The sequence below is a fragment of the Rhinolophus sinicus genome, chromosome 16 (genome assembly GCF_057876585.1).
Source record: "Rhinolophus sinicus isolate RSI-liver-muscle chromosome 16, RSI-T2T, whole genome shotgun sequence".
NCBI lineage: Eukaryota > Metazoa > Chordata > Mammalia > Chiroptera > Rhinolophidae > Rhinolophus > Rhinolophus sinicus.
Genome location: NC_142516.1, coordinates 121,810,525 through 121,882,613, shown reverse-complemented (window position 1 = coordinate 121,882,613; position 72,089 = coordinate 121,810,525).

Sequence of the window (72,089 nt, the reverse complement as noted above, 5' to 3'; positions counted from 1 at the left end):
AAAAACCTGGCATGTATGGGCTCTCACTAAATGTCTGCTAAATGTACTGAACGCACAGGAGAAGAAACTAGTAGGAGTGTTTGAGGAAAACAATGAAGACCAGTGTGGCTAGAGGAGGAGGAAAGAGGTTAAAAACACTTCCTCCTGAGGAAGAAAGAGTCAGAAAACTGATAGCTCTCTCCTACTAGTCTCTGAGTGATGCCTGCCAAGTCCTGATGCTTTTCTCCCTCTACTCGCAAGGGCCTCCAGTTACTGAGTATTGAATGAACTGTGTATTTCAGTTGCAGATCTTTTGGAACGCTATACTTTCTGCTGCATAATGGCTCCTACAAGATTTGCTGCAGGATCTCAACAATGCCTTGGCCCTTCATAAACACTTTCTCCTTTGTCCTGTTTTTTATTTCCCCTCTTCTTGCCATCCCATTTTTCTGAGGACTCAGACTTTTTTTGAGACTTTTTTTTTTTTTTTCTACAAGGACACAGCCAATATAAAAGCTCTTATTGTTTCTAATAAACTTTATTCTAAAGAGGTGATCATTGGGTCTTCCATGTTTCCCTCTAACTGGAAAAATCAGGTTACCTTTTTATTTTATAAAATTGATGATTCCTCTTAAATAAATAGATCTAACATAATTTCACTTCACTAGAATGTATCATCAAGAACTGTGAAGGATATGGGATTGGATCCTACCTGCAAGCTATCAAGTGAGCCGACCACAGTTTCATGGATGTAGGCCGAAGACATCAGCTTCTTCATCATAGATAGAGGACAGTTTGTTACTCAGAGCAATAGCAGTAGCCAGAATAACTGAATTTTTCTGCCTGTATCTTGAGCTCTAATTCCAAGACAGCAACATAAAGAGGGCCAGGTGATGACTATGCCAATTACAGGAAAGGAACCCTAAGCTTTGGAGCCCAATTTTTTTTTTTTTTTTTTTAAGTAATAAGCAGTAAATAAGCATATTTGCCCTTTGCTCCAAAAAGTAATATTACCTTTATTATACTGGACTATAAATATGCCTGCCCTTTGCTCCAGTGAAACAAACTCCCTCTATGTTCCATGACTGTTTTCTATACAAACATCCTTTAAAAAAAAAATCTAAAGGAAAGTCTGTATATTTGATGAGTAAACCAGAGGTATAGAAATGTGAGAAGCCCCTGAGGAGTTACCTCCCAATAATATTTATCCCTTGTTTCTCTACCATCCTGTCTTCTTATGAATGTTCCATGTGCCACTCTGACAGCCACTCTGCTGACAGAGGCTGGGACAATCTTTTTTAATTTGTCATATGTACCATTTAATTAAGAATCTTAGCAATAGAAGTCAAGTTGCAGTAGCGACCTCAACCATGATCCCTGGAATCCCAGACCCAACCATCTGAACAAATACCTTAGGCCATCAGGGTTGACCTTAGAAGGAAATAAAGCTAAGTTTCTGTGTTGACTATTTCATCTGACCCAAAGCATTAATCCAAGTATAGCAGGATGTATTAGCATTTGCCCAGACTCTACCTTGGTCTTCAAGCAGAAAATATAGTGCAATTCTGTCATTCATACCGTGTTTCCCTGAAAATAAGACCTAGCTGGACAATCAGCTCTAATGCTTCTTTTGGAGCAAAAATTAATATGAGACCTGGTCTAATTTTATAGTACTATAAGACTGGGTCTTATATAAGACCGGGTCTTATAAAAATAAGACCAGGTCTTATAAAAATAAGACCAGGTCTTATATTAATTTTTGCTCCAAAAGAAGCATTAGAGCTGATTGTCTGGCTAGGTCTTATTTTCAGGGAAACACGGTAACAACCCTGGCCAGTGATCTCAAACTGATCTGATGGTTTTGCAGGGCTAACAAAGTTGGCATTATTCATCACTTCAGCTAAAGGAAGGGACTAATTCTCCCATTTCTAATAGGAGGAGTCCCAATGTATAGATAACTACCTGCAGTTTGATTACAAATAATGTGTCAATTACCCTTATGGAGGCTCGCTTGATTAACCAATGATAGCCTCACTTTGGAGAGATCTTTGAGGTCATCTGAGAGCTTTCAATGTCCACTTCTAAGATATGAGTCACCATGTTTTCAGGACAAATGTAGGAAGTGCTTGTCTTCATACAAGAAGCATAGACCAGAAAGGGCATGGTGCCCCTGGAAAGAAAGTGTTGTTTACATTACTCAGTAGTCCAAGTAGTAACTACACCAGTTTTTGTGCATAGCGTGCCGGGGTCATAGACTCCAAGCTGGCATGTGAAATCTAGGGTTTCCAGTTTAGTTTGAATAATGTAATCAATCATTGTTTTGGAGGGATTGCTTGAAGTCAGTGGGTCCAATCTGTCCTTTAGGTTCATACCAACATCTGAGTGGCATTTTTCTACCCCACAGCATTTTCCAGAGTCAGATGAACAGGCTGAAATATTAACAATGCAACCTGAAAAAGTATCAAGAGTGATGAAACACTACCAGTAGTCCTGAGATGGGGTCAAAAGTTCAATGCCATCAGTCTGCCAGGAGTGAATTGGACCAATACTCCAAACCGTGTGACCTCCCTCACCTTAAGGCAAACTATTAAACTTCTGGAGGAGTCATAAGTCAGGCTCTATCAGTTGCCTCTGCATCAGAGATAGTCCTTTCCTCAGTAGCCAGTCTATGTTGGTGGATGCATTACCATGCCTGGTATCATGATGGATTCAGAAAGCAAAAGTGACAATCTGATGCTTAATTCCACTTTGGTATCAGACAACAGGCTCTTACTGTGTATCTACATGAGTGACCCCGACAGTTTTATTGGCAGCTATGAATTATTTCCCCAGTTCTTGACCTCATAAAGGGCTATATTTAATCTGCCAGTTGATAGTTTTCCAAGTGACATACCAGACAACTATGCTATTGGGAATAGCCTAAGAGTCACTAAAAATATAACAAAATTCACCAGTGACTGTAGCAGGCAGAGCTACATAAGAATGGCCTTGAGTTATGTCCACGGACTGGAGGGAACCACACCATTTTCTGCATAGCTGCAGCTGAGATAAAATAGACTCAGCTGCCTCGTTATGCTAGTGGGTTTCAGTTCAGCCAAACCATCAGTGAACCAGGCTGAGACATTTAGGGGACAAGATACACCAAGAGCTATCAATATGCGTAATGGATTCAACTACTCTTACCATGTCTGCCACAGCTCAGCTGAGGCGATAAGACGAACACCTAAATTCAATTGGCAATCATCTGCTGTAAACCTCTGACTCCTAGTATCAGCTTTTTCTGCTGACTGTGTAAGGCTGTTGTATTGAGCTATTGTATTTCTTACTAGCCTCCTTTTAAGTCCTGAATCCAGCCTGCAGTTTTCCTTTCTCTTCCTGCGAAGTTATATTATTTCTGTTAGACCAGCCAGGGGAGGACAGGGATGCAATACAGGGGGCAATTTTCACATCCCACTAACAGTTCTCTATATGTGGCTCTTCTCAGCCAAGAGAATTAGCCCTGGCACTATGAGACAGGGAAGTACAATCATCACACATCGATTTCTACTATCCATTCAGATGTAGAGTCATCAATAGGACACAGAATAGTCACACAAGGTCACATTAGCTCCTCTTCCCCACTGTGAACACTTTCCAAACCCAATTAGCTGAATCTAGGCACTTTTTTCTTTCATCATTTGGTGGAGGATATTGCCTGAGGCACTTGCACCTAAAAAGCTGTACAAGTTTTCATTTCTCCCCTTTCAAAATTTCTAGGCATACTCAGCTGGGTGGTATGTTTAGAAATTTTGAAATTCTTTCATTCCCCCTTGAGGAGAGGGAGACCTCAAATCTACATTTAACCCCTTTTCTCCGTAAAGTAGTTGAGGTCAGCATAGAGTGAGAGTGAAAAGCTTAGAAGGGAGAGGGGAGAGGGGATGAGACTCTGCACCATTAAACAAGGCTTTGCATTTACCTTCACTTTTGAGCAGCGTGGCAGTAGCTCTGGTTCAGCAAAATGAATTTCAAATGTTTTCATCCCACCCAGCACTCTCTATTGAGTCAGTGGGATCCCTTGACGCAGAAGCTCCCTCACACAGCTTTCCAGCCAGGACCACTAGGCTTGCACCCTCCGACTGACTTACGCTTGACGCTCACAACAGCAACCTTTAAAAAGAGTCTTCTTCAATATGGGACACCTGTGGCCCTGTTTCCCGGCTAACATTTCTCAAACCTCTTGCCTCATTTTAACGTAAAGGCTAGGGAAGTTTCCCATGGTGGTGTGGCTGACCACAAAAATGTTTCTAAATTACTTTGGGTCAATTTCTTACTATCCAGTGAGTCTCCTTTATCAACATTGTAAATCTCATCCAGGGAAGTAAGATTCAGAATACCAGTCAATGTCTTCTACAGTTTCCTCAGGTGTTTTATTTTCTCAGAGAAATTTGCCTGAGAGAGCTAGTAACACTTCCTTATCACAGCCAGAATGCCCTGCAAAATGAAATAAAATAAAAACAACAAACGAACCTCTGAGTCCTTATTCTATTGTCTTCAAATGGATCTACAGTTGCCTTGATAGCCTGCAGCCAGAATTGAGCCATAAGATGGCCCAGCTGGTGTATTCTTTCTTCACAAGCCCCACTCCCCTCAAGTCCTAAGGAACCAGCCAACGTTCTAACAGTTAGCTTAGTTTTTCCAATTGGTAGTCCCAAATTTCCCTCCTTTCACACTCATTGTGACCTACACCTCTGTAACTGTTGCCTGAAAGGGTCAGGAAACTTTGCCTGCCCTGGATGAATCTCAGCTCTAGGTATTACCATGCAGTGGACCTAAGCTGACTACCAGGTTCTCAAGGAAATTCCTCTATCTCGAGGAAAGTTAACAATGACACACCACTTGGGAAACTGTTTTTGAACTTGCTTCCTGGTACTCTCAGCCTGTGACTCTCAGCCTCCCCTCATTAATGAACAATGGTAAAGGGCCATTTATTGTCCAGTTAATCATATGACTTGGTCCACATGCTCACTGCTAATTCCCATGACTCCCATCACATCTTGTTAATCAGCCCACAAGATCCTCATTCTTTATCTTCTAGAAAGGCATGACTTGGTCAGCATCCTACCCTCATTGCTAGAACTGTCCAAAACTGTGAAGCATCTGAAATTTTACCCTACTTGCAAGTTAACAAGTTAGCCTGCTACAGTTTCATAGATGTTGGGAGATGACATGAAAATCCAGGTCAGAGATGATAGACAATGCACTACTTGAAGCAGTAGCAGCAGCCAAAGTGTCTGCAGTTTTTGTGCCTATTTCCCGAGCCCCATTTCTAGGAGAGCCAAAACTGTAATTAAGTCTGTTTGGTGGTGTGGGGCTTAGCGTAATCAATTCCATTTTGAGCCTATTGTCTTGTTTTAAACAAGTTCTAGTCCTTCCAAAACACTAACGTTAATAACAAGTTAGACTTAGGGCTATGGCTTATTTTCAGAAGGATCTAACTCTAGCATTTCTCACTCTTCTAATATACACCTAGTTCGATGTCCATACAGCTTCACAACCAGGTTGTCCTAACAGCAAAGACGGGGTTGTATTTACATGTGGCAGAGAAAAGATGGTTTGCCTCTGCTCTGCCAGGAAACACCTTTACCCCCTAACATTTACTTTCACTCCCATATGAGGCTTGGGTGTCTTTTAAAAATCCCAGTTCTTGAGAGATGTTTAAGATATGTCATTCACGTGTCCAGAATCTAACAAGGAGAGCCCCAGAAAGAAGGAGGAAAACTTACAGGTGAGAAAAGAGAGCAGCCAGGGGGCGTTAAGAGCAATAGAGACACACTTGTCAACTTTCACAAATTTGAAATGCACCGTTTTGCAAGGATTCATTTTAAGTAAGAATGTTTCTGTTTTCCCAAGTTTTGTTCCCTGTGAAAGGGGAATAAAAACTGAAATAAACGTAAACATTTGCATTAAAGGGTAGGACTTAAAAAGGCCAATTAAATCTAGCTGGTAAGATAGGTACTGAAAGCATAGCAGTAAGATGAAGCATTTCTTGTAAATAATGCTTTACAGACTGGTGCCTACTCATAAATGCACAATGGTAAGGGTGTGCTCTGAGCTCATGTCCTAAATTAAGACGCAGAGAAGTCCACAGCAAAGTTGCCTGGAAATGAAGATAGGAGAACTCTAACACTGTCCCCCAGCTACTAATAAAATTATAACTACAATTATTCCTGATGGTTCACAAAACAGTCATAGACTCCCAGAGTGCTGCAAAGAGAAGCATTTAGTGAGGAGAGCACATCAATCTTTTTGTCTATTAAACCCTTCAGTGAGTCTGATGCCTGTTGTGTCTAAAGTTTTCAGGGATAAATGTGTTGTGCTCTGAATTCTGGTGGTATGGAGTTGTGGAGGAGGGAGGGGGACCATTTAAAGAAGAATTCAATAATATATGTGGTGGCTGAGAGCAGGTTTCCAAAGAAATCCTATTTGTGTGATAAAACACCTTCACAAATTTTATTGTAGGAACATTGAACTCAGCTATTATTTCTTGTTAAATCTTTTTGACTAGTATTCATGAGGAGATAAAACAAAATGACCTTTCCATTTTGGTGTCTTGTGGTTTTTAGTAAATATGACAGCTCGGGATCTGTAGATGGCAGAATAAATTGGAGGGAGACAACTTGATCATGTACCCTGAGAGAGACAAAAACTTAAAACCACAATGAGTTGTGGAAGGCTGGGTGTGCTGGTCCATGAAGGATGAACCCTCTCTCTGCCTCAGAGGGTTCCCGAACTACAAGAGAACCTCCTAATATAAAGTGGGATACTATTTGCCACAAGGGGCCTCCTGACATGGAGGGGAGCAATTTCCTCTCAGTTGGAGATGCTTGTAGCAACAGAGTATGATGGGTAATGGTGTTCTGTTTGAGGAATTGCATAAAGAAGTCCTCTGAGGAAGGTGATGGTGGGGGTTTGGAATGGTGCAGAGGACTCAGGGGACCTGGGAGAAGACATCTCCAGTTGAAGTTAGAGTTGCTTTTAGTCTCTTAGCAATTCCCGTTTGCACCCTAAGACTTCAGCTTTGATCAGCTATTCTCCTTAGAGAATCCTGAGTAATGCCTGCATTAGAGATGGAGTTAGAGCCTGCGGTGTTGTTAAACACAGCTTTTGTGTGTCCATGCCTTCTTTTGGAAGACACATCATGTAGGGATAGAATGAGCAATGTCTAAAACCTCAGACAAAGCACAACAATCATTAAGCACATTTTAATCCACAATAGGGAGAGGCCAGCTGTTGTGGGAGACACTGGGTGAAATCACACACTGCAGCTATGGAAGCCCCAGAAATCACCAGTTATTTAACAGTTTTCCTCTTTTTTGTCAAAATACATAGGATTAATAAACTGTGTTGGTTGTCCATGGCTCTCAAGTAAATTCTACTAAGGTTTCAGTACCTCTTCTGAAAGATCAATTACAGCCACTGTAATTTGGGAAGAAATATAAATAATTGCAAAATTCCTATAAAAGATTTTTCTTTGCCTAGAAAGTAATCTTATTGATTTAACATTTAATAGCTCTGTTAGACCATTGAGGTGAACGGATCCTTCATGCATCAAATGAAGTTTAAAAAAATACAGTTTGGGATTGGACATCTTCGCTGAACTTCAAATTTGTTAAGAGAGATGTGACTGGACAATGTCTTAGCTGACTCAGCTTGCCATAACACAATACCACAGACTGGGTGACTTAAACAACAGACGTTAATTCCTCACAGTACTGAAGGCCAGAAGTGCAAGACCAGGGTGCATCCTGTGGGAAGCAGGCAGTTGCCTTCTTGCTATCTCCTTACATGGCCTTTCCTTGGTGTGTGCTTGGACTGTCTAAGGGAATGGTGAAGTTTTACAGAGAAGAAGAAGCCTTGAGCCGATGAGTGTGACATACAGAGATGCTGAGGAGGTGGAGAACGGAAGACAAGGATGCTGTGGCAGCAAACACGCTGGTTTCCCTACAGCTACGTAGATGGAAGTCTGTGTGGGTCCCTGGATAAGAAGAGTGAAAGGATGTCCTTGCAAATCGTGTTTTCTCTACTTATAGACCTAAATGGAAAGTCCAATTTTTCCTCGTGTGAAGCATAGCTATAATTGCATCTCTTGAATAGACACAGGGTCACTCTTTGTTTTTTTGTCCAGAAACATATTTCTACTGGTCATATAATCCACACAGTGGTCAGTCTGAGAAACATTAATCAGAGAGCAGACAGAACACTTAGGTAACTCAAATGAAGCATATCTTCTCAAAAGAAAAGCTATTTGTGTAACCACATCCCCAGGATTTGGCTAAATGTAGCAGAAAATTGCTAATTATAGTCATGCTCAGTGGTCATTCCAGCATTAACTTTTTAGAAAAATTAATAAGCATAAGCAATCATTATGTGTGTACTATGTCACCTGCAAATAACTGCTGGATAGAAACAGTATTCACTTGAGATAAATGCATGATCCTTGCAAAAAACTATGGCGATATTGACTGAGAGAAGACAGAAAAAAAATTAAAGAACAAGGTCAATGCTGATGTTCCCTCCTTTCTTCTGATCATCATCATCGTGGCAGCAAGCGAACAACAATGGGCGAAGCATTTTCAAATTGTTCAAAAAGTGCTTCGTTTCTGAAAATAGGATTTCTCTTTCAGGCATTGCACTTTTGTGGTTAGTTTTGATCAATCATTTCTAGGAAAGAGATGTAAAGCCTAATGAGAAATATTGCATCGAAATGCATCTATGTCTTAGCAAACTTAGTAAGTGATCATCTGAATTAGGCACATATAAGGCATTTAAGCCACTGTGAAGTCTGGTACTGTTATTAGGCTGTAAAATAACTTTATAAGCCTCTATATGACTATACAAATCTGTAACTTCTTTCAATATACAGTATAATTTCTGAAATCAAATAAAACATGTCTAAGTGAAGATAAGACAGGTCACATTTAGCAATTAGAACTGGAGAATTTAATATGACAACAGATATATTTCCTTATACCAGGTTGAAATAAAAATTGACAGGAAATTTCAGCAGCACAAAGGTTAAATAGATATTTTAAAAAATGCTTACACTAGTATCATTTTAAAGCCCACTATGTATACTAGTTTATCAACATATTATTAAAGTACTATCCCATATCATTTTAGTGCAGACATTAGGGACGATTTATTTTCTGACCTGTATGAGAAAAGATTTGTACCATCTTCAGTGCATACTTCCTCTACGTGGTAAGCATATTGTCCTCAGGAACTTACCATGTTTCCCAAAAAATAAGATATAGCCGGACATCAGCTCTAAGGCATCTTTTGGAGCAAAAATTAATATAAGACCCAGTCTTATTTTATTATAAAGTAAGACCGGGTATAATATAATAGTATAATATAATATAATATAATATAATATAATATAATATAATATAATATAATATAAAATACCCGGTCTTATTTTACTATAAGACCGGGTCTTATATAATACATAATATAAGACCCAGTCTTATATTAATTTTTCCTCCAAAAGACGCATTAGAGATGATTGTCTGGCTAGGTCTTATTTTCAGGGAAACACGGTAGTAGTATTGCACAGACTCTGTCACAAATTTTATTGCATTATCATTTTAATACTAAATTTTATTTTAAAATATTAAACATAAAATTAGCAATCATTTTGAAAAAATGCTGTATCATGAGCAGTAGGGCATAAAAATTGATATACTTACTTAGCTAAGACTTTCTTGATATTCCTTTGCATTTTATTACTATAAATGAGAGTTTTTGATATTAGACAAACAAAAATTAAGGGGGCAGAAAATTTATTTTTATATATACCTTTCTTTGGCCATTTCTGTCCAGATTGTTCAGAATTACTCTTCAATTTATAACCTTCAAACCTGCCATTATTTCTTCTTCCATGAAGCTAAGAACACTGAGAGCAGAAGCAGTCAATGCAAAAGTCTTTTATATCGCCAAAGAGTTAGAATGCCAAAGATGGTAGATGAAAATTTGCCTAACAGCTTCTCATTTTTAACAGTTTCTAGGCTCAGGTATGTGGGTGTTAGCTTTGGCCTGTTACTGCCCTAGAAACTCTGCCTTATTTCTGATTTGCTTGTCCCCTGGGTTGCTGGGTGTGCTTTTACTGAATCTGACAATCCTTAACCTGTACCAAATTGTCTTTTTAAAGGATGTATTTGTAGACTACAAACACATATATTAATATATAACTTAAGGGTCCTCATCATTTGGTTTTCTTTACACCTGGCAATGGGGACTTCACCCAGCCTTAGGGAAATCATTCAACCCTGTATCCATCCTATTCTTTAGGACCTTAATGTTTTTCAAACTCTAATAAGTGTACGAGTCATGTGGAGAATGCCCTTTTTAAATCATCTAATTAAAATGCAAATTATAATTAAATAGTATGAGGACAAAAGCTGAGATTCTGAATTTCTAAATGCCCCCAGGTGGTGCTACTGCCAGTGTAGGGATCACACTTTTAGTAGCAATTCTTAGAACAGTGTTCTCAAGGTGTGGTCTTTGGACCAGCAGCAGCAGCATCACCTGAGAACTTGTTAGAAATGCAAATTGTCAGGTTATATCCCAGATCTACTCAGCCAGAAATTCTGGGAATGGAACCACAGCCTGTGTCCTCCAGGGGATTCTGATGCTCACTGTGGAAGAGGACACAAGTGGAGCCATGGTAAAACAGAGGTGGGGTAGCCATTTCAGAGAAACTGTCCAGCACATCTTGTTTCATTTTTATCTTCTGAACTGGACCAAACTGCCAACATTCCAAGAAGTCAGTAACAACGAGAATATCCTGTTTGTAAGGATATTGGACTTTGCCAAGAACCAAATTGCCAGCCAATCAATGAAGTACAAATCTAGCCTATTTCCTGATGACCAAATCTTGAGTGAATCCATGAAGTACAATTTAAACTTCCTTCATCCAGAACCAAGGAACTTTTCTTTAATGCAACTGACTTCATCTTCCTCCCCTTTTGCCATTTAAAGCAAACAAACAAACAAACAAACAGAAAACTTTGATCCCATCTCCAGTAGGAAGGGGGAGAGACACTATTTGGGCTTCAACTTGAATCTGTTCTCCCCAAATTGCAATTTTTTGATCCCAAATAAATGCTGTTGCCTCTCATTTCAGCTTTTTAACTTTAGGTTAACATAGCATAGCTGACCTTTGAATTATGTTGGAAAAGAAGGCAAGTGAGGAGTAGGCATAGAGGAAGTGAAAAGGTGAATGGGCCAATGAGTTTTTTCCCCCATAGCATATAGCTCTTTGATAATCTAGTAAAGGTTAAAAAAACTGTCTGGGCTAAATTACGTTTTCAAATTTCATTGAGGACTGTCACGTTTGTCTGAATACCAAAGCCTCCATAAAATGGCCGAGCCAGTTCTCCAACTACTGATTTCAGGAAGATTAAAATAGAAAGGAAAAGAAGAAAACAGTAATAGGTATTTGAAGAAAAGGGAATTTTATGTTTTCTTTGATGACGATCTGTGAAAATATTTCACCCATAATTTCTTATTGACTTAATTTGCATTCCTTTTATTCTCCAAACAAATAGAACACAGGATGCAAGACAACTTTTACTGGTTCTCTTGTCAAGGTTTTGAGGACATTCAACTTAGATGAGAAGTTTTAATTGTGTTTTCAGCAGTCATTAAAGTGCATCGTAAGTTGAAATGTATTTGCTGCCATGAATATAAAGGTTATAAACAAATAAGTACTCAGTGTAAAATTATCCGAGTTTCTTCAGCTAGAGAATTGTCGACTAAAAATTTCAAAAGAATCACAAACTGCAAACATTTAGAGAGTGTTGTGGAAAGTAATAACATTCAGGAGGCTTTTTGTTTTAGCTTTTCTACAGGAATCAAAAACTGAAGGGATGATAGTGTATACATTGATACAACTACTAGTGACACAATTTGGGGAAATTGCTTTTGATTCTGATATATCCATTTTCTTGTTAAAGAAATAGTCTCAGAGATAAAATAGGTATGTTAGTGACTGCTATAAAAATGTGACCATGGCTGCAACCATTTATATCAGAGGCTTCATCTTGTCTCAATATAGTTCTCACTGAGAAAATATATGTATTTCTGTCCATCTGTACCACAACAGCAGCTATTGATCCCAATGCAACTTATTAGGCATCGGAAAACAATGGGTGTTCAAATCACTCTCAATAGTAGAAAATCAACAAATATTGCTAGTAGTATGTGAGTGGTGATTTTTTTTGTATTAACTTTATTGGGGTGACATTGGTTAGTAAAATTATATAGGTTTCAAGTGTACATTTCTATAATACGCCATGTATATGTTGCATTGTGTGTTTACCACCCAGAGTCAGTTCTCCTTCTATCACCAGATGGTAAGGGGGAGGGAGGGGTGTTAGAAGAGGGGAAAGGAGTGGTGACATTTTAAACATATTTTGCGTTATTCCTTTGATTGCAATATCCCATGGAATGTAAGATGCACTGTGATTTATGTAACACGAAAAAAAGGAAATAATGCTGCCATTAGCCTAGGACACAATGTTTTCATATCACTGAGAATTTACATTTTATACTTGCTCGAAGAGTTCACTTAGATTTTGATATTGTACAATCAACCAAAAGAAAATGTAATGACACTAGATTGGTTAAAATGTTCCTGAAAGTTCTTCTAATTTGAGTTCTGATTCATCTGAAATTGCTTTCAACTCAAGGTAGCTGAGTCCTCTGTGCCATTAAGAGTATTGGTGATGTAGCATTTCTTAAAAACAAAACAAAACATGTTACTCCTATCTCTGGGATTTTCATCTGGCCTCTGATATCATCCTGCAAATTCTGATGCTGATTCTTGAGCTTACCAGAAGGTATCAGATAATAGCAAATACCTTACAACTGTTCTCTTGCTGACAGTAATTGGAAAATGTTATAAACTTTAAGATTCATTTTAATTTTTACATGAAAAATGATGTAAAATATAAATGATTAAAATGGAAAATGATATTTCTTAGAATCTGTGAAATATAATATGTGGGAAAATGGAATCATTTTAACTTACAAGTTTATATTGAGTACCTACTATCTATACATTTCTGGGATAGAACAAGATAGCCTATTTCCAGATATGAGACAGCTTACCTATTAGTCATTAAATATTGTTCTTCAGTCATTCAACATTAATGCAATCAAAGTTTTATGTTGAGGCACTACAATGAAGTGGTGAAAACACAATCTCCCTAGCCCCAGGCTACCTGGGCCTAAAATCTGGCTCTGCCACTATTTGCTTTGTGACTTTGAACAAGTTACTTAACTTCTGTGTGTCTCAGTTTCTTCATACCATGGTTCCCTGAAAATAAGACCAGGTCTTATATTATTTTTTGCTCCAAAAGACTCATTAGGGCTTATGTTCTGGGGATGTCATCCTGAAAAATCATGCTAGGGCTAATTTTCCAGTTAGGTCTTATTTTTGGGGAAACATGGTGATAACATTATCTACCTCATTGGGTTATTTGTGAGGACTAAATGAGACAATACTCATAAAGTACTTAGAACAGTGCCTGGACATAGAAGGCTTTTGTATCATTTTAGTCCTATATTAGTAAACTTTGCATATGTTACCTAGAAATATGGGACTTTTACTTACAGAATTTACTCATCATTGTTATTTAGTCTGCTACAGCATCAGCAGGCTTCTCCATCCAAAATTAAGAGATTAAAAACTCAATTTAATTGCTGGCTTCTAGTTATGCTTAGTCTTTCTGTGACAGTGTGTGTGGTATTCCTACCAAGTTCCACAGTAACAACATCTTTCTTCCAGATGGATGCAGAGACAAACCCATCAAAATCAGTTACTGCTTTTGTATTACCTGATGCTCTGCAGGAACACATTCACCTCTGAATATGAGTCGCACATTGGAGAAGTGAGGAAGGTGCAGTTTTCATTCTACTAAGATGTAAATATAAATACCTCATTTTTAAGCACCTCCATGCAATGCATTAGCAGTGAATATGCTTTTGATTCAAAAGTTACTTGATTTTCAGGGGATTTGGGTGCTGATGGACTTTAACTGAATTTTTGCAAGTCCAAAAATGTCCATTGGTCCAGAAGTTGAATGAAAAATGTACACTCATGTTAACACACACATAGCCACATAATACAAGTCCTTTTTGTTTGTTCATTTCAATAATCTAAAGAGTTGCCTTATGCAAACTTTTTCCCCTGAACAAACCAAAGATTCCAGATGACCTCTGGAGTTAGTGATTCACCAATGTTAAATATTAAGAATGAGAAATTGTGTCAAATAACTAATTGTACAAAAATATGCATGAATACCTAGAGATGTACTGAAAACCCAGTGGCCCAGAATTCAAGTATATATTCAGTACCTACTGTATACTTAATGATAATAACAGTAAATTTAGGTCTGTGCTAAATGTTACTGAGTATGAGAGAAATATAAGACAGGTTGTTTACCCACAAATTGCTTATCATTTAATTGATAAGAAAATACATCATGAAACAAAAATACACACAAACACACAAAGGTTATGATAATCAAATAACTACTGATATAGATAATGAGGTAGTATGTTATATAAAAATGTATAAATTGAATAACTGTTACTAAATGATTTCTACATAAAAATCTCAGTGGAGACGTGATTTTGAATCACACAGGAAGTGGATCTGAAGGATGGATAGAATATTAATAAATAGACAGTAGAAGGGAATTCTCATAAGGAGGAGTAGGAGCAAATCCATGGACATTATCATGGAGGATTCTTGGGGGTGGGGTAGGGAGAGATAGTAAGGAAGTCAGAATCTTGGATCAGACAGAGTTTCTTACAGAAATAATAAGAAATAATATTTAGTGTTAAAGATTGAGTGAGATTTCAGAGATCCTTAAAAGAGCTTAGATGTGCTTTCATGAATACAGTAGACTACTAGAAACTATTATAAATTTCTGAATGGAGCAGTAATATGAAAAAGTTGTATTTGAAGCTTAAATACAACAATATATAGGAGACATTCAAGCAGGGAAAGGAGAGACACAGGAAGAACAATTAGACCTGGGAACAGAAGTATCTGCCAGCAATCTGTGCAGCATAATCATTACCTATTCCCGCTGCAAACGTTACACAGAGTCATGGCTTTCTAATGCTCAGCAAATCCCACTTCTTTGGGCAGTCTGCCTCTCTTTTCTTTGTCCTTTACAATGTGTTCAAATCTCTTGATTCAAATACATTACAGCTCAGCCCCTTATTAAAGAACTTGCAGACAGTATCACTAAATGTTTTCTAAAAGTGAGTACTACAAATTATAGAATAGCAAATTTGGCATAATTTCCAGGGAACATTCCAGAATAAATTATCTTATAGAGCCTTTAATATGGAAGAAGTGCTCTTTAGAGTGCCAACCTGGGCCCATAAATATCAAGTCATGGGACAAACTTTATTGCATCTTCTGGTAAAGTTGTCAGAAGGAGGAGGGAGAGGTACTAGATATATTGAATCCACATTTCAGTGAGGCATTTTACCCAGTGTATCTGGTGAGTTTTCCACAGGAATGGCAGTTAGGGTGAATGACTGCCTTTCCCTAGTTAGCAGCTGTCTTTAGACAACTATAACCTGAGGGGAGGTCTATAGGAACTTTTATAAAGTCAGCCTTTGGCTGTGCCCTAGTTCATGAGTCAGATTCCTAAAATGTCTCAATAGACTTCGATAATGGAAAGGACTGAAGATGTGTTTTAAGAGGCATACGGGAAAGCCTCATTCTTTGACTTAGGCGACTTATTGCACAACTGCAGGCTGGGAATACTTGAAAAATGAGGATACAATGAGAAAGATAGCAGTAAATGCATTTTAACTGTTCTCCTGAGAACAAATGTCCAGCTGATGTCATCCGATACGCTAAAAATTTTCACACTGAAGATTCAGGCAACAGATTAAAAAGGGAGATACTATGGGATATGATCTTTGAAGCACCCCGGCACTAGTAGCTACCAGCAATGAGTACTGGAAAGGCTGACTTTCCTGTCCCAAGGGTGTGGGGAGTTTGCTGGTGCTACCTATAGGGAGACTTAATTTATGTGGTGATTCCCCCCAAACAACCAATTCATTCAGTACAGTGCTTTGGGTCAAAGCTTTTATCACATTTTAACCTCTAGTGCTTGTGACAGAACATACTTATACATGCACTTGCAATTGAGAGTTTTCCCAATAACTTAGAATTCTTACAGAGTGTCTGTGTGCTTTGATACTCAGCATGTAATTCAGTGCCATTCAAGTGAAATACAAGCAACTTATAATCATAGTTTAGACTGGGTTTTGTGCTTATCGCAGAATTGAAGATTTACAGTTCCTGGAAGCACCCACTCTCTGATGTTGCACATCAAAGAAAAAAAGTAAATTTTTTTATTTCTATTTTTGCTGCTCCAAAATGTTCTTCTCTTTTATTTGTTGGAAAATAAAATCTAAGATGTGAAGGCTGGAAACTGAAATTACTAATTAGTAATTTGGAACTTGCTATTACTGAGAAACATTAAGTCAAGCTGTAATTCCTGTATAATCTGGTCATTACCTAAAAGGGATAGTCAGTCTCTTCAGATGACTGCTATTAATGAAGACACCTATGGAGTTGCTGTCTTATAGAAACTCAGTCAGGCTTTTTTCTCTGTTATTTGGAAGCATGAGGTAGTGGAAAAAGCACAACTGTGAAAACATTAATCAGGATTTAGGTTATTTTAAGGAATTGGGTGAAGGTCCCACCCCCTCTCCACCACATTAGCACTTTGTTTTCTGCCCAACCAGAGAACAAAGAAATCAAGTCTTGAAAAATACAAGCTCAGAGGATAACAGTATGACACACTTAGCAAACTCATAAAACAACTTACGTAATAATACAAGCAGGAAATATACTCATTTTCAGTTTCAAATGGCTTGTAGGTAATTATTCAACATTCATGGAGCTCTATCACATGTAAAAACCTTATATTAGGCATGACTAAATGCAAATACATACAAAATGTACATATGAACTAAAACATGAAAACAAACATCACAAAAATGTGTCTGTGCTAATGCCATCAATAAATAAGTTTTATTTTTTAGCTTGTTGATGTATGTTAATATTTTGGGGGTATAAGTCTCATCTATTTTACTTGAATGTGGTATTATATTTTGTAAGGTTCCAGTAAAATGAATTATTTTATTTACTTACTCAACAAACATTTACTGAGCACCTTCTATAGATACTGTTTATTATTGTTATTAATAAAATAACAATACCATATTCATCACTGTACAGTAATGCAATTAATTGATATGATTAATAACAATAATTATAGTAAGCATTTTTCAAATACTTTCTTTATTTCAGACATTGGCTAAATAGTTCAATAAACTACCTTATGTATTCCTTCTGAGTTTCTCTATGAAGATGGTACTATTATCCGCATCTTATTGGTGAAGAAATGGAAGCTGAAAGAGGGGAAACAACTTAACATTTCAGAACCAATGGAAGCTGAAAGAGGGGAAACAACTTAACATTTCAGAACCAACGGGGTGCAGTGCTTGACTTTAGGTTCAGATTTCTCATAAATAGAAGCCCTGGCCCCTAACCCAAACACTATGCTATCTTTTATTGATTGCACTAATGTGTTTCTTTTTAAAATGTGTGTGTGTATATATATGTATAGCATACATATGTGTACATGTGTGTATATAATATATGTGTATATATGTATATGTTCTGAAATAATAGCTAAATCCATGTAGATCAGAATATATATATATGAAAATCTAATTTTAAATTATGAACAGATGCATGAACAGATGCCAAGTAAATAATATTTGTTTTCTTTCAACACTCTATATATCAAATGTGTAAGATTGAAAAAATATTTTAACCAAAATAACAATTATTTTAAAGTATTATAATAAGAAACCATTAATTTAGTTGAAAATTTACACACACACAAAAATGTATAAACTTAGTCCCTTTCTTCAAAAAGAACAATATACAAGCAAACAAGGGTAACAGCAGACTTTTAACTGGTTGTCAGTGGATAGGCTGCAAAAAAAGAAGATCCTAAAATTAATGCTTTAGATTTTTAATATAGGAGAGCAATGTTCTTTCTTGAAAATATGTTCTGCTTCTGTCATTTTCCCCAAATTTCTGTCTGACACCCTTCAGTGATAAAGAATTTGGTCCTGTGTCTGGATTTCTCATTTCTTAGATCACTGGCTCTTAAAGTGTGGTCCCAAGAGTAACAGCTGTGAACTTGTCAGACTTGTGAATTCTCAAGCCCCATCCCAGACCTACTGAATCAGAAACTCTCAGGTGGGGTTCAGCATTCTGTGTTTTATCAAGTCTTCCAAGTGATTCTAAATGCATGCCAATGTTTGAAAACCACTGCGTTATATAAACAGCAAAGCCTAATGTATAAGCAACATATCAAACAGGAAAATTTATGCTAATTCCAAATAACACTACCTGTTTAGATGATGATCATACATACAAATTTATTGTCAGAAAATGAATAAAATGAAGTGTTTTCCCTTGTATTATGATTAAAAGCATAGGTTAAGTAGTAGCGTATAACTAATTGTACAAAAAATGCTCATGAATATCTTGGGATGTACTGAAAACCCAATAGCCTATGACTGAAGTATTTAAGTGCCTATTGTATACTCAATGATAAAGTTATGTCTGTACTAAGTACTTCATAGCATAAGAGAAATATTGGCTATTCATAAGATGCTTATAAGCTTGTTATTGGTAAAACGGATACATGGAACAAATAAGATTTTATATATATATATATATATAGATAGATAGATAGATAGATAGATAGATAGATAGATAGATAGATATATAGATATTATAGATATAGATAGATATAGATATATATGTATGTATAACTACATTGAATGTTGCTATAATTGAAGACTATTGATGCAGACAGCTTGATAATAATATGACATATGCAAAAATATTATTCATACGATAAATTGTCAGTAAATGATTGATACAAAAAAATACTCACCAGAACAAAGATTATGAAGGCTAAGCCATCGGTTACAGTATCACACAGGAGGAAGAACTGGCACTGGGTTATTGGGCTTGGAAGGAAATTGATAAATGGATGAAAGTTAAAAGACAATCTTAATAGGGTAAGTAGCAGAGTAAATCCTTGGACAAGATGATGGAGGATTAATGGGGTAAGCTGGGGAAAGAGTGTAAGAAAATGAGCAGGCTGAATAAGATGGATTTTATGGGAGGAAATAACAAAAAAATATATTAAATGATCAGAACAGAGCCAGATTTTAGAGATGCTTAAAATACTAGTAGTGTTACTAGATGCAATAGGTTAATAGGAACTACCATGAATTCTTGCGTAGGGCAGCAATAGGATGAATATTCTGTCTTGAAGTTCAAACCACAGCAACATACAGAAGAGATTCAAGTTTGGGGAAAGGCACATAAAACAACAAAAATGCAACTGCTAGGATCTTTAAGTTAGACTCATGTCTGTGCTTTTTCTGATATGCATGCTTCTAGACAGGAGAGACAAAACCAAGAAGTCAGAGAAATCCTTGCTGTTAAACATGGTTAGATATAAAGAGTTGTCAGTCTCGATCAACATAGGCAAACAAGAATGTGATTCTAGTCATAATGATCTGAGTCTGAGAAACCAATCTAAATCATTTTATGGAATATGACTGTCACGATGTTATTATGGGGAACTGAGAGGGAAGCACGATCTGGAATCCAGGATTAATCCATTCTTGCAGAGTATTTTACATGGCTCTAAGAATGTAGGCAACTGGTTGCTATCAAATAGATAGGAAATACTGAAAAGACAAGTTTAGATAAAATGCATAGAGATCACCATATTTATGCACAAGAAATTCACTAGAGATGGACTGCACAGCATGGTTAACCAAGAAACATGTTCATGAGCATCATTTGCAGTCTAGAAAAATACATGGTACTTTAAATCGTGGTACATGGCAATCGATGACCTTAAATCCCAGTAGGTATTTAAGCTATACCTACCGCCAGCTTATCTTGGAGATCAAGAGACAGAAGCAGAAAATTAGTGCGTAAAGAAAACCTATTTAAACTTGACTCTAGATAAGAGCCTACTGTAATTTTCAGAAGCAACACTTGTTTCATGGTCTGTGTTCCGGTTTCCTTGATTAGTTCATTATCTATTAATACTTTTTTAGAAAATTTCTGCTTTACTGGTATTTCAGCAGTTTTTCTGTCATTGTTAATTTTCAAATGGTTTCATCGTAAAATAAAGTTTTTTGAATTTTGAATATTTAACCACTGTCGCTGTTCTAGTAAAAGTTTGAGGGTGGGTCTGAGAATTGAGATTTTGTGTCAGCAGGAAAATTAAATATCCATTTAAACACAGAAGTAAACAATTAAGAGAAAAGTAGGTAATTTTTCAGGGTTTCCAGTAAGTGAAATCTCATATGGTTGGTTTATTAGTTTATTTCAGGTAAGTTTATTAATCATTAGACTTTCTCATATTTAAGCATAAATGCAAAACATTTTTCATGCCCACACTTAGTGTTTTAAATTATCATATCTATTATTTCTATTGGTATAGGTTATTATGATTACTCACTGAAAGAACAATATTGCTTAATAGAAAGATCACTTTTGAAGATTAAAATTATGAGTTAACTCTGGGACAGGTGTTAATTAACCAGGTGGTCAGGTATAGATGTCCAATAGGCAGTAGAATGTATGGAATTAAACTTACAACAATTGTTCTACATATAGTCATGAGAGAGCAATCTGAAAAAAGGCAATTGTTGGGAGCTTTTGCTTGAATGGGATAGATCATCATCATTAACATAAGTATTTTCATAAATACCTTATATATTATTAATACTTTTTTTCCTTTTAGTGTATTGTAGATACTTCACACATTATTTTTAGTGTTTAATTTAAATGTTATACTCAGTTTACAAAAAAGGAAGTGATGTTCAGAAAATGTAAGTCCCTTTCCCAAGACTACCTACCTGTTAGAAAGAGGATTTCATGTTATTATTATTTGATTCCAAATCTGAACATCTTCTCCCTCTGCCATGACGTCGCATAAGACAGAGAATATGTAGGAAAAGAATGAGTTGAAGAAAGAACTGTGCTGAGCAGAAGGGAGAGGAGTAAAAAGGTAATAGGAGTGATATCAGCAAAATAGCAGATAAAATGTCCCTTGTTCATACCCGCCCCCCCATCTCAGCAACAACAATTTGGAATAACATGGATGCAACTTCAGAGTGTTATACTAAGTGAAATAAGTCAGACAAGAAAGATAACTCCTGTATAATCTCATTTCATGTGTAATTTTACAAAGATTAATTCATAGAAGCAGAAAGTAGAATGATGGTTGCATGGCTGGAGAGATGTTGGCCAAATGGTACCAACTTCCAGTTAAAAGATAAATCAGTTCTGGGGATATAATATATAGCAGGATGGTGATAGTTAACAATACTGTATCATATTAAAGGTGGCTAAGAGAGAGAATCTTAAATGTTCTCACTAACGAACAAACAAACAAAAAAACAAAGATAATTATGTGAGGTGGTGGAGATGTTAAGTACCCCTACTGTGGTAATCATTTTACAACATATAAATGCATCAAATCATCATGTTGTACACCTTAAATTTACACAACATAGTATGTCAATTATAGCTCAATAAAGCTTGAAAAATTACTATAGAAGGACTCACTGAAGTTGTAGGAGAAAAATGCAGTATCATGAAAGGGATGAGGTTCTAAATATTTTGCGAGAGACTAGTCAACAGTATTCAATGCATTAAGACAGACAAGGAGGAGAAGGGACATTAAGTCCGACTACATTTCAGCACTATTCTAAGAAATCTGCATTCCTGGTGTCATTGAATCCTCATAACAACCCAAATAAGTGTGTGCAACCATTTTTTGACATGTGAATAGGAGGAGGCTTGGAGCAATTAAATAATTCACCCAGAGCAAATCATGTAGCATAATAACTGGAAGATTTGGGAACTCCAGTACTTGTCTTTCTGCCTCTAAAATCCATGTTCTTGAAACTAACACATTTTTTTGAATGTATTTTTTAGGTAACTGTCATGGCTCAAGTGTGAGGCATGAATGTGAGCAAACTGTGGAGACTGGTCTTCAGCCTTACACTGTCAGCTTTCCCAAGGTCTGGTCAGAACAACAGCTGCCTCCCCGAGGTCATGCTTTTACACTGATCTAGATGGAGTGGGAGGTGTAGGTTTTGGAATAAAAGCCTGATGCAGGCGCTCTTAGAGCCAACAGTCTAGAAATCTATGTGTGGTTGGGAGAGGCTTTGTTGGGCCTATATCATAGTTTGTCTTCTCCCTCTCCAATCTTGCTTCCTCTTCCTTCTTGTCATAGGTGTTGGTCCCTACTAAAAATCTTATCCCCAACCACTATCTCAGGATCTTTTTTCAGAGAACTTGACCTGCGGTGCTAAACTGGGGAAAGACAAGAGGCAAAGAAACACAGGAGACTGCAACAGTGTTAGAATCAGGTCAAAAGGCAGGACTCACACTGGTGAGTCTAGGGGTGCAAAGGAGGAGACCGCTGAAGGAACACACGCAGGTAGGAAAAGAGGAACAGAAACATCATGACCATGCAATTCCAGGTCTCAATTCCAGAACTGTGCAAAGGAGTGGAGACGAGATTAGGTTGATTCAACAGAAGAATTGAGATTATTATGAGATCCTGCCATGGGATCATGTCAAGACAAACTTTTAAAAAGTTTTCTTTCCTCAGTTGATATACTAAAAAAAAAGAAGGACACTTACTATTCATTATTCTTTTCAGTGATCGAGAGAACATGTATTCAGAGCAAATATCGTATAAAGATTTTGCATATCATTGTAATACTTCCGTAGAAATCTTTTCAAACAGCTTTTCAGGCCTTTCCTTAGAACGGTCTTCCTGTTTAAATTATTATTGTACTTGTATCTGCCTCTTTAAAATACCTTCAAGTGTACTCTATTTTTAATTTTCACAAAATTGGCAAACTTCAATGTTCTTGGATTTGTTGATTGTGCAGCTTGAATCTAATAATCTTTCTTATTCTTACCACTCAGCCTTTGCATCTGACAGGTGATTAAAAACGAGCTTCTGAAAAGTAGAAATCTTTCATTTCTCAAATCCTCTGTGATTGACACTGAGGATCATAAGAGAAAATTTAAGCATAATGGTACAAGTGAGACTATGTCACCTTTTAAGTTTATAGCTATGAGGAACATCTACAATTATGACCTCCAACTGGGACATATGTTTCAAACTACTTACTCTTTTAAGAACTAAATATCATTGTCCTTGCTTCTGTTACAAAAATAAATTAAATTATTGCTGTCCCAACTCATTACAATCATCCACTTTCCCCGTTGTGGTTTCTGTGACATTGTTAACTTAATGGTGAGGGCTTTATTTAAACGTGCAACATGTTCACCTTGTCTTTCTTAATAAGACAAGTCAATATGGACAAAAGCATTTCTTTTATCTGGTGAAAATTCAGAGCATTCTTGATTAGGCAGCTTATTTCATTCACCATTATCACAATTCATTGATGGTTCCCTGAAAGTTTATACTTAAATGTAAATTAGCATCTTCTCAGATGTAACGTCAGTAGACTACATATAAACCATTATCTTTTAATCGTTGTTAACCTCATCTTCATTCCGCATTATTTAACATATTTAAAATTTTTTTTTCTTATGCTTTAATTTCATTCAATTGAATATAACTATTTACTATTCTATTCTGCTTCCTTTTCCAATCTTCTTCATTCTATTGAGTATAACTAATTTATTTCCATAATCTCATCCTTCTCCACTATTACCTCTAGGCAGATCAATCCTAATCTATATTTCCATTTTGAAAATTTCCCAAGTGTTAATTCCTCAGTTAACTGTCACAGGCATATCTACTTAACTGTCTCATCAACTTCTCACAATAATGACGACTCCACCAACTCCTTTATGTCCATACTAGCTATACTAGCTAACTAATAGTCTAAGGATGGTAATTAGGTGTTTCTCATATTTGTATGTTTTTTAATACTTTGCGCAGTTGGTGTATAGAATTGAAAGCTGATAAAAGTTTGGTTCACTAAATTCATCTGAATTTAGTAATGTTGCAATACTCTAAAAGGATATCTGCTGTATAAAGATGATAAACAGTTAAAATGGGTATTGGTAAGTTCTTTCAATCCAAAAGTCACAATGTGGGCATTTTAGAGAGGTTGAATTTTTTTAGAAACCTGGGCTTATTTATGATAAAAGAGAATGAGATCTGTGTTTCCTGTCCTATTATCTTCATTTACTTCCTTTTCTAAACATTCTTGTTAATCAACTGGTCTGATTTCAGGCATAGCCCCTGAGTGAAGGCTGTAGTCAGAGTTCCTTTTACTTACCTCAAGCCCACTCTAGTTCTCTAAAATGGTAAATATTAATGATATATTTATATTTCCTCGGCCTTCTAGTAGGATTAAATACTTAGGGGAAGAAAGGATCACTGCAGAATTTTTCAGATTTAAATCTGACTTATTCCATATACATCACTTTTTCTCAAAGTGCTCATTAGAAAATCAAATGTGGTTCTGCTTACCTGCTTTTACTACACCCGACTCCTGGGAGTAATAGAGAAATAATTCAGAAATCTTTTGCCAAAAGTGGTTAAATACTCCTCTGGCAAATACCCACAAACCTACTATACTTTGCTGGATAAATTATGATTACATCAACTGAGATATCTTGGGAAAGGACATAGGAGATCATCTTAGGATTCATAAGACCCCTGGCTCAGTTGTCAGTTAGCTATGTGAACTTGGGGACTTTATGTACCGTTTCTGGAGTTTACTTCTACAGAAGGACATAGTAATAGCTTTCAATACTCTTCCCCCTCCAAGATCTTAGAAATAAGATTACTTTTTGAAAGTTAAATGGGTAGACACAACATCTAATTCATATGGCTATAGGTAAAGAGAAATCCAATAGTGTCACTAATTAGTTGAAGCATGTGGGCTGAGTTCATAACTTAGGCATAGCCATCATCTGTTTGACATTGCACAAGTTATTTAGCTCCACATCCCTCAGTTTTCTCAACTGTAGCGTGATGAGAAGACCAACACTTATCTTGAAAGGTTGTTAGTAGGATTAAAAGAGAAAGGGCATATAAAGCATTAATATAATGTTTCATGTAGAATAAGCCCTTAATAAGTGTTACTGCTATTATTAATGATACTACTACCTTTATCAGTTCAAATCCAATCAATACACCTCACAGGGTGTCTAAAGAAATCATAACTAGAGTAAGATATTACAAAGAAAGCTAGAATCTAATCAATTATGTTGCACATAGTTTGATACAGAAACAGAGTCCAAAATGGGGAGCCTGAAAAGCAATGAATTGTCAGTTTGTTGTCCCCAGTTTCAGGATATGTGACTCCTTCGATATTTCTTGCCAGGCATCTATTCATTCAACAGATATTAGCATTTATGCTAGATACTGTTCTAGGTTCTGGAGATATAAGGACGAATAAAACAGAAAGAATCCCTGTACTCATGATTTTTTTTTTATTCCAGGAAGGTTAGATAATATGCATTCAAAAATGTTATATGACGATAATTTCTGGGGAAAAATACAGTAGGATAGATGCAGTAGACAGAGATTGCAGGGAAGAGGGGAAGATCGAAACTTCAAACAAGGTAGCTAGAATAAGTTTTACTGAAATGAGTTAAAGATGTAAGTTTTTGCGTGGACATACTCGTATGTGTTTTGTCTCCATGGTGTGAAAAGGCCAAGGACGTACATGGAAGTTGTTTGTTAAACTTTTCAAGAAACTGCCTGTTTTCCAAAATGGCTGTACTATTGTACATTCCCAATAGCAGTGTAGGAGAAATTCTAGTTGCTTTATATCCTTACAGATGCTAGGTATGTTCATTTCGTAATTTTAGCTTTTCTGATGGGTGTGTGTTGGCTCCTCACTGTGGTTTTAACCTGCACTTTTCCTATGGCTATTGATATAGAGCATCTTATGTGCAAGTACCCATTTATGGAACTTGTTCTTTGAAGAATTAGGTCATGCTTATGCTGCTAGTCTGAGTAACACACTTTGGGAACCATTGCCCTAGAATATAACTGTAGATACCGAGAAGAGGTTCAAGGACGAAAGTCTGGGGAACTTGTGTTGAGATCAGAGATGAGAAGAGGAGAGAGAAAAGGAGCAGCCTGTGAGGTGGAAAACCAGGAATATGTTGTCCTGGAAAAGATTGTTTTAAGAAGATGTAATCAGTGCTCGCTTTGGCAGCACATATACTAAAAAAAAGATGTAGTCAGCTGTCATTTGCTACGGATATGTCAAGTAAAATAAGAACTGAGAATTGACTATTGCATTTACCAATGTGGAGATTACTGGTGCCCTTTACAGTATCAGTTCTGCTGGAGAGTTGGGGCAAAGCCCATAGTGGATTTAAGTTATATTCTTACAGTGTAGACAGAGTTGTTCTCCCTATAACTCAATGACACCAGCTACTAAAATCCTTTGCTGTGGTGTTATCCTCAATGAGTACTGTTTATTGCAGATTTTTTAAATAAGTAGATCAACCCATGTTTCCCATTTCATTTATAGTTAAAAATCTTTAGTTCAAATTAATATATTGGCTTTTTGCTTATGATATCAGTCTCTTCAAAGGTAGTTTAGTCTGCACCAGTTTGTGTAATCCTGAGTAACTTTAGTTTTGTCAACACACTGGGGTTTTCGAGCTCTGTCTAAAGGCCAGGCTAAACAGTTGAGGCCCCACCAAGGTCCCACTCTTCTCTGAAGTCCAACTTTATCTTTTAATTTTAAGTAGCTGCAGCCTAGTTTTATCTTATGTGAGGTAAATATGTGGGCCTGTATATTTTCAAAGTCACTTTTCTCTTTAAAATTCTATTCTTCTATGCCTTTTACTTTAATATTCATAAAACAGGCAACTTTTTTTTTTTCTCTAGGTTCCCATATTTGTATATTGTAGTCAGAATTTAGGGTAAGTCTTATTAATTCATTATGAACATTTTTTTTCCAAGTGAAAAATACCAGTATGTATTTGAGGTATTTGATTAATAGAAATCTGAATTTATAAAAATTTTAAGCAAATACCTAGAATCCAAAAGAAGTCTTAATCAAAGTAAGATTTCTCCATGTAAAATGTTTGTAACACTTCTATTATTTAGAGTGAATAATGAGATCTGAAATAACAGTGCAGAAATCAGGTTTCTAATCCTACAGCCAAATCAAACTGAGACTGTAAAGTTCAGCTTATTAAAGAATGACCACTCCATATTACTGGTATATGAGCAGTAAGTAACAAGAATCTTCCTATTACAAATCTTTTTTTTTTTTTTTTTTTTTTTTTTTTGTACAGTGTTATTATTGTAGTTTCCATTAAGGGCCAACATAACCTAGAACTAAATATGATGTTATTCCTGTATTGACACAGCATTAAGAAAAAGTAGACATAAGCAACAATGCTTTCTATTACTTTAAAAAGTTTTGGTTCTGAAAGAATTTAATATTTTAGAGCAAGAAAATGTTTTAGAAATCAACTAGTATTACCCTGCCTTTTAATAGGGGAGAAAGATGAGTTTAAACAAGGGCATGGTGGCCCTAACTCATGGTAGAGCCAAATTGAGAATCGATCTGTTGTCTCATAGAACTGAATAATCCCAGAAGTGGAAGATATCTTGTTATTATTTAGTGTCCAACTATTATATGATGCACGAATTACCCCACATTCTCCTCACTAAGATACTTTTAAACATCTGTTTATACATAGAGTGCAAGTGAACATACTTAGACCCAAAAATGTTTTTCTAAAGGAGTTAAATCTATCAGCAAGGCATTAGTACCAACTAACAGGTTTAATACATATAATCTTTGTGCTGGGGCTCTTTAAAATCTGTGGAGATATTAACTGTTCTATATCTGTCTTATGTAATTACCATAAAATTTCCATCACAAGTTTAAGCCAATCTCTTAATTCTGTCAATGTGTAGCATTTCCTGCCTCTCTTGAATTGGAATGAAAGATTTTAATGCCTGTTGGTGAAATTCACTTAGAATACCATCTCTGCATGGCATGACTCTAAGTTTGACTCTCACTAATATAAACTAGAAACTTGAGACAAAAGTCAACCTTTTTGAAGTTTATTCACCTTAAGTTTCAAGTCTAATATTCACTGCACTGGTGTCTCAGCTCTTATCAAAGCCATGCTGTTATGTTCTTTCAAGCACTCCTGATATCTACTGCCAGAAATTATAGTCAGTGCTAAGAGAGGGAAGTAAATACAACGTTAATTTCATTCATTCATTTATTTACTCATTTCTCACTTATTAAGCACCTACTATGTGCTATTCTGGTAACAAGGTGGTGAGATGCTCAAGCACTGATAAGGTACTATTTTTATTCTTAAGGAAATTAAAGTCCATCAGAAGAAGTAATACATGTACATAAATACATGCCTTGAAGTATTACACATGCTGTAAGAGATATATACATTGAGGTTACAAGGCAGAGAGAACCTACTATGTATCTTTTACTCAAATATTTTGTTTGTATGGCCTTAGCTATTTCACCTTAAGTTCATGCTCTTTAATGTATAATGATTCTAATGAAATTATTTATAGTGATTAGTTACTGAATCTTTTTTTTTTTTTTTTTTTTTTAACTCTTCAAAAAAAATTCAACACATTTAAAATAATGAATTTCTTTGCCTGGGAAGTCATGTACAAATTTGAGCACAATAACACTAAAATTTGCTGATGTGACCTAACTTTAAGCTCCTAATAAAATGCCATCAGCATGACATTTTCCAGCTCAAAGTGCATTTTTGGGGTACTGGTTTGTTTGCTTGTAAACTGAGCTCAGAGTCTATAATGATACACGGATCTGATTAGCTTAAATAGAGTTCATGCACCTTTTAAAAAACTTTCAGGATCCCATTCTTAAGTGACGGCATTTAGAGGATGGCATTTTGGCTGTAGGGGCCATTTTGAAATTTATGGAATTACTCTGGATCACTGAAATGTTGAGCACTAACAGGATTTGGCCTGCCATACCTCAACCATAATCATTCTTCATCTTCCAAACAGCAGATATGTGGCAAATGAATACCAATTGGCATACTCTACACCTTTAAAATGCTACTAATTGCTTTTTCAGGATGTTCTTTCCTGAAAATACAGGAAAATAAGGGTGTTCTAGCTTCATAGTGGCGCGCAAAATATCAATACACTGGCGCTGTTTAGAGAGCACTTCTCCCTCATGTGGGGTGTGTAGCTCTGGTCTGCTGCACTCAGGAGCAAATGATCCCAGGTCTGGATTTGCATCTGAGCCATTTTCCTCTACTTTTAAGGTTAAGTGGAACTAAATGAAAGCCATCTAGATGAGAACAAACAGAGGCTATTTATTCAAAGACTGCTATAGCACAGAAGTCAGCCACGTCACTTGCATTTGGCTGAGATTCAAAGGTAGGCAGAGGTGGAAGAAAGCTTTATAGGGTAAAGAAGGAAGCCTTTGGATACGCTCTGACTGAAAGTTGTTAGCAGTGGGGAGGTGGACATGGCCTAGCTAGGAAAGGGGCATCTTATATGATTAGTTTGAGGAACGTATTGGGCTTCTCTGGTTTGTCCTGAGTTGGAGGTGGGGTTAAATAAGAAAGTCCAAGTCCTTGTTCAGGACTTGAGCACCCTGGGCTGAGTGTTGCAGAGCTTATGGTCAGAGTTCTGTTACAGATGGTCTGCCCATTGTCCAGTCGCTCCCTTCAAATTCCTCCCCAAATGTCTGACATTAGCATGCTACTGCCTCTTGTTTCTTCCTGAGATGAGGGCAAATTAGGGACCCTGAGTATACCCCTTTCTACAATCCTTCATAACTGATAGAGCGACGCTGGGCTAAAATGAGCCTGGGATCTCATGTGTAATACTAACATTCTTTGATTCTAACTCATGTAAGATTGGAAAAAAAATACTGCTTTTGGAGGAATAATGTCTTACTTAAGATATATTAGAAAAACATTTACTAAATCATATTCCACCAAACACTAGTGTGATACATGCTATTCATGGATATTCTATTTCAAAGAGGGAGGGGAAAAATTTCCTCTATGAGTAAACTTGAAGACAACTGGGTATAAGTGTGGGAGCTTGGATGGAGTGTAAAAGAGGGGTTCAGTGAGTATCATGAAGAGTTTAAATTGGGTTTCATATGTGATACTGAGATAGAGTAAAACTTTTTTATTCATTATTATACAGATACAGCTTTATTTCTAGGTTAGTATTGGTAAAAATGGCTTCAGAAAACTAGAAAATGATAAGTATTCATCTCTAGAGTTTTAAGCTTGAAATTGTTGCTCTGCTTTTGCCGTTGCAACATTTAAATATTTTTATCCCCACATTTTGCTAACTTAAATTTTTTGCCTCAGGATGAATCATACCCTTATTCCTATCCATACTTGTTTTGGATGATTTAGATGATGAGATTTGGGACTTTGGGTTGATGATATTTATAATGTTTAGATGAGAGTTGATACTAGACTGATGATGACTTTTCAGGATGTTGGGATGGGTTGCATGTATTTTGCATATGGGAAGGACATGACTTTGGAGGGGCCAGAGGATAGACTATTATGGGTTGAATTGTGTCCCCCTAAATGATGTTTAAGTCTTAGCATCCAGTACCTTCGGATGTGATTTTATTTGGAAACCAGGTATTGACAGTTACCAAGTTAAAATGAGGCCATTAGGGTGGGGCCTAATCCAATGTGACTAATGTCCTTATCAAAAGGGAGAAATCTGAACACAGAGGGATACCAGCCCTGAGGGAAGATGATGTGAGTAGACAGGAGGAAGAAACAACCATCTATTTATAAGTCCACGTGAGGCTACTAGAAACTAGGCAAGACGCCTGGAACAGATCCCTCCCTAGTGCCTTCAGAAGGACCGTGGCCCTGCTGTCTATCAATTTGATTTGACACTTCTGGCCTTCAGAGCTGTGAGACAAGTTCTGTGTTCTAAGCCACCGAGTTTGTGGTACTTGGTTATGCAGCCCTAGGAAACACACAGATCTTGATACTATTTTTTAATCTGCAATGTGTGCCATTGGGTTTTATATTAACGGCTATAGGTGCCCATATACTCTTTGACATTTCAGCTAATGTCCCCGTTCCCTTTGCCATTTAACAGAATGCTGTTTGATTCTGAGATGCTGACTGAATTTTGTTTTTTATTTTCCACATGTTGTTCTTGCAACTTTCCTAATGGCTGAAATGTGCTACCAAGCTTTCATTTTATTAACTAGTGAACAAGTGAGTATTATAAGTTTTTACATACTTACTAAAGAAACTGAATTTGTTACTGCAGACTCAAGGGGTCCACTTGCTTGCACACATCCAAGCCAAAAGAAAACACAAACAGGAGTTTGCAGCAAAGAAAGTGAAGGCTTATTTAATGAGTTGGTGCCAAGCCCGGAGACACAGGTGAACTAGGGCTCTCAAAAACCTGGTTCTCTGGTGGCCTCTAGTAGCTAGGTTATATAGGGGAAAAATCATTAATCATGGTTGCTATGGGAGCTGGGGTCCTGAGCTCTACTGATTGGTTAGGGCTCAGGCAGGGAGCAGTTGATCATGGCTTCAGGTCCTGCTGTCAGTCATGGCGTTGTTTGGTCCGGTTTCCAGGGAATACAGTACGTGGGGCTGTTCCACTTTCATGAGTCTGGAGCTTAAACGTAATGGAGGCCAAGATGTTATGTTTATTTGACTAAAGCCTTGTTCTAGTTTGATGTTTGGTTATTGTATCTTGGTCATGATTGATAGACCTGAAGCTTTATTCTTAAATGAATTTGGTGTTGACCAGAACCTAATGTCCTAGGGGCTTAATGATTAAAAGCAGTGGACACACAGTCTACGTATGGGTAGGAGGATCTGGGGAAAGAATGCAAGTGAGTTACAGTTCTATCAGGATAAACAAAGCTAGTTTGGATTAAAGCAATATGCAAGCTAAAGAAATGAAGTTCATGTACAGTTACAGATTCACAAGGCATGCACTTACTATTGCTTTTGCATCAAAAAAGAATGAGATGTCGGAAAACAGGGAATATTTTCTTTATGGAAATATAGGAAAACATACTATAAGGTATTATTTAAGTTGACTTTTCAGTTAACCTGTGATACCAGAGGCAGGAGATGGAACAATTGCTTGTCATTTATATCTTGGTGACAACCATCTAGATGCTGGCTGACTAACAAACTCATTAGAGCTTAAAACAGTTTCTTTGGTTTTTCTTTCTTTGTGTGTTAAATCATTTTGTGTCATTTGTTTTATCACTGGGATAGGAAGGGAAGCCAAGCAAACAAAATTTTGCAATGAAAGAAAACACATGAATCCACTAAATATTTAAACAGCAGTTTTCCATGTTGAAAAAAGCAAGATCCATCGAATTCTAGTAGATTTCACATCAACCTCCTAACTCATGACCTTTTTATCAATTTCCCCCAATTTTTCACTTATATATTATAGCCACACCTACCATTTCCCTAACTTTTTCTGTTTCCACATTTTATTATTCTATTGTGTGTGTACTACAATTGCATTATGTATATATTTTAATTTGTTTAACCAGTTCCCTGTTAAAGAACTTTTAAGTTGTTTCTATTTTCTAATCATTTACTGTTAGGAACACTGTTGCTGTTGCAAAGAATCAACTTTATTCCAGTCACTTCATGCATATTAGAGCATATGTGTGATAGACTCCTTGATGTGAAATTGCTAGATTAAGGTCATGTGTACTTGGAGTTTTGAAACACACATATTGTCACAGAGGCTGATGAGACAGACTGTTTCTCACCCTTACCTAAAGGTGTATTGTTAAACTTTTCAATCTTTGCCAATCTGATAAGAGGAAGATATCTCAGTTTTACTGCATTTCTCTTATCATGTGTAATGTTAAACATCTTTTTATATTAGTCCTTTGTGATATGAGTTGCAAATATATGTCTGAGGTTTTCATTTATTATATCTTTAATTATAGTGGACTTCACTATGAAAAATTCTAATTTTTTGTTATTTTATTATTTTTTTTTTCATACTCCTTGGTTTGGTGTCATACTTAAAACGCTCTTGCCTTTCAGATTATGAAGATATTTTCCAATGTTTTATTTTAAGATTTATCTGTGTGGGTTGTTTTAAAAGCTCTTTAAATCTGCAATTCATTTAGAAATTATTTTAAAGTGTGAGACTTAAATCTAATTTATTTTCTAGATTTCTGCTATAAATCTTAATAATATTTATTGATTGGAACACCTTTAACCTTCTAGTCTGAAGTCATATTTATCAAATAAATACCTATATGTATTTGGAACTATTTCTGCATTTTTCTTTTCATTTTAATTTGTCACACTATATATAAGACAGGACCACGCTGAATTGACTTTTATGGTTTTCTAATTTATTTTCTTGTAGTACTCTCCTCAACCTCCCCTAATACTTTCCATTTAAGGTTGTCTAATACCAAAACTTTTGTGTTGAGACTTCTTATCTCAGGAGATAATATAGGTTTTCATCTTTTAAATCTTCATTTTTATTTATTAATGTAATTTTTGTTTTGTTCATATTGACTTTGCACATTTTACATTAAATCTATTCGTAGGTTTTTCAGGTATACAAAAATAGTAAGTTTAACTCTTTTTTGTTTTTTATCTCATATTTCTCCAATTTCTTTCTCTTACCTTTTGTTGCATAGTTCCTCCAGAACAAATTTGACAGTGGCCATAGTAGATACCTGTGTCATGCTGTTGCCTCCAGTAGAAATATTTTTTATCTTTGTCCATTAAGCATAATTCTAACTTTTCCATATATTTTATCATGCTAGACAAGTGCCTATTTAGTCTCCTTTTTAAAAGTTTTTATCAAGAATAATGATAAATTTTATTATATATGCCTTTTTACCATCTGAGTGAAACACCACTTAAATTTTCTTTTTTTCTATGAATATGATGAATTTATATATTTGCCAACATTGAATCCATTTCCAGTCCTGTTCTCAGCATATCATTCTTTTAACACATTGTTGGCTTCCTTTTCTAAAAAGTTATTTATAAAACTTGATTCAGTGATTCAAGGTAATTTTTTTTTCTGTGTGTGCTATCATTATATAGTATACACATTATACATCATTTACGGCATTGTTACTTCCCTTTCATAAACAATTTTTGAATACTTTTCCTTTCCTTGCTACTCTTTAGTAACTGTAAATTTTTCTCATGATAATTCATCTGTTTAGACTTGTACTTTTTGAAATCATTTTTGCAAGTCATATTTCCCTAGAAAATTATTTTTTTCCCTCAGGTTTTTAAACTTATTTATACAGAGGTGACAAAAATTTTCTATGATTCTTAAAATGTTTTCCTTACCTCCATTATTTTTCCCTGCAACAGTTATTATTATAGAATTCATGTTATCCTTCCCTCCTTTTATTAATTTAAATAATAGTTCAACTGTTTTATTGTCATTTTTTTAAATAAAAGGATTGGAATTATTCACAATGTTTTCTATTTCATTAATTCCTACCTTTATATTTGTTATTTTTGTTTCTTTTTTATACCTTTCCTAATTTTTTATTTCCCTAATTATTTTTATTTCTCCATTGATATTTAAGATTTCAAAGGTTTCTCTGAGAACTGTTTAATCATGCCCCTCATAATTTGTAGTTAATTTCAAGTTTTATCCCACTGTAACCAGATAATGTTGTGTTGAATAGTTGCAATTTATGGAAATTTTCTTTGTATCTAGTACATGGTAAAATATTTTTGGAAGTCTCCATGGAACTAGAGAAGATTTAGTCTGTATTCATTGTGTTGGGGGAAAGGGTGTCAGTACATCCTACTGTATTAATTGTGCTATTTAGGTTTTATATATGCATTGCTTCTTCTCCAGTGGATAGAGATAGTCAACTCTATAGTTGTTCACAATGTGAAGTCCCTGTGTCTACCCCTCGTCTCATCTGCAGATCATCCCCCACAATGCCTTTTGCCTAAGACAGCCATTGTTTGTGCTTTGCAATTATCTCACTAGACTTTGCACCACTTTTTTATTATTGTAAACAAAGGATTTTGCTTTAGTACCTCAAGGTGTATCACGCATCTTTGACACTTATACTTTCATGTGTTTATAGGGATAACCAACCAACGTGTTCTCTCTCTGATTCCTTTTTTATCCTAGTGAGATTTTTCCATTTGGAAGACACTCCAGATATTTTGTGGTTTAGCATTTTAGATAATTTAAATTATAATCAAAGCTACAATTATCATGCCAAGATAGTTCAGTTTCCCGACTCAGCTATGCTATCCTGACTACGAACAACCTTCTTCCATCACTTCTCTCCAGATTTTTAAGTGTTAAAGTCTCCTTCCATTTTCAGACCCAAATTTTGACCAATTCCTAGCTCTAGGAAGCTGACATGTTGTTCACGAGGCACCTTTACTTAAAAACAAAATTCAGTAAAGCAGAAGCAAAAAAATGAAAAGTCTTAGAGATTTGGTAAGAGACAAATTCTAAGTGTAAAGACCTTGAAAATGTCATAGATGAAATTATTTAAAAATGTAAATATAGTGAAAGCAGGAGATGGTAATAGGGCATGGAAGAGAAAAAGAGTGGAGTAGGTTTCTAATTTTAAGTCTCTTAATATTCATTTCTAGTTAACACTCAATAGCTTTTTTACAATCTGGAATGAAAAGATAGACATAGCTCAAAAAAATCAGGATAAATGTGATAATAATTTTAGCATATTTATGTAAAGAAAATCTTATCATATTCATGATTTTCACTATTTGAAAGAAACAATAATGGCTCTGTCTTTCCAAATTAATCATACATCCAATTGAATTCCAATGCTAAAGTGATAATTAAAAATACAGGTAGGTTCCTGAGCTTAGTTAATGATATAATAAACAAGAAGTAAAAAAGCCATTAATTAAATGGTAAATGCAGTGTGCACATATGGATTAGCTTGAAGCAAAAAAAAAAAAAAAAAAAAAAAAAAATTCTTTTTGGTCTATTGTTTTATTGAAAGTAGTTGCTAGAGGACATGTATTTTGTGTATTTCAAAATCCATTATTAACAGCACTAGGAGTCCCTTTAGTTCAATTAAAACCTCTGTTTATATTTTTCATCAGCTGGAGTTGTTCCCTAGTTTGGCATTAATTATCACAGCCATGTAGCAAATATTCAAATATATTGTTCATCTGCTCTTTAGAAATATCTTAAAATTGGTATATCTTACTATTCAAATTTTTAAAAATCAGTTTGTTCAATTTCTGTATGTCCAGACTTATGGTTCCAAACTCAGTATTTGATAGGTTGACTAGACTAGGAATTAGATTACATATTTAACAAAATTCATTATGGTAACTAATGGATTACATGGAAATATGCAGCAAATAAGCTTACTACCCAGGGTCAAAATCTTTTACATGCAAATTTTTTTCATGTAAGTTTCATTCTAATAAAATCAGCCAAACTGAATTAAATTTTATTTCTTTCTTAGGAAACTGTTGTACTAATCATGATGCAAAGAAATTAATCTTTACTCTTATGAGATAACTTTGTTCTTTGTTTGGTGTGTAACTGTAAATGTTTTTCATTTATTCCATTTGGAATGAATTCAGTTTACAAACAAGCCATATATATTATATCTAAGTGTTTTCTGCCAATGGCTTATTTTAAGGTCCTAAATATTTCCCTAATCTCTTCTTTGAAAATGGTAAAAGATCACATAATTAAGTTAAATCATTATTCCACAGGTGGCTCTGTTGAGGACTTGCCATCTGAAATTTTACTTTCGGGATTGTTACCCACATCCCTAACTCCTGACAGCAGTAGAACAATCCTTCAACAGATGTTTATTGAGTGCCATGCACTCTTCTAGGAATTAGGGATACATCAAAGAACACAACAGATAAAACCCCTGCTCTCAAGAAGCTTTATCCAAGAGTCACTCTGACTTAGGTTAGAAATTCATCCCAACAATTAAGAGCAGAGTGACTGTAGGCTGATTACTTATTAGTTCAGACCCTCAGTCTGTTCATCTGTATATCAGTTCTAATACATTCTTCATATGGTTATTGTGAAGATTAAATATGATATTGTACATAGGTCATTTAGCACTGAAACATAATAAAGACTATACATTTTTAATATCTATATTTATTGATTTTGTCCTGATGGTAACCACAAGCTTTCTGGATCAGTAACAGACTATTTGCTTACTGGTGATCTCAGCATTGGTTTCCCATGGCCCCAGTCCCAGCAGGTCAATATGATGAGGGTAGATATTGAGTGAGCAAAAGCGGGATTTGCACACAGGAGAGCAGCCCTGAAATTACAAGTCTCAGAGTTTAAAGGAGGTAGACTGCAGCCCCTCTTCCCTCCTAAAAGGGGAGAAAAACTTTTGCTCTGGAATGTAAACAAATCCTCTCTAGGAAGAAAAGGGGCAAGTCCTTAAGCATTTACTACCCTCTGGAATGTAAATGAAGGGCTCCAAGAGAGATAAAACTGTACATCACCTCGGGGTATTTAACTGTCTTGAATTTTCAGGGCTTTTGCCATTCACTTATCCTTTCAGCCAGGTTGCCAGTAATTTTTGTTCAGAAAGCTCTGACTATGCAGAAACATAAAACTATTCACTTGTTTCTTGACGATGTTCATCAACACACAATGAGGATTGTTCACATTATTAGCAGCAGCTGCAGCATATGAAGGACCAGGACCATGAGGATAAGCTCCAGGAGAGAGGGCTTTGGAAAAGTACCCAATCCTTTGCAAAATTATGACATTTATTCTCATATTGTCCTTTCCTTTTATTTCACTACTTCAAGTACCTCATTATGGGGTTTCTAGACATAGGTCCTCTCAGACTCTGTCTGTGGCAAGAAAACCATAACACCTTAGTGTGAATTACTTCATAGCATCCATTACTAATGGATATTCTGTGCAACACTACTTCAAAAATAAGTTCCTTGAAAAAAGATTCTGGGTCAAATAAGTTTGGAAAAGTCTGTGGCATGAATCTCCCTTCTTATACAGTCACAAGACACTATGCTATATGTTTTAAGAAGTTTTACAGAAATGCATATTTACTGAGAAAACAAAACCAAGTACAAGAGCAAAACTTAAAGGACTGAATCTATAGCAATGGAGCCTCCGATTCCTAGACAGTTGCAAAGAAGAGACAAATTTGACTACAGGGCCTTTTCAGTACCCCTCAAAAATCATGTGACATAGGAAAACATCAATTCAACACAAACATGTATTTGTATCTTTAAATCTGTATCTATAGGTATAAAGATACATCGTATAAAGATATATAACAAGAAAGTTTTATATATAATCTCACCTATTATGTGTTAGACTTTATATTGCATATTGAGGATACAAAAACATGAGACATGGCTTTGCCTTTGAATATCTAATGTATCTCTAAGATCTGTCCTGAATTGTTAATTGAATCTCCTATAAATATTGCTTAAAGTTTCAGGATAATCCCATCTAATAAATTTTCGCAAATTCTTTAGATATATCTTCTCAAATGTCCTAATCAATTTCAGTAAATATGTAAGTTTATCATATTGCTAATTGAGTGTATCTCTAAAGAAGCAAAAGTCCCCTCCTTTTTTTAATTTATTTTATTTTATTTTATTTTTTCCTGATGTAGTGGAATCAAATTATGAAGGGGACAGAGCCAGGGGAAGGTGTGATGAACCCAACTGGTGCCTGAGAAGAGAGACATGAAGTCAGGCAAAGACCACATGCCTAGAACTCAGAATTCTGTAAATTTTTTCCTGCCCATGAATGTTACTAAATAGCAAAGATATCATGGCTACATATTATTATATTTATAATCTCCATTATCACAATAATATGTAACTTTATAACCTCCAGTTATCCACTAGCCCTAGGAAAGTCATTCTTCAAATCTGTGTATTAAGATAAGCATGCCTACCTCATCAGACAACACCTACTTTAGATTACCATCCTATGAATTTCAATCAAGTGATACTGGCTCAGATCTTTTAAAGCCTACTTATTCTAGTATCTCATTTGACTTTAAAGCAATAATGGAGCAGTATGAATACCTGATGCTCTGAGAACCATCCTTGGATGATCAGGAGTAGTTTTAAATACTTTTCTGCCACCCTTTAAAGAGATATATTATCTTGACATTTCAAAATACCAAGAAAGATTTTAAAAAATTACAAGGGAAACAGCAGATCAGAAAATGCAACTTATAAAATGGAATGAGTGCAACCTAATTAAAAATCTCTTTTTATTTGAACTCATCTAACAGGTTATTAGTGGTGCCAGTAGGGTATAATTTTGAATTACAACAGCAAGAAAAAATGTGATGGTTAACATTATTAAGTAATTAAGTCCCTCAGGTCATGGATTCCTGTAATTTGGGTGGTAACTCTAATCAAATGTGCGCTATGTAATGGGCTACCTGGTCCTTGTCCTGCTCCAATACCAGTCAGCCATGTGACCCTAGGTGAGGTCTTGAGTTCTGAAAAATAAGGAGTTTTGATTTAATTGAGGGTTCCACTAGCTCAGGAGTTCTTACTCTGCTAACAAGGGCTGAAGAAATCCCCGAACTCCCTAAAATTGTATGCAAACTGCATTAATATGCGTATGTACATTTATTTTTTTAGGGAACGAATCCCAAAATTCTAACAGATTCTCTTCTCCCATGAAAAAGTTAATAACCACTGAACCAGGTGATCTCTAACATTGCTTTTCAGTAGAAAACATTTTAAGGTTCTGTGATTTTTACAATTTATATTTTAGTCGTGTTTCTCAGGGCGCAAAAAGTGTTCGGAGTAAATTGGATCTCTTGAAACAACTGATCCATTTGAAGTCCCGAGTTGTCATATTTGTCGGGGGGAGCAGTATTTTGTTCTGCTCTAGGAGTCGGAGAAAGTGAACCCATAGCCACAAAGCCTTTACTCTTTTCCATTTCACTTTTTTGCATTACAGGTATATGTATATTCAAACATTATAGACCAGTGTTGTAGTACTCATGTATAAGAGATGCCTCTTTTCAGGACAATTCTACTTTTTATGGTAGTCCTTTTAGATATAAATGTTGAGTTTCTTGAATATACATATCCTACACAAGTTCACATGCCTCAGTTTTTAAAAAGAGTACTTCACATAAGCATGGTAAACAGCAGCACACAGCCTGTAAACCCACAAACATAAACCTGAGGGAAAAAAATATTCCATCATGTGGGCTTCCTGCTCCCCACACTACACACACATGCCCAAATGTCAGACTCTCAAGAGAAGGCCTGACTTGTAAGAGGAATCTCTGGGATACCTCAGTATAAGCCCAAGTCTACTCCAAGAACAGGATAAGGCCATGGCTTTTGAAATTAGATCCATCCTCATACCTCCATTCTTTCCTATGGACTTCAAAGAGATCTCTGGACAGGTTTATTGGAGACTGGAAGTAGCAGGGAGAACAGAGGAAGAATTGTGGACCTCTGTGTTCTGGCATGTATGTGAGGGTATGTATGAGACGGAGAAGAAAGTATGCTTCTATATGATGTCTGGAGTAAAGAAAAAATTGTCTTGGGTACACTTGGTTCATTTCTCTTCAATTCCTTTTGGTCTGCTGGAAATACTCCATTCCTCTCCCAGCTGCTTCTCATTTTTCAACCTTTTCTCTCTGGATGCAGATCTCTCACTCAAGGTGCTTGGGTCTGAATCTTTTAAACAGCTGTCCTTGTGTCCTGAACACAGGTATCCATGGGGCATCCTCTTCCTCTGCTCTCCCATCCCCACTGACTTTTCTTCTTCTGAACTACATTCTTTAACCAACATTGATTTTAACTAGCTGATACCATCTTCTCTACTGCCCTCTCACATGGCAGGCTATGAGCTATAAAGGAAAGAACAGGAGTTTTAAAGTATTTTCATAAAAACTCTGACTTGGAAAGCTAACTTGAATTTTTTTTAAGCCTGGTGATCTTGAAAATATGGCATAACTTGTCTGAATTTGTATTCAGAGCTTAACAAGGAATACAATTCAGGAACAAAGCTCAGAGGCAAAGTGTACATGCAAATCCTGAAGTTCAATATCCAATATGTCTACTTTGTAATCAAGTATGGCACTGGGAGCCTCTCTGTACTTGTCTAACACAAGCCCTGCTACTCAACAGGACACAAATGAACATTTGTTGACTGAGTGAAGAGCCTCAATATCCTTCTTGAAGCTAGGAATAAATATACCTTCCAGGATTGTTGCAAGAAATAAAGGAGATCATTGATTCTTTCGTTCAGCAACTATTAATCACTACATACAAATTACCTAGCCATATGGCGGGACACAGTGGACAAACAATATGTGTTAACCTGCTTTTCCCTTCTTTACCCCTGTCCACGACTCACTGTAGGGGAGTGCTCAGAGCATTCCTCTTACTTCCCAGTGCCAATCCTGGCCTCGTGTTGTCATCCTCAGCTTCTCCACAAGCAGAGTAAGCTCATATCCTTTGTCTGCAGTCAACCAAAGGAAACCAATTTATCTGACGCCTGGATGTCATGGATCAAGGACCTGCTTTAACTGTCCCTCCCCTGCTGTTGCAGCAGTGTGACAGTGAGGATGGAGTGGAGATCCTTCAACTTGGAGTTAGGACCCATTGATTCGGGTAGGTTTCTATGTTCATAAGGAGATATATATCTCAGACTAACCCATATATCCCATAAAACAAGGAGGTTGGATTATTTGATCCCTAAGTTACTTATTTGTAAAAAATCTAGTACTTACCTAACATTTAATCTCACAGAGAATTTGATAGTATTCTATTTTGTTTCAAGTCTTACTTCTTTACCTCAAGTGAAACTCCTTATAGGCAGATATTATGACAGCTATTTCTAGATCCCTTGCATGCCCAGAACTCTCTTTAATGGAGTAAGAGCTCAACTTCTTATTCTTCAATTAGCAAGAGGAAAAAAGAATATTTCAGGTTTGTGTAATAGCCTCTGGGGCTTAAAAATCAAAGATATCACATTTGGTCAAGGTTCAAACACTCAGTTTGGGGAGTGTTTTAGAACCTATAACATTCCACATCTATCAAAATATTTGGAGTGAATATATTATACCTATCACTTTAAACTTAAAATAATGCATTAAGAATAACATTTATTTCACAAAGGAGACTTGTATAAGCCTAAACTTCATCATCCTAGAATTTATTTTATGAAAGATATGTGCCTATCTTAGAAAGATTCATCTGTTTCCAAACAAGAAATTTTTCAGATGATAAATCCAAAAATTAAGCATACTTGGCCCAAAGGAAAGGTATTGTGTTAAATCTGTAGGAGATAACAAAAAGTAAAATTTAAAAATAATGTAAAGCCTAAATCAAAGAAATCCATGAGGAGGTACAATCTCCCCTGCAACAAAATGTGATTTCAGTTGGGCATCCCTGCTGACAGCCCTCTGTATCTTTCAGTCTCCCTCTCAAACTTGCAAACCCTGTTGGGGAGGCTCCAGGGATAGGAACAAAGATGGCTGTGATGGGACTGGGCTTTGCAGAGCCCAGCAGAACACCTATCCGTTGAGTGGCTTGCTCTCTGCCCTGTCACAATGAACTGTTATGGTTCCACGGCTTTCTCTTGGGTTAAAAACCTATAAAAGGAAAGGCAAACAGCTTGGAAAACAGACTGTGTGTCTCACCCCAGTGCTGAGCTCTGGGGAGGGGGCATAGGTCCGTGCATCTGTTTCAATGGAGAAGGAAAGCAAGAGAAGGGCTTCAAGGAAGCTGTGCTAAAGAAGACTGAGTGCTTAAAGCATTCTGTCCAAGTTGTTTTCCATTAAAGGTAAAATTTGATACCATTCATCTTTACCTTCCTCTGTCTCCTTAGGGCCTCTATTTCTACAACTGCGATCTTTGTCCTAGTGTAGCTGTGACAGTGATTTATCAAGATGTTAGATCTTGTTTATCTTTTTTTGCCATAGCTTGTTTTTCAAGCATTATATCTCTGAAATGTCCAATTTAATCAGCCTCATTCAATAAGGTTTATGGTACTCTAAGACTATGAAGTTAAATATTAAATCAGTTATGATTATGCAATGTTAGAATTCATCCAAAACATGTTATTTCACTCAGAAATGTTGAGGCAGTGTCTTTTACCTCAAAGCGAATATTTGTCCTCAGTAAATCTTTCCATTTTGGTTTTTTTCCCCGTAGTTGATTGTATAAAATGGCTATTCCAATTTAGTTATATTATTTGTCATATAATTTTACTTGCTGACATTTATATAATTATTTCCTACTTATTGAATTCACAAGCGATATTTTTCTACTAACATTCTCATTGCTCAAATATTATTCTGAGTTGCTCATATCTCATATATATTATTTTTAGCCTTATTACTGTATGAGAAGTTCCTTGCTTATCAACTCTTTCCCATTACTTTAATTCAACAGGAATAAATCATTATTGGCTCTGTACAAATTCTATTTGTCTGTCCTAAATTGTCAACCAATATTAATTAAAGAATGAAATGAAACAATCTAGAAAGAAATGGGAGTGAATGATAACCAACTAATTTTAAAAGGATACTGTAAAAAGAATTTTAAATGAAAGTGTTGAGATAATATTGAGACAAAAAAAAAAGGGGGGGGTGGGGGAGAAGAGTTCTCTGAATATTGTGAGCAACAGAAGGGGCCAGGTAATCTTCAGAAGCAGATAAGTTTCATTTCTAGCTTCTATGAATTGAAATCGTCTTGGAACTCCTCATCTCTGTGTTCCTATTGTTATAAATACTGGTCCCATATACTGAGGAAACTTTCGCTTTTTTTAATCCTGAGAGCTAATTAGCACCATCTTCCATACGTTCTAGGTATTTATTTTAGTGGTGATGGTGAATTCACTGACTGTTTATAGTAAATAGGTGTAACATGTATGAGTCAATGGTAGGTGCTAACTGAAAGGTGATACTTTAATAACAGATCTAAATTAATTATCTAAAAACATGTTTCATTATCTGGAACCATTTGGAAAGTAGTTCCCTCTTCTAACTTTTCTATTTTGACCAAAGCCCTGTTATTTTTCCAGCTCCTAAGGTCAAAATCAGAATGAAAAATTATTTAACTCATTATTTATTAAGTATCTGCTATGTCCCTGAAGACGTTATTCTAGGTGTTCGTGCTTTATTCATCAATGAACAAAACAGACAAAAACCCCTGCACTTGTGGATCTTATATTCTAGAGAAAAGAGACAATATACTACAAATAATTATTGTATAGAGATATTTTATACACACACACACACACATACACACACATTACTGTGAGGTTAACATGTTGTTATTCTCATTTTACAGATTAAATAACTGTGCTTAGAAAGGTTTAAATAATTTTTCAAGGACAAAGCACAAATGAGCAGCCTACCCAGGGACTGAACCTTGAACACTCTAACTTCAAAGTGTGAAATAACTATAATTCTTTATTACCTCAGTTCAAAGCTGATTTCCTCATTTCTAAGTTTCTCTGACACCATGGGTCTTCTCCATTTTTACAGCTAACATTCCAATATTAACTTACCAGTTGTCCCTATTACACATATTTTTAGCATCTCCTGCTTCTGATCTAGCCTTCCCATTACAATGAGGGTAATATCTTTAAGGTAGTGCATTTATGATTTTTTCGGATTTCAGCAGTTTTCCACTGTGTACATATTATCTTTCAAAAACTTTATCTTGGCATTAAAAGGTCTCTTCAATGCCATCCTAATCTACTTTGCCTATTTTATCTTCAACAACCACCATATTCAGAATTTTCACCCGATATTTACTATTGTCGGTCCTCCCAAATACAACATAAAAATCCTACCTGTTGAGCCTGTTTCACACACATAGAAATCTTTTATCTAAAATCTTGTTTAAACGACATCTTTCCATGGAAAATTCTTTAACCATCCTGATTCACACTGGCTTTTGCAGTCTTTCGTGTCTCAAAGTTTATCATATAACTCATTTTATATTGAGATTTATTTGGCAAGATATCATTTTGTAATAATAAGTTCCAAAATTTTATAAGCCAGACTTAGGTATGACTCTCATGGATTAAAGGCTAACCTGAAGAGCAAACAGCCATAGGATCATTCTCTTTGTTCATTATCACAACCACTCTTCAAATTTCTTGGCCTCTGGACCACTGCTCTCTTCTACTTACCCCATACCTACTTTTTTTATTTAAATATGTGACACTTTATGCCTCCACTTCACCCCTACTTTTCTTTGCCTTGGACCCCAACCACCTGATATTCCTATTTCTCATTTCACCCCAACACTAGTCCAAGGAAGATAAGCTCTGTAGTTCAGGTTGTAATGAGGAATAAGGTAAGAGAAAATCAAAACCCTCACTAACTTATTTCTTATCCTGCACCTTCATCATTTGTTTTCTAGTTCCATCACTGATCCCAGCCCCATCCTATCTACTCTCCCTCTTTCTCCTGACACCAGGCTCAAATCAAATCTGATTTACTGCATCATATTTGCCAGTACTCTACTCAAGTCTCGTGTTTGTTTGTTTTTGCCACTTAAGTTTACAGTTAAATTTTATCTCTAAAATTAATGTACAACCTTATTTTTTAAATCTATCATGTCTTACAATAATAAAAAAGAGAGGTAAACATTTATTTTTCGTATTCATAGAAGTGGAGAGATGTAAAGGTGATAATATTTACTGAGTGCTAAAAAACTGTCAAATAATGTTCTAAGCATTTTATAAGTATTGACACAATCATTATAATAACGCAATGAAGTTGGTGTTATTATTATTCCTATTTTTAGATGCAGAAACTAAGGCACACGGGGATTAAGAAATTTGCCCCGAATTATACAGATATTAAACAACAGTATAAAAACTCAGATAATCAGGCAGCAAAGCCAGTTTTCTGATCCTCTGTGCTGTATTTCTCTATGCTACAACTGCCAGCAGCAAGGGAAGAAGCCAAGTTCATCCCTGGAACATTATGAGAAAAGGAATGATGTGTCTAAGTAATTGTCTAGGACAAGCAACCTTCCCACGTATTTAGACAGCTTCTCATCCTTTGATCCTCTGAGGGAACCATCCCTGACCCTCACCTGACTAGAGTCTTCACCTCAGGCCATGGGAGTCACCATTAGGCCTGGGAGGACAGAATTCCACTTATGTTAAAAAAAAAAAAAAAAAAGTTCCAAGTGTTATCTATGATAGGTTAAATGTCTAGTATTCTTCATCTAGACACTTCATTTCAGGCAATTTATGGACCAAATAAGCTTTTTTTGTTGTTTTGTTATATTATAAGAAATCTTCAGAACATGCTCTTTGCATTTCAAATAAGCTTTAGAAACTGAAGTCAGCAGTGCTTCTGTTTTTTCCATCCCATTACACAACTCTAAACACAGCTGTCTTTCAGGACAACTTACCAGGTGTTTACTGGATGTGACTGAGAGATGCCTCCTCCACGATTTAGCTGACTTCCCTCTGTCCCTCTGACTTGGCCATCATTTCACAGACTGATGCCACTGGTGACGAAGGGGTCAAGTAAGAGTCTGTGCTACCTGCACTGAACAAAGATAAACAGTAAATACATATGTGCAAGATTCTGAATTCTCTCTCGAGCTGCTGCTCAGAAAATACCTTGTGTCACTGGGGCTTCTTCACTAAAGCCAATGCATTTCAGCCTCCTTTCCTTTAGTGCTTACTATATCCTAGACTGCCTGAGTTGGTGGGAGGAGAAAAAGAGGAACAAGTAAAACACAGTCTTCTCCTCAGCACAATTATAATTGTTTACCTCTTCATGTTAGGATGTAAAAGTATAAATTCATTTAAAATATTTTCTCAAGTAGTTACCAAGCAATGGACTTGTCTAACAACAGTTGTTTTAGTAAGAAAATAAAAGGATGTGACAAAGAACCTTAAAATAATAATGTAAAAAAAAAAGAAATAGTGTAGCCAATCTTATTTCTCAGAATGGAAAAAATAATTTTAGTCATACATATTTAGAACTGAATAAAATGATTACTTTTTCATAAATATAGCAGTGACAATTAGAAAACATCAAATTACTTTTGTTGGAATTTGCGTAAGCAAAAAATAGATGTATAATATAGCTCTACTGCTGTACAAAATGTCCCTCTTTAATAGAGTAATAGATCATATTAATGTTAACTTTATAAACAAAAGTGGACATGGTCAAATTTAGTACAAATTCTCCCAGTGAACAGAAACAACAAAAGAAACCAATATATGTAGCCTTTTTTTTTTTTTCATTTGTTGCTGCCTATGATCTTCATTGAAAGTAATTACACCATTGTAATAGTGAAAAGATTACAGAAAACATCAGTTTACAACAAATGAGACAGCTTTAAACTTTAATATGTGAAGAGCTTGTGCACATCCCTATTTTTTTGTTTTACAGTCTAACACAAATTTCCATGGCATGTTTGGATAGATCAGGAGAAAATTTAATCTGGGATTTACCTCAACTTTATATTGACTCTCTACATTGTCTGCCGAACGGGGTGGCAGGGTGAATTTATGATTTAGAAGTTCCTACCTGCCCCAGGTGCTTTGGTCTATGAGACAAGAAGTATCTGACACGCTCACCGTTGCTTCTTAGACTCCATTGAATTGAACTGGGTCAAGGAAATCCTTCAGAATCAGCTTAAAATATAAACTATTTGAAAAGAAATGAAGTTATTGAACTACTTCAGGTTCCCTAATGCTATACAAGAACCCAAAGGCAAAGATTATTTGTCAGGGTCCACAGATTCATTTATGTGCAAGATTTATTGCCCTACTTCGATCTGAAGAGGACGTCCAAGCAGGCTGCACCCCCGAGACCAGCCAGGTGCTAGGGAGGCTCACATCCTTTAACTTGACAGACTGTGCCATCAGTAAACAGGAGAAACAATCATTTCTACCAAATGTGGTTGAATGTGGAAAACCTGCTTCGTGGATCAAAGTTTTCCTTTCCTCTATCTCTCGGAGTTCCAGTTTTTAAGCTTTTGAAGGTTATCTGTGAGCTTTGAAATCTGTGGTCCCTACACAGGTTGGTGATTCAAACAGAACAAAATAAACTTTTTCTCCATGTATAAACTGCGAATCATCATTAAAGAAGGACAATTAAAGGATTATTCAAAACTACATATAAGTTTGTTTGCCATTAGCAGTTCTTTTATTGATGACAACTGGCTGAAGATGTCGAGTGTTTGCTGTGGTGTATGAGGGAGTGTAATGTAGTGGAAAGAATGTAGACTTTGGAATCTAACATTTTCGTGGGTTCTGCCACTTAGTGGCTCTGTAATCTCAAACAAGGTGTCTAAGCTTTCCAAGCCTTATCTAAACCACTGAAAATACTCTAGGAACACTTTGCTCTTCATAAGACTACAAAGGTGTATTGGCACGAGGCACTCAAGATGGCATTGCTTTTTAGAGATTCATGAATTGGTTGGCTTTACTGTGAAAAATGCATGCCATTGGAATAAAGTCCATTCAGCAGTTTTTCTTTAGACAAACACATGAAAATATAGAGGGCTGGCAGTGACATCAACAAAGCACAGTTTATTTATCATCAGATCCCACAGATTCATTGCAGAATTTGTCTCTTCACATGGATTTACTGCCACTTTGGAGGCAATGTGGTGCCAAGGTCCTGCCAAAAGGTTTTCTGTCAGACTCCCCTGCTTTCAATTTCAATTTTGCCTTGCCACTGATTTAATCTGTGTCACTTTCAAATTACTTTATTGCTTAAATGATGTTTTTCTCTCTGTAGTATTGTGATAACAATACCAAATTTACGTGTGGGCATCACGGAGTTTTTAAAAGCGATGAGGTATGTGCAGTACCTGTTTCTGTCAGGTTCTCTCTTGCCTCTCCTGTTTCTTGAGGGCCAGAACAAAGCTATATCTAGGATGAAAGTCAGTGCATAAAAACCTCACTCCTGGCTGCAGCCAGCACATTCAGGTGAGCTTCTGAGCAGCGCACTTAGCAGCCATTCTAAGCCCTCCAAACTGAGTGGCTTCATGCAAAACTAACTCTGCTCACTTATTAGAAAGCCTAATAAAATCCACAGGGCTAGAGAAATTGGCTAGCCATAGCATTTTCAGGTATAAGAATTTTGGAGGAAACTGCATCAATTATTTCAAAACCCCCCAAAGACTTAAACATGGCCACGGAATATTGTTTTATAATTTATTTTACAATTGATTATATTTAGAGTATCTTTCCAGTAATTTGGCTTTCAGGAAATTTGGCTTTCTCATAATACATCTCAGATTAGGAAAGGGCTAGTATTAGATGCCAAAGACAAAAGAATATGATTTTGTGAAGGTTAAAATTTTCTCCAATGTTCTCTCTCCTAACTCAGGAGGAATTAATTCATCCATCCTGCACAGTCCATATATATTTATAGAGGAAGTGTCCTATTCAGTATATACCACTGGCATTATGCATCATGCTGATTTTATTTCATTCCTGCTTCCTGCCCATATGCTGACAGCCATTTGATCTCAGGGTCTCGTTCACTTATGAATTTCCCAAGGCCTAGCACATAAAAAGTTTCTAAAACAAAATGAATGAATGGATGGTCAAAGTACTGCCAGATTTCATTTTCTTGTTCAGTGGGTAGGCCATGTTACCTGAGGAGCAATCTGGAATTAGTTTCACTGTCTCTATCACCTGGCCTTGTCTGATACCCTGTTTCCCCGAAAATAAGACCTACCCAGACCATCAACCCTAATGCGTCTTTTGGAGCAAAAATTAATAAAAGACCGTGTATTATATTATATTATATTATATTAATTATATTACGTAAGACCTGGTCTTATAACGAAATAAGACCAGGTCTTATATTAATTTTTGCTTCAAAAGATGCATTAGAGCTGATGATCTGGCTAGGTCTTATTTTTGGGGAAACACGGTATCTCCTTCATTCTTCTCTCCTCTCACATTCAACATGAAAACTTGCCCATAATCAACATCCTTTTAAGTCTCTTTGTTAATTAGTTTACTCTTTCCTGTGGGTAAATCTCAGATCTTTCCACAAGAGTAGGTTTTTGTCTCCAACATATCTTTTGTGTGAGTAACAACTCAGGCATATTAGTTTATTGGTGAAGTAAACATTACCTTACAGAACAAGTGAGTTTTTATTTGTTTGAGGCAAACAGGCTAAAGCCAGAATGAATAAAGAATATTTTCTGGTCAGCTCAGCTTGGACATAGTTCTTGAGGATAAAAATACTACCATTTTCCTTCTGTTCCACAGAAGTTTAATTCCATAAGGAAAAAGAAATGTTAATGCCTTATTTATGCAAAAAGAAAGAAGTATTTATATCTGTTATTTGAACTTTGGTTTACAGTAATAGAAATAAGTCATGACATATGTCTACTGTAGTTTAAGAATTTTATCAGCTATAACAGGCAGAGAGTATTAAAAAACAAAATTGGCAATTGCCCATGCATTCATTCATTACATGACTATTTACTGAATACCATCTTGTGCCAAGAACCGTTTTAGTCACTGGGGATATGTCATCATTTTTCCAATTATTGATATTCCTGGGGTATATCATTATTAACGAAAATTATCTTTCATAGAAGAAAAATATCATAGTGTAGTGATACTGTGATTTCTGAAAGCTTTCCATTTTGGAATCATCTCTTGTTGCATACATCCAAGATACAACTATGAATGTTCATAACACCTGTATCTATCATTTAATTTTTATTTCAATGGCTACAACTGTAGTTCAACGTCTCTTTACAAGAGTAAACAGAATTTCTGTTTACAATCAAGATAGAGAAGACAGCTATTTATACCCAAATAACTATAATTAAAGGTATGATTTTTAAGAGAAAGAGAAAAAAGTGTGTCACAGTACAAAACAAACAAACAAACAAACAAAAAAAACAAAAAGAATTTTATAATGTTGTAATGTTGTTCCGTTCAAATACTTCAATGGCTTTCCATAGGAAGAAGTTACAACTGCTTAGGCAACATTAAATTCCTTTCAAGTATTTTCCTAATATACCATTCCAATCTTATCTCTTTCCAATCTTTCAATCCCCTAGATTAAATACAGGCTCTAACGAAAGCAATCCTTTATTGAATCCCAAGTATATTTTGTTCTTTTTCTGCCTTCTTGTGTTGCCTCTCTTCTACTGTTTTCTCTTAAACTGCCCTGTAAAAATCTTACTTCATCCACTAATTATCTCTGCATACCTCAGATAAGTCTTAGTAAAGCATATTTATTTTACATTTATAGAATAATTACATTCTGGCTTCTGTGATGGTTATATGTTGTCTCTCTGTCTCTCTTTCTCTCTTACTCACACACACACATACACAAATAGTATTTCCCTCCATCCATTAGTATTTAGCAAAAATACTTTGTAGAGAACAGTTACTTAATAAGTACTTAATTTTCTTATTGACATATGTTCTTTTTGTTTGATCAGTTTTTCTGGATTTGTCTATGAACTCTTTTTTAAAATAATATCATATTGCTATGTTCTTCCATCTTCCTGTCTTTGTTGCCCCAAGTTTACAATCTCAACCTGGATGAGACTGAAATCTTTAGGTATGCTCCATCACATTTAATATTTCTATTTCCTTTGAATGTCTTCAATGACTGTTTTATTCTATTTTGTTTCTTTTCCCCAAAATGACAGCAGCTTATACTTCACATTTTCATTTGCATTCAGGAACCATCCTTTCTGACTCAATTGGCACTTACTTAAAGGATTTGCCTTCATTGAAAGAAGCCTGCATGGAATCTATTCTCCAAGTTAAAATGCTAACTGTTCCTTTCATTTAAGGCCTGCTTTCATTGTAACATTGATTCCTTAATATATAAAACCAATATACTACCATGTTGCCCTGAAAATAAATCTTAGCCAAACAATCAGCTTTAATGCATCTTTTGGAGCAACAATTAATATAAGACACAGTCTTATTTTACTATAAAACTGGGTCTTTATAATCTAGTATAATATAATATAATATAATATAATATAATATAATATAATATAATATAATATAATATAATACCGGGTCTTATTTTACTATAATATATGGCCTGGTCTTAATATAATATAATATAATATAATATAATATAATATAATATAATATAATATAATATAATACAATATATATTATACCTGGTATTATGTTATATAAAGATCTTATTTATATTATATAACGGTCTTATTATCTAAGACCTTTATCATACATATTATATTATATAAGACCTGGCCTTATATTAATTTTTGCTCCAAAAGATGCATTAGAGCTGATTGTCAGGATAGGTCTTATTTTCGGGGAAACACAGTATGCAGCATCAGCTTCAACTATAACATTTGTTTTACTCATACTTGAACAAGCTTTAATTACAGTGTATATGGTAAACATTTGCTTGTTTCCGTTGAACTTTCAGCTAATTGATTATACATTTTCCTACAAATAATTGTGTTATTTTCACTTCATTATTTCTACTTAATTTCCCACTGTTAAATTCTGCATCAAAATATAACGACTCATTCAACTATGAAGTTTTTTTCTGTTAATCATTTGTGTGTGTTTAATATAGTTCACATACAGTAAAGTTCACACACAAAAATTTTACATAGCTTGATAGGTGACAGCAAAGCAAACACTTGTGTTACAACTGTAGTTAAAAAAGAGAATATTGTAAGCATCAAAGAAACTCCCTTCATGCCCCTTTTCAATCACCACTCATCTTCCCCAACAAAGATAACCACAATATTTGATTTCCCTGCTTTTCTTTAGAGTTTTATCTCCCAAACATGTATCACTAAATACTATAGTTTTAATGGAATAATATAGTATGTGATCTTAATCTTTTGTAGCAAGCCTCTTTCACTCTAAACATTATGATTGTGAGAGCCATCCATTTTGTTGAGTGTAATAGTTACTCCTTTATATGTCATTATGTTCTATAATATTCTAATAACAAACATAATGCAGTGTATTAATCCATTCTACAGCCTGAACATTTGGCACAGCTTGGCTGTTTTCTGTTTTTACCTTACAAATGATACCATTATGAAAATTTTTATCATTTTCTTTCAGGCATGCAATTTGCTGGATATAAACTCAGAAATAGAATTGCTGGATTGTAAACTACACATATGTTCAGCTTTTGTAGATACTGCCAATTTTACGAAATGTTCATAACAATTTATATAGTCCCACCAACAGTTTAGGAAGTTGCCCTTGTTCCAGATCCTTGTCAACATTTGTTGTTGTCACTCTTTTTATTTTTACTAATTCTGAGTGTAGGAATGTGTGAGTGATGGCATCTCATTGAAATTTCAATATACATTTCCCTGGTGACTAATAAAATTGAGCACTGATTCATGTGTTTATTGACTGCATATCCACTGTTACATGACTGAGTTTTTGCCTCTTCAATTTGGTTGTCTTTTTCTGGATATAGGTCACTTGCCCTTTAAATCTCTTACTCTGTCTTTTGATGAATATAAGTCTTGATGTAAATATGTCAAAGTTAAGAATCTTTTTCATTCTGTTTATTGATTTTTTTATTATGTTTCTTTTAAGAAGAAACATGCTGATTTCATGAAGATATTCTCTTTGTGATTTGTCTTTCTCATTTAGATCAAAAACTCACCTGGAGTTGATTTTAGTGTATGGAGTGTGATAGGCATTGATTTTCAAAAAATTCCCCTTATGAATATAAAATTGTCTCAGGATGACTTACTTAAAAGTCTTCCCTCACCCTACTGCTCTGTAGTACCACCTTTATCATGCATAAACTGTTAATTCTTGTGTTTGTTTCTGATCCCTATTAAATTTGTCTAATTGTCTATCCTTCCATCAATATAATACAACATTAATTTCTATAATTGTGTTATCTTTTGATATCCAGTAGAACAAATATTCTTTTTAAAGAGTGTCTTAGCTTTTCTTGCCACATGTTTTTTCATATAAATTTCAGAATTCACTTGTCAATTTTCACAAAAATTCTGTTGGGTATTTGGGATTGCAATAAATACATTTGGAGGAGAACTGATATTTACAATATCAAGGCTTCTAATACATATGACGTCTGACAATTAAGTACACGAACTTGCCACCATGTTCTTACATTGGCAGCACTATGCAAACAGTTTGATAAGGTTTCATAACCTTGGCATATCAGTGTCGCACAGTTATGTTCATGTTGATGTGTGGCGATGTCTTGCTGAGTGTCATTCATTATTGTTGTTGAGTGTTTTGTGGGCCATCATGAGAATGTCTGAGCTTGAATTAGAGCAACAAACAAACATTAAATATCTTGTTGAAACTGGCAAGAGTGGAAGTGAAATCAGGGACATGTTAGTCCAAGTTTGTGGGGATAATGCCATGAAGAAAATGGCAGGGTACAAATGGATTAAATGTTTTTCTGAGAGGCGAGAATGCGTCACTGATGAAGAGAGGTCAGGGTGGTCAGTGACGAGCAGAACTGATGAAAATATTGCAAAAATTCATTGAACTGTGCGTGAAAATCGTCGTCTGACTGTGAGAAGCATAGCAGACCAAATAAACATCAATAGAAAACAGTTAGGATAATATCAACTGAAAATCTTGGCGTGAGAAAGGTGTGTGCAAAAATGGTCCTAAAGGAGCTCTTGCATCACGACAATGCACCAGCTCAGAGGGCACTGTCTGTAAGGGAATTTTTAGCCAGTAAAGAAATAACTGTATTGGAACACCCTCCCTACTCACCTGTGAATTCTTTCTTTACTGAAAGAAGTGACTTCTTTTTTTACTGAAGATAAAGGAAATATTGAAAGAAAGACATTTTGATGACATTCAGGACATCAAGGATAATACAACGTTATATCTGATGGTCATTCTAGAAAAAGAGTTCCCAAATTGCTTTGCAGGGTGGACTAGGCAATGGTGTTGGTGCATAGCTTCCCAAGGGGCGTACTTCAAAGGTGACCATAGTGATATTCAGCAATGAGCTATGTAGCACTTTTCCTAGAATGATTTTGTGAATGTAATTGTCAGACCTCATATGTGGTGACAGAAGGCGATTTTACTTTGGGTGGTGAACACACAATGCAATATACAGATAACGTGTTATAGAATTGTACACTTGAAACCTATATAATTTTATTAACCAATGTCACCCAATAAACTTAATAAACACTAAATCTTAAAATTAAATAAACACTAAATTTAATAGAAACACTAAATCTTGGAGTCTGATGTGGGCCTCAGTTTCTCCATTTGTATAATGAGGATAACATCTCCTATTATAGAGTTGCTGTGAATATCAAATGTGATCATTTTTAAAGTTCCTACCATACACTAGGTACTTAAATATTACTAGCTTCTTTCTCTTCCCCTTTCTTTAATTGTCAATGATTTGGTAATACAAAAATTGTTCTGTCATAAAAATGTTCACTATAACAGAACTGATACCAAAAAACACAAAACCTTAAATAGTGAAGTTCATATCTTTGACTATGCATCCTGAAATCCTTATTTTGCCCTCAGAATATTTCAGTGTATTTAATTTTCACAAAGGGACACCTGACTCTATTGCTTTGACTGTGAATCAGAAATGTTTTCTCCTTCAGAAAACTGTGCTGTGCTCTTCTTCATCCACAGAGCTATGTGGCTCAAAACATGGCTACTTTGCTACTGGAGTCTTGAATTTTTTCTTTGTTTACTTGAATTGTTCTAATAATTAATATCGTGTCCCTCCCCCCATAAATGTGTTCCATCTCTTACCCATTTTCCTTGCCTGTGGGGATCCAAATCAAAAGGAAACACTTTGGCCGCTTCGGATTTTTTGCAACATTTTTTTTAAGTAAAACTATTATCTTTTTTAAAAAACAGTATTTCAAAGAGCTATCATATCATAAAATAAGTTTAACATGTCTCCTCCACCTAACTTTTAATTTCTACTTTAATTGTTTCTTTAAGAATATGATTATGTGAAAAACATATAAATACAAGCCTCAGATAAAATTATCCTTCAAAATGCTGGATAACAATTTATTCAGAATGCTTATTGAAAATTTTTTGGAAGCGCATTCAATTTCATAAACATTTGTTTAATATAACCCCCATTTTAAAACTGGTTTGTTTTAAGATATCAATAGAGATTTTGGACATTTTTCTTCAAGTTTTTATAGTTTAAACATCATTGTCAAAGCACATGTGCACACTTACATGTATATGTGTATGTATATCTAGCAAGCAACATAAACATGACAAACTATCACTAAACGGATTTGAAAAAAAGTTTCTCAAAATACTGTGTACTATATAAACCTTATATAAGAAAATCAGGATGTAAGGGAAAGTTTATGCTCCCCATTTTTATTCTTATTAACGGTTCTATTGTTTGGTTTTTTTTATTTGTCTGTTTGTTTGTTTTTACCATAGACTTGAATGGCAGTCAAGTTACTTGACAACTTTTATCAAAGAATCTCAGACTGGGAAAAAGACCTTAGTAGTATCTGGTGTTTGTCAAACCTGGATGATCATCTGAATCACATAGGATGCTTTAAAAAAAATACAAACTTCCCCACCCCTGAAAATTCTGATACTGTAGGTGAAGGTGAATATCAAGAATCTGTCATTTTTAAAATGTCCTGTGATGATTGCCAATGATGAGCTGGATTTCCAATGATGAGTTCTACAGTTATCCACTGTAGAACTGAATCCTCTATAATACCTTTGCCAAATTATTATTTGGTCTTGATTGGACACTTTTGGTGATAAAGAACCCTCTAAGCAACGATTTGCATTTTTTATCTCTGTTGTGATAATTTTCCTATGTTGAATGAAATCTCTGTCTGTGTTGTTTCCACCTACATTACTTATCTCAGTTATTGTTTGTGGCAAAAATAATTCTAATTCTTGACCATTGACAGTTCTATGAATATTTGGAAGTGACTTCCTGAGTTCCTTCAGGATTAACAATCCAAATTCAAGTTTATTTTTGTTTCTCATGATTTTTTAACTTTTGTCCCATCTGGTGGTTCTCCTCTGGACACTTTCTCAATTGTCTGCCTTTTATCAAATATTTTTCTCTAGGTAGTATGAAAAGAAGTGTGTTTTAATCATTATAGTTTCCTTAAGTTTCAAAAGCTATATTTGGTTAAAAATAGCCGTGTTAATTCATGTAATTCTTACCTTTAACTAAAATTAGCATTATCCCTCACATGTGATAATGCTAAATGATGTCTTGTTCATATGATTAATGTAATGAATTTTTTTGGATTAAAGTGTCAATAACTTTTTGTAGCGACAGATGGTTACTAGACTTATTATGGTGGTTACTTTGCAAGGTATATAAATGTCAAGTCACTATGTTCTATACCTGAAACTAATATAATATTTTGTATTAACTATAATAAAAAAATTAAATAGTATAAACTTACAATTAAATAGATTATATTAAAAGTAAAGTGCCAAAAAGCAGAGAGATAAAATAAGAATTGAGTAGTTTTGTTTCTCCCTTCATTGGCAAATATCCATCTCTCAATCTTGTGGAAACTTGGCCTTAATTCTCATTCTCTCTCTCTCTCTCTCTCTCTCTCTCTCTCTCTCTCTCTCTCTCTTCCTCCCCCCCCCTTAGTATTAAGTTCTTTCCTTTTCTCCCTTCCTTCTTTTTTAGCTCCCTCCCTCCTTTCCTTCCCTTTTTCCCTTCTGTCCTGTCACCAAAATAGTTCATATTGGATCTGAGCCATATTTGTACAATTCTTATAAGTTTATATCACTCTTCTGTATTTGGCTTTGGTTATGATTTCATATTTCTACTTTAAAATAATATTTATTGTTAATTTCCAAATTTTAAATGCAATATGGATCCCTGTAGAATTTTTTTTTAGATTGAAATGCTAAGGAATTAAAACATGCACACACAAAAACCCCAACCTACAGAAATAATCACCAATATGCTTTATTTTTTTTAGTCATTTTCTTATTGTTGCTTTTGCCTTTAAACTTTTCCCAAATTCATTAAAAATCTGAGGTCGTAAGAGAGCTTTCTTGCAGTAACACATTGCTTTAGATATTTTTGTCTTCCATCCTTTATCAGGATTATGTTCAATTTGAGTTAAAATTAACTTTTGAGAATTTTCCAATTTTACTGGATTTTCATTTCAGAATTTCTGCCAAAGCTTTACAGTCTTTTTCTCTTCAAATTTTGAGATCAACCATCCCACATTTTAGTTCATGCAAATGAGCAGAGCCAGTTTTTGCTTTGACAAACTGAAAGACCACATGATTGCTTTCCTCATGGTTCCTGTGGAAATTGTTCAAAAACCAATTTTTTTTCTGCTGGTCGTAATTAGGCCAGAGTTACCACTACGTTCCGGGTCACTTGATTAATTCCAATTGTCTCAACTCCATTTCCTGTGATTTTTCTCAGTTTTAAATTTTCACTTGTTTTGTGTCTACACTGAAGTCTTCTGTTCTTACTTGACAAATAAGAAACAAATATTCAATCTGAGTTCTTAGTGAAAACTATATTCCTCTCTGAAAACTCTGCATCTTTTTATTGGCTTCAGCAAAAAATGAGCAGTCTCTTTTCATAAGCATTTATGAACAGTATGAGTTTCCTGACATTTTATTGCCATGGGAATTGCTTTCATTAGTTTTTGATCAATATTATTTCTAGTATATTTATATGACAGCAATCTAGCTATCATATAGCTACATAGCATAAAACTGTTATTATTTAAAATCTAGTTTTGTATTAAAATATATTTGTCTTTAAAATGAGGAAAACAGAACATAGATTTTGGGGGGAAATATATACTACACATTATGACATAAGCTAAGGAAATACATGGGTAAAATTTTAATTTTCATAATAATATAAATTAGTTTTAAAAGGAGACTTATGAAATTAGAATATTTTCTTAAAGAACTCTCCAATTTATTGTAATTGCTCAGTATTAAAAATTACTCTTCGTAGTTATATTTCAACTTTGGTCAGAATTTACAGATACACATATGTAATTTACATATATTACATAGCACTATCATTGGATATGCTTGTATACTGTGATGCTACATACATATTTTAAGAAGCTGGGAATTTAATAGAAGTCCGTCAGTGACAAACTGATAATAATGGTAATAATGACCATTGAATAAATATCTCACAATACCAGAATTTTGGGACAAATGAATGAGTCAGATAACGTATCTACCTCTAGTCAGACAATTTTGGGTGTAAAGTTTTGATTGAGTTAAATCTATGATATAAAATCAGGAATGCTTTCCCAGATTTATATCTCTGAGGCCATTTTTTCTACTCCAATCCAAAAGGAGTTAATAAAACTTATTATTTTGACCAATTTTGGTTGTAGTTTCTTTGGCAAATCTGTGTCCAGAAATGATGAGAGAAGTTAAAGTTTTAGAGATAGAAGCTGTTAAAAATATACCCAGATGATTCCCATATCTTCTCCAATGGTATTACCTGATCTTCATACCAACCTCCTTTTCTTTCCAATCTTCTTATGGCATTAGTAGACAGTTCATAAGTAAATTAACAAAGCATGTCACCAGCATTCACAATACTTGACTTGTTCAAAGAATCTTTAGTGAATAATGATGCTATAAGTAAAAGGCATTTACCCACATCTACATCTATTTAAAGATAATATATGCCGTAGTTCTCCTTTACACTTTGTGCTCAATCCCAGAACTATGTCATTTAGAATAATGAGAACTTCTTCTTGCAAATTAAATGAAAACAATTATAGTTGTGTTATTTTGATGTGGTTTCATTTTAGTATAGAGACGCTTGCATTTAGTTTATCCTAAGCTATGTCTGATAATGAAAGCAGATGGAAATATGCATTGCTTTTAGTGCAAAATTCATGAAATAATTTCACTGGTAGACTTAGTTTTAAGACTCATGCCTGAAGAAAATGATAAACCTAATAGTCTTAGGAAAATCTTGTAAAACAAATAGCCAATAAAAGTACAGCTTTGAGGGTAATGGAACCCTAATTTTGGAGAAACCCAAAGATTTTCACAGAATGTTGAAGAAGTATTGCAGTGAACTTAATCCCTGAGAGTCCGTCTGTCTAGGTTTGTTTTGCTGCTCATTTTAGGAGCTGTTGTATGTGGGCTACTGTTAGTTTCCTTTCTGTCTCAATTCCTTCATGTCAAATTAGGCTAATATCTGTGGTCAGGATTAAATGTGATAACATTTAGAGAGTGTGGTATAGTGATTGGCATCTGGTAACCACTCAGGAAATGTGGACCATTATTATGAAATAGGTTTGCACACTTTGGATCATGAGCCCCACTGAAGATTATAGGAATTTTGAGAGTCGCACAGGTAAGAGTGGGTATAAATGTTGGAATGAGTGGGTGGGTATGAAGTAAACTCAGATTAGTTCACTAGTACATTGATCTATCCTACTTGTCTATCATTTTAACTGGGTGCTGCTTTCTCCTCATTCTACCTACCTGGTCTTGATCCACTTATCCTGCTTTCCCAAAACTCAGACACAAATGTCACAGTCTGGGTCAGTGATCAATTTGATTTAAAATCAATGAAGCAATAAAAGGTAAAAGATGTTACCATCAATCTTTCCTGCATCCTTAACTCAATTCCTTAGCTATTCTATCTACTGTTGTGGTTGTGTAATGATTCAGGACAGGGAAGTTTGTAGATAAAAAAAATGTTAAGTCCTCTGGTAGTCAGTGAGTTTGCAGTATTGTTGGGATATTTTGGTTGCTTTTCTGAAACAATTTCCAACAAACTTACATGTTCTGTCCAAAGAGTCTGCTGTTGAGCAACAAAGTTTGAGGGAGCTGGGTCTAATGTGAAATTCAGGGCTCACGTGGCTAGGGGAAAGTGCAGTTACAAATTTGGGACCCATTACCCAGAGGAAAAAGGGAAAGGTGGTGGGGAGGGGAAGAAGGGAAATGTGAAGGACAAGATGTGTCTATTTCCCAGCCCAAGTTAATGCCATCCTCTCTCTTTTGGACAATGGGAGAGAATTTCTTGGAGCCCAAACCTCATTAAATTCCTAACAACAACAAAATAACATTCAACTAACACTTATATCACTTCTCTCTCCCACAGACTATAGAAACTTCAGGCATTTGGATATTATTTGGAATGTCATAATTTAAGTAGATGCTTTCTCATAAATGTTCCAAAGCCTCTTTATAGGCATAGACTTCATTGTATTAGTTATCTATTGATATGTAACAAATTACCAGGGATTTAGTGGCTTAATAACACGCATGTGTTATCTCACATTTATGTGGGTCAGGACTCCAGGCACAGTTTAGCTGGGTCTTCTGCTTGGGATCTTAAAAGTTTGCAGTCAAGGTTATCATCCAGGGCTGGATTCTCATCTGAGGCTGCTCTAGGGAGGCATCTGCTTCCCTGCCCATGTGGCTGTTAGCAACATCCATGTCCTTGCAGCTGTAGGATTCATGGCAGCTTGTGCCTTCAAAGTCAACAAAAGCAGAGAGAGAAAGTAGGAATGGCCTACTGGCAAGAGGGCACAACATAACCCCGGGAATGACATTGCATTATCTTTACCATCTTCTATTGGTTAGAGGCAAGTCACAGGCTCCACCCACACTCAAGGGGAGGGATTATACAAGGTGCAAACATCCCTTAGCTCCTGGAGGTCACCTTTAGGTTCTAGTAGACATATCCACGTACCAGGGACTGTGCACTCTTCCTTGCGCATGATATCTGTCTAACTTGTTCCAGCCACAGCTCCTCTTCAGGACTTTCAGAACACATAAAACATTTTGTCTCTTTATTACTACCCATACTGAAGGGGTTCAAAGGAGTTTTTATAGATATTGTTATTTGATACTGTTGTTCTTCAGTGTTAAATTTCTTAAGCTTAGATACGCTTTAGTTATTATTTCATAAAAACGCTCAAAAAAGAACAGCTGTTTTCCTATATTTGCTGTTTTTAATTTTCATTGATATTTATTTTCATATTTGGTATCTTGTTGCTTTATATTTTAATATTGCAAGGTATTATAGAATAAACAAACCCATATAATCATTTTTTTAAACTGTCAAATCTCATAATCATTTGAGAATGTAATCCCCTTGAAATTTTGATCACCTTTATTCGTTCAGAATGAGCTATCTCTCATATATTACTTCTTGCCTGGGAATTCTTAGCCAATGTATTCCTTCTGGTTTGAAAAATAAATGTTGCTTTCTTATATTTTTGAGGCAGCGTATGATGAAAAGTTGATTTATTTTTTTTGCCTGTATGACTAATAATACTATACATTCTGTTTTCCTTTAGTGCTGACAACCTTAACTAGAAGAAATGCTTTCACATACTTCTTCTTTTACCTACCAAATCAGTCATTGGGGTAGTACAAACTATATCATAATGTGGCTCTTTGGAAGTCTGAGAAGTAAGTTTAACTGCATTTGGTTTCATCAATTCACAGAAAATGCAAATGATACTTCCTGAGTTCAGAAAAAGAATGAGTTTCAAAATAAAATCTCAGGTAAAATTTGAAATAAATTTAAACCTATATAACTATATGTAATTTTTGAAAGTCTATACATATAAATCTTTGAAAGTAATCACCACTGAATACAAACGTATTATTTATATTCTGGCCATGCCAGAGTTCCTGGTTACTTAGAACCAGAGCCAACGCTGTGTCTCCGCTATGACATCAGAATGTAGCCAGAGTTTTACCCTGCGTTCGTTTCCTGAGAATATGCTTGTATTTCTTGTTTCCCAGAAACTTCAACACAGGAATGTGGAGGGTACCAAATAAGGTTTGCTGAGTACATTAATGACACATTTAATGAATAAATAAGTATTCTGATTCCTGATATAGTTAATATTTGTAGGTATCTGAATACAGATTTTTAACATGTAGGCATGAAAGTATTCTTTATCATTTAAAGAGAATTTTGTTAGGTTTGGCTTTTAGGGATTGTAACTAGTCAAGACACTTTTGAGGAGACACTTAAAATAACCAAGCATGCATTGCCGTGGGCATACTCATGGCTTTTTCCCAGAGTAAGAATTTCAGAAAAGTAATCTCGACAAGAATTGAGCTTACAGATTGAGACCTGTGTCCATGAAAATTGATTGTTTTGCAGTCTAAGATATAATGCTTTCTGGTTTGTATTAAGTAAGCCATGTATTATCAGAACGAGAGTATTGAGTAGTAGAAAGCATTCTAGATTTGGAGTAAAAAGGATTAGCTTTCAATTCTAACTCTGCCACTGGGATGGAAGTTTCTCTTACACCCATCTCCATCAAATGTAAAATGGGGTAGTAATAGCTTTTTTCCCTGCTTTCCAGGGCTGTACTGCATGCCTAAAACATACCTAACAGTGCTTTGGTAACCTCAAAAGCAACTATAAAACTGTAAGTTCTTATTAGGACTCATATCTTGATATGTGCATTGTCCTTGGAATATAATCACACACAAACTTGTAACACTAAAACTCATGATGCTACAATGGCATATACCCAGAAGAAGGCTCAAAATTTAATGAGATATGAGAACAGTAAATACCTAAGTTGGTAAATAGTTTTTTCCTACTTGCTCAACATACATTGCAGTAAACTTAATAATAATAGTCTGACATTTAGGGAAAGCTTATATCTGCTCATGTTTATATCTACAATTATGTGCATGGGGAGGAAGGAATGAGTGACAAGTCAGAGGAGGCAGATATGCTGTCAGAAATATCATTTGGATTATAAGTGAAAGTATTAGGAAACTTCCTCAGAGAGGGCTAAGTTGTAAGAAATTGAAAATGGGAAATATTTGCCCTAGAGATAAATTCTTCACACAATATTTAGTTTGTCTCCTCAGAGACTATTCCTTCAATTTTAGAACAATACTGTTCACTGAAATTGTAAATTTAAATAACTTCAGTTAATTGTAGACTCCATTCTAAAAAAGAGCAGAAGAAACAAAAACATTTGCAGAAAGAGAAAAATACTGCCTGAGTTGAGGTAATATTTCTTTTCTTGGCTCCTATGTTTTAGGCATCAAGTATGCTTAATGTAGACTGTACTTATTTTATTTTAACACACACTGTAAATAAACCCTACTTAAATTTACTGACTTGCTGATATGGCATCAATTCATATTTCTAGATTGTTACTAGGAAACTCCTGTGAATTTCTTTAGACACTATGAAGAAAGCAAACATTAGTTGTCAGGAATACCTAATTTTCAAAGACAAATGAATGGACTATTTTAGAAGAATTAACCAACCCCATCCACAAAAACCTGAATGCTGTTAAGCGTATGTGTGTTCATAAGTTATTTTTCATTGAGGCCCTCCCTCACCATCTTATTAAAAATTATAATGATGGAAACCTAAAAGCTTCACTGCATGGTGTAATGGGAAGAGATTTTTGAAGAAATCGTATTTACCTTTCACACAAGCTGTGAACTCACAGCCGTCTAAATTATATCCCATAGCCAGAAGCAACACAGCTTAGTCATAGAGGAGATGGGGTAAGTCTCCAGAACAACACAGCAGGAACATGCTTTCACAAACTTCAGGTAGCAAACATTTCAAAAGGTAGACAAATGTTTCTCTAATCTTGATCTCATTATTGATTTACTGTATTTCCTAAATCACAGTAATAAATGGATTCCAGATGTATTTTATTAAATTTCATGCCAGGGCGTGTCAGTGAATAACATGAATTACAAAGGACCGAAGCAACCAAAGATAAAGTCACAAAACTTTGACTGATTTGATGAGTAGGAAGCTTCTTTTCATCTCATCCCTATATTTTCACAGATTTAAGTATAACACTAACTGTAATTGTTTTGTTGTATGACCATAGAGTCTTCCTTTTATGAGAGAAAAAAATCCATTAGCAGTAGTTTGTGAGCTCTGTAGTTAATGTTCCAAACACTTACATACCTGTTAGATACATGTTCAAAACTCACTTCCAAATGTACTTTTAAAAAGTGACATGCTGGTTCTAACAAGCGAGTGTTAGCATTAAAAAATGAAACAAGCGAGCTACTCATAGATTGTTTATAGCTTAAATCAGTAACTCTTCCAAAACAGAATTTCTAGCAATGTATTTGCTAATAGGTTTACCTCACCTGTCCATTCCAAATGGATTTTATTTTCCTGTCGATTGAATATACTTGCTAAAAAATAATGAAATTTGTAAGTAGATATATGAATTTTTAATTGGGAGAAAACTTGAAAAAACAAAGGATTTCAGAGGAAAGCTTCCCCAAGGTGATAGTTCCCATTATTGAATCTGATTGGTTTGAGATGAAGGTACTAATGCTATATTTTTAAACATACACATGTATTAAAATGGCCTATGATGATGTCCATGAGGGAAAACATTAAAATAAAAATAAAATGCAGGTAAATTTGTATTTTAAAGGACCACCTAATTAATGTAATTTTATATAAATTCATGTGTAAAAAAAATCTCATGGAATAAAATACACTATATTATATTTTCATTCCATAGAATTCTCTTCTTATCTGAGTATATTAAATACAACAGGGAGAACGTGGGTGAATGCCATTAACACCCACTGGTTGTATATGATGCAGGTTTCCTAAAGAAGGGTTGGCCACCTAAATTCTGCTGAATATACCTGCTTCAGTTTAGGGAGACCCTGGAAAATAACGTATGCAATGACTGTTTGTAAACACGCATCCTTTGATCTTAATATCCAATAGTCAAGAATGATTACAGGTGGATTGAATTCACCTGGGAGAAGATGATGCAAGATACCATGCTACCTTACGAACACTGTTTTCTGTATCATAGAATAGCTTTCAGACTATCATGTGCAGCCCCAAATTGTCAGACCTAATATTTATATAAGTTTAAAACTTGGAATAAAAATATCCTTAGGAAAATGAGCCTATTTTACATAATATATACTGAGCAGAGAAGAGTGGGTGAACAGAAAAGTTTGTAGAAAAGAGAGCAAGTTCATATAGATCATGAGAAAGCAGAATTTTAAGCAGTCTAAAAAGTTTCATTTAAGAACTTGACTTCAAATACAACCTACTCTATTCTACAGTTAGACAGAACGATGTTTCATATGTAAAAGGTAGATCACACCTGACATATTTGGGCCAGGGGTGAAATTAGAGTATTTACACTCTCAGGGACTTTTCCCAATTGTTAAAATTCATTCTACCTTCTGGTGTAATAAGGACTACCTTTCCATTTAATTTGCGTGGTAGAGCTTAAGTAAGCAGTTTACAATTTTCTTTTCTGGAAAGTAATGAAGATTTCTTCATTTTACCTTCCTCCTAATTTGCTCACTTAAGAGCAAACATGAAAAAGGATCTGGCTTTGAGATGCAGAGAAAGAACCACACACGTGACATGGACAGCTGCAAATACCATTTCTGTACTGACAACTTGAAAGTAGTCATTACGTTTCAACAGGGTTGGGAAGCTCTCACAAGACAGAAATTTCCCCAGTTCTCCAATTAAGATACTAGATAATTCAAAGGAGAAATGTAGTCTCTTATTTTTATGAAAGAAGAAAATCATTCAGCCTAGAGGAAAATAAGAATCCTATGATTATGTAACTGGATATGTAATAGGAACATCAGCATGCCTAGCAGTGTCATTTCAGGTCAAAAACGTTACTTTAGATGATTTACATTTGGTCACTATGTCAAAGATGAAAGCTACTTCTGTGAGACTTTAGTGTTTCTAAGGGTTCATACATACCTGGGTACCCCTGAGGTCTTCTGTTGTAGATAGGAATTTGGTTCAAAACACTCTCTATTTTTGTCTAGACTTCTCATAAGTGGTGAACAAACTGCTAGGATTCTGGATATACTTGAATCCAGGATTTAAAGAAAATGGTGCTTATGGTTCTGTGGCTACTGTCACTCAGTGACTGCCAATGGAGCTTCCTGCCCCAGTTGAAGATTCACTGGACTGGAACCACTGGGAACTGCAACTTAGGTGGGAACCAGATTCTCGGCTCAAAGAGCTTAATATCTAATTTTATAATCAGAGTCCCACATCTCTTCCAGGTTTATTTATGAAGAAAATTGCTGTACATTCAGTAGACTGTCATGGGTTTTCTGTTAAGATAATGCTTTATTCTCCTGTAGCAGTTTTGTTTTTTTTTGTTTTTTTCCTTTCTTGAGCATAAAAATGGCATGATTCCAGGGAATGGCTGGTGCTAGCTCCTGGGGGGCAGACTGACCATAAGTGACAGTCCTTGTGCATCCTTTGATTTCTCTCATTCTGCATTTACTATTTAAATTTGTTTCATTGTATGTAAGTTGTAAACATTATTGCCTAAGTATTTGTATATAACTTGGGCTTTGTAGCTTTTATGTATTCAGAACTCATATGGCATTTTAATGACGTATGATGTTGTTCTACTCTGGGCAGCTGTGTAGGATCATCATGTGCTAAAAACCATTTCCCTTAAAGATATTTTAATATGAAAACAACACTTTTCACAAAAAGGAAAAACTGGGATACGTAAATCCATTTTTTAATTTTCTTTTTGAGAAATGAACTAATCTGAAGAAGTTTACCAATATTCAAAAATATCTGCTCCCCCAACACCGTTTCCCTAGAGAGAGATCGTTTTCTCACTCTTTTTCTGTCCCTGGGAATATATATGTCCTAAGGCATCAAAGGAATTTTTTTGCTAAATATGATCGAGGCCCAGTGAGTCATTTCCTCAGGTGGAGGTAAGGAGAAATAAATAAGACTTATTTTTGTTCACGAGGAAGAAGTAAAAATTTGTATGTTTAATAAGAATTGAGGATAAACCTACCTTTTGCTTATTATGAAGACTGTTTGGTGAGGAGAGTGAGTACTAGGGGAATGATGACAGATTTCTGTTTGCCAAGTGCTCATTCCATTACAATCAGCAAGTCTGTGAGGTGGATAAAAGTGTTATCAAAATCTATCAAAATATTTTTTTCTTATCTTTGATAAAACATTTATCAAAATTATTCTTAAAAGCTTAAGAAAAAATGTATAACAAAGTAACTTTGAGTCTTTCTGTAATGAGTTAATATGCAGCAATTGCTTAGCACAGTTCCTGACCACTGCAAAAGATAAAAACAGTAGCATTTATTTCCAGTATTACCCACTATTCCTTACAAAACACACACATACACACACACACACACACACACACACACACACTCAACAGAATGACCTACTAGGTCCAAAAGTGTCTCTGGGAAGAGATTGCGTGTTTATTGAAAACAAGTTCAAGAGAGGCAGGACTATATGCTGGAAAGAAGGAAAGATTAATATTTCAGGGCCCCTACCCTGAGACAGCCACGGTGCTGCATCTCACATTCTTTTTGCACTTATCAGGGAATGGAAAAGGATAAATTCCTTAAAATGTTTTCTAAGGCTATGTCTGTGCAGCAATATAATATGGTGGCCAGAACCCAAGTCTCTGGAAGCAGAATGCCTCAGTCTGAAGTCTGACATTCACTTTCTAACCAGGTTCCTTGGGTGAGTTACTTATGCCCTGTTTGACTCGGCTTGCTAACATATATAGTGAGGATAGTAATCATACATGTGGCTTCTATAGGGTTAACTGGGATAAATGAGTGTAAACACCTAGAGAAGTGCCTAGAACATGAGAAGTACTCAATGAATGTTAGCTGTTACTATTTGGTGATAATAATTTACTTTGTCAAATAATAATTTACCAGGAGTCAAAACACTTCTGTGTGTTGTACCTTATTTGTATGTTACCTTTTCCTCTACTACACACACACACACACATACACACACACACACACACACATAATGCACATTCACCCACAAATCTGTAATGGATCAAAAAACTATAATTATCATGCTTTGCTTTGTGAGGCCGGGTTTGCCTGGATTACCAAGGTAATCTATGGACTTGAGTCAGTATTTGATTCCTAGTCCCATTCTCTCACTAGGAAATGTTCACTACTCCCATGAAGTTTCCATTTTAGTTAGGAAGATGGAAAACAAAGTGGGTAAATAATTAAGTGTTATGATTTTAAAATATATTAAATACCATGAAGAAAAAGCGGAATAAAGGAATAAAGAGTGATGGTTATTGATAGGGGAAGAGGGTGATTAGTGAATAGGTAAATTAGGGTCCGCCTCTTTGAGGAGTCAACCTGGCAGGATAGACATTCAGGTAAAAGTTGATGTTATAATCTTGAGTCCAAGCTCTGCAGGACAGGCCAAACCTGGTGGAAAAATCAGGCAATCAGGCAATCAGACAAGGTTTCTACATTTTCATCTTGAGATAAAATTGCTTCTTCTTTCGGAATCTTCAGTCTTTGCTCTTAAGGTTTTTTGACTGATTGAATGAACACCCCCCCACACCCCCCTGCCACATTATGAGAGCAACCTGCTTTACTCAAAGTAAATGGATTTAAATGTTAACCACATCTAACAAATACCCTCACAGCAATATCTCCACTGGTGTTGGTCTAAATAACTGGGCACCATAACCCAACCAAGTTGACATAATATTAACTATCACAGGTGGCTAGGACTGGACAGGTAGCAATGGAAGTGCTGGAGCATCATTAGTTTCTAGATATGTTTTCAAGGTAGAGCCAACAGGACATCTCCTGAACCCCAAAGTAGCCAGATGATTCCACCCTCCTCAGCAGTAGGAGTAGTGGAAAATATTCCCTGGAGAAAATGAAACAGAAAGGCTCCTAACTCAGGGACACCAGGCACAAAGGAAGCAAGCACAGTGGACTGAAAATAGGTGATTAAGTGAAAGGTGACATATTGAAGAAAACCTAAGCACCCTCCTTTCAGTGGTCTCCCCAAGAAGTGAAAGCTAGGCAGCCAATCTTTACATCCTAAGAAGAGTCAACAAGTTTCTCTAAATAGGCTGAACTGTTTCACTCAGCAGGGCCTCACCCATTTGAATGACAGTGACATCCACTATTTATTCCACCAAATTTGCTGTATGCACAGAGGTCCCCATGAGCTCTTTTGAGATTCAGTCTAGAGTCCAACTCCTACACAAATGATAGGCACGAAACAAATAGGAAATGTCTTTTGCTTTTAACCATGTTAAAGAAACCAGTTTCAAACTAGTCCTCCATTGTAAAGAATGATAAAGAATAGAATATGTGAGATACATGTTTCAAACACTGGATAATAGGCAATGTAGAACTATGATCCCCAAAAGGAAGTATACAAATGAGGCAAGCCCCACATTTGTCCCGTGACTTTCACCTTGAGGTAATTTTTGGGCTATAACACACACACACACACACACACACACACACACACACACACCCCAAAGAGCTCAAGTCAACATAAGGGTCTTGCTGAGCTGAGAACATAGAGATGAGTATTCAAGGTGACAGAAGTGTCACATTCCTCTCTCTGTATAGATAATGAGTCCCTCCCTATGACTAAGTTTGTCAGTGCTCCCAGATTCTTCTTGCCCCCCTTCTTTTCACTCTTTACCAAAACTGATCACCATTTTCTCATGAATAAGTAAAATGATCAGTTATTCCCAATCCATAATTGGTAACCCTATCATCAAAAAACAAAGGCCAAAACTACAAGTTTTAAAATTTGTTATTGATAAGAAATAGAGGAAGCAAATAATCTAGAATAATCTAGGCAACATTTATTGCCAAATATGTCCCAAAGGATTTAAGACTTGGTAGGAGAAAAGGACCACAAGAGAAAATGTATAATATTTAAAAATTTGACATGGACAAAAATAATGAATAATGAATAAAAATCAAATATTAATTAAAAACTTTAAGTGGAAAAAAGTTGAAACTTTTTAATAAATAATTTTAGTAAGATAATAAACATGAAAAATAGTCTGAGAAATTTGCATCAATTGATAAAAAAATTAAATTGACTAAATTCCAGAAAATGACTTATGAATGAAATTTATCAACATCAGTAAAATTAAAGTATAGTATTAAAAATGGTTTGGGAGTCCAAACAGTGGAAGCAGAATATCTCCCTGCAATGAACAAAATGCCTAGCACATAGTAGAATTGCAATACACGTTTTCATTATTACCCAGTTTTCTTCATCCTGGGACTATAATGGTGATTACAAAAACAACAACAAACAAATAAGGAAAAAAAAAGAAAAAAGAAAAAAAAACCTCTGAATTCTTACCCTGGAATGTTACAGTCATGGAGAATAAACATATGAACACTCATAAAGAATTTCAAAATGTAAAGAACTATGAATGAAACGAATAGTGTAGGCAGGTTCTATAGAATAACTGAGTAGTTGTGATAGGGCCATTTAGGAAGGATAATCAACAAACGCCTCAACGTGGCACCAGAGATGGGCAAGGCAGTCCTGCTACAGGGTGTATCATAAGCAAAAGAGTACCTGTGGGAGGGAAAGTTCAGGGCATATCCTAACACTATCCCGCAAAGCTCAAGCCTAGGTTATGTAATGAGCAGTAGTGGTAAATATGGGTAAAACCACACTAAGGATGTGTTAGACACAGATAACATGGGATTTAGACTTTAATCTGTAGACAACAAGGAATCGTTGAAAGAGCTGTACTTTAGGGAGATTGTTTGGGCAGCAGTTTAGAGGAATTAAAGGAGAAAAGAGATTAAAAGGAGGAAGTCATTCAGACAAAAACGACTTTAAGTAAGAAATAATGAAGTCCTGAGGTAGAGGGAATGGAAAGGAGGAAATACTTAGTCACTGATGAGATGAAGGAGGTTAGAGCGTGGGAGGGATATGAGACTACTCTGGTCTGAATCTACTATAGAAACAGAATAAGATAAGAAGCAGGTTTTAGGAGGAAATTTATGAATTTATTCATTTTTGACATTTTTAACTTAAGGCATTCCTGAGAATGCAAGTGTAAAAATCCAGCAGATAAATGGATATTAGCTCTGTAGCTTAAGAACCCAAGGGAAGTGTTGAGAATAGCCAAGGAAATAAAAGTAGATGAGGTTTACTAAAGGGGAGAGAAAGCA